General features: G+C 40.9%; 1 pseudogene; it reads right to left on the minus strand.

The window, feature by feature from the left end:
* Positions 1 to 18,682: 18,682 nt before the first annotated feature.
* LOC122095051 lies at positions 18,683 to 52,211 on the minus strand (annotated as a pseudogene).
* Between the last annotated feature and the right edge of the window lie 417 nt (positions 52,212 to 52,628).

Genomic DNA, 52,628 nt, shown 5'->3' on the forward strand with positions numbered 1-52,628 from the left:
CTGCTTCCTGACCAGATGGTGATAGCATCTCAGCAGAAACCAGACAGCCAGAGGGGAACGCGAGCCATCCATTGCCCCGTCGGTGTGTACGTATGCAGGTGGCATAACCGTCCATCCTCACCTCCCCCGCAGGCGATTACTCGACCACGACCTCCGCCTCCCTCCCCACCCCCCCCCCCCGCACCAAAATTCACAACCCTACCCTCGGAACAAAATAAAACAAATTTGCTTGAATCTCACACTGCCTTTTGTTTGTATTTGACGACGCAATAGGCGAAGGGGAGGGATCTCATTTCTGGTGCCTGACCGGGGCGGGGGGGCGGGGAATTGGAGAGGAGAGAAGAGGAAGAGGGGGCAGAGGGCATCTCCGTGTTTCTGTGTGCGTGCGTGCGTGCGCGCGCACCACGCGTGCACACATCCAAAGCGGGGGGGGGGGGGAGGGAGGAAACTCAAAGATCGGATGCGACAGAGCATGTAGGCCAGCCGGACCAATTCACCACGTCTCTGTTTCTTGTTTCTCTGTTTCTCTATTTCTCTCTCTGTCTGTCTCTCCTTGTCCCTGTCTGTCTGTCTGTCTGTCTCTCTCTCTCTCTCTCTCTCTGTTTGAATTCTCTCTCCCGCCCGCCCGCCCGCCCGCACTCCCTCCCTCCATTTCCTCTCGACTTGCCAGTCAATCCTGGGGCTTGAGCTACTGGTGCTCCAACACACAATGGTCCCACTCCGAGCCTGCCTGCCTGCCTGCCTGCCTGCCTATGCATGGGCCCCATACTCCAACGAGGCACATCATCATCCCCACCCCACCCCTTTTCTGAAAAGAAGGCAGTCTCTCTAGGGGCCAGCCAGCCTGGGCCTGAAAGAGAAGGACATAAGGCCAGTTTTCTCAGTCAGTCAGTGCGCGGTTTTTTTTTCATGCATTTCATGAGAGAAAACTGCAATTCACAAAACCACCACTAGATGGCGCGCGTTCGCCGTCGACAAGGTGGATGGGGCGGCGGGAGGGGCAAAACACGGGTCGGGTCAGTCACTCACTCAGTCAGTCAGTCCTCACCTACCCGGTAGTGGGTAGTGAGATTTCTGACATACACATACATATAGGTTGTTATAATTCATTATTATCGTCATTTGCTTTTCCTTTTTCCTTTTGGCCAGTCCTGGGGCTTGGGCTCCGGGCCTGAGCACTGTCCCTGAGTTTCTTTATGCTCAAGGTCACTGCTCTACCACTCGAGCCCCTTCTGGCTTGTTCTGTTTAGGTGGTACTGAGGAATTGAACCCAGGGCTTCAAGCACGCTAAGACACATTCCCAGCCCAGTCCACCTCTGGGATTTTTTTTTTTTCCTGTCACCATAATGAGTTTGCACCGGGTTCTGCCCGCCCGGAACCAGAGGTACAGTACTGTCCTCTGCGAGCTCGTGCTCTTGCATGACACGGTAGTACTAATTCAGCCCCGAGGAAATCTTCACTAGGGCATTTTCCCCCAAGTCCACCTCCACTTCTGGCGTTTTGGGTGACCCATCGAGATGAAGAGTCTCAAATGGACTTTCCTGCCCGGGCTGGCTATGAACCACTATCCTCAGGTCTCAGCCCCCTCTCTCAGCACCTCAGACGGATGATGGGCAGTGAGCCACTGCTGCCACCGGCACCACCCGGCCGGTGAGCCTTTGCCTGGGGTTTTTCTTTACCGACCGGCCGAAAGGTTTTGTGCCCTACCTGTCTTATGGATAAGTTTGCTCTGTTTTCGGTCTTATTTTTGTCCTCATGGATATCCTTCTTTCCCAAGGAAAAGGGGCCTCGGCTCGGGGAGAGAGTCAATTCCTGAGGCCAGACAATCCATAGGAGGAACTTTCTGCCACAGTGTGGTGTGGTGTGGTGTGGTGTGGTGTGGTGTGGTGTGGTGTGGTGTGGTGTGGTGTGGTGTGGTGTGGTGTGGCAGCTCAGATATCACAAGGACTGCCATCTTGTGTGCAGGATACCCGGGGAGGGGAACTGCGGGGTGGGGGTGAGCAGAGGCATTTTCTCCTTCCGGAAACCAGATGATGATTGAATAAAATTAGCCATCCATCCTTGAGGCATTCTCAAGGAGGTGGGCTGGGAATGTGTCTGGGTGGTAGACAGCTTCCCCTAAAAACTCGGACCTAAATGGCGGCGGCGGCGGCATCCATCTTGTTCACAGACCGAGTGTCCACGTTGAAAATGAGAGTCTCTTCTGGGACGCTGGTTCCTGCTCCCTCCTTCCTTCTTCCAAGGAAGAAGTTGCCGCTGGCAGGTGGGTTCCAGGCTGGCAAGCAGAGTAAGCAGAGCCCCGCTGGAGTCCACAAGGAAAAGCAAGACAGAGGGGAGGCGGGGAGGGGGGACACAGAGACAGACAGGAGACAGAGAGGCAGAGAGAAAGAGACAGAGACAGAGACAGAGAGAGACAGAGACCCAGCGACCGACGGAAAGACACACAGGGGAAGAGATGGAGGGGGAGCGAGAGATCCACAAGTCCAACTAGGTCCCCTGAACGAATCATTGACAAACAGACAGACACACTGACAGACAGACAGACAGACACACTGACAGACAGACAGAGAGACAGACAGACAGACAGACACACACACACACACACACACACAGAGGCAGACAGAGGGAGAAATGGGGAGGGGGGTGAGAGATCCACAAGTCCAACTAGGTCCCCTGAACTAATCATCGACAGACAGACAGACACACTGACAGACAGACAGACAGACGGACACACACACACACACACAGGCAGACAAGAGGGAGATGGAGAGATGGAGGGGGAGCGAGAGATCCACAAATCTAACTACACCACCTGAATAATCAGACAGACAGACAGACACACACACACACACACACACACCACACCTACACACAGGCAGACAGAGGGAGAGATGGGGAGTATAACTAGATCACCTGAATCAACAAACAGGAACAGGCACACATGCCCCCACCACACACACACACAGGCAAAGACAAGAGACCGACACACAGACAGGCAGAGAGGGGGAGACATGGAGGGGGAGCCCTAGAGACCCATCAGTGTGACTGACTAGATCACCTGAATAAATTTATTCCTTCCCTGCCCTGCCCTCATGTATTAAGGTAGACGATTGGTATGGAGTTTTTCTTGTCACCAAACACAGGTGAGGGCTACTGACTTTTTACCCTTCCATGTAGGGACTCTTCCCTTAGGACCCTTGATTTTGATCATTGAATAAGAATTTCTGGAGGAGTCACTCTGGTGGAGTTTTATGGAGTAAGCAATCAGGCAACCAGGCAACCAGACAACCATACAACCCGACCACAAAAAAAAAAAAACAAAAAGGCAGACACAGACAGACAGACAGAGAGACCCACACAGCTCCTGACTTCATGGGTGTTTTCAGGGTTAAAGTGGGGGGTCGGGGGGAATGTGGCAACTGAATTATGCACAGATAGTTGTTTTATCTTTGCTCCAATCTCAACTGTAGATGTTTGGGGTATTTCTTTACAGATAAGAAAAACAGATCATTAACGCTTGTTTTCTTTCTTTCTTTCTTTCTTTCTTTCTTTCTTTCTTTCTTTCTTTCTTTCTTTCTTTCTTTCTTTCTTTCTTTCTTTCTTTCTTTCTTTCTTTCTTTCTTTGTGTTTCCCCCGTCTCCTTTGTCTCTTTTTTATGGGGGGGCAATCCTGGGACTTGAAGTCAAGGCACTGTCACTCAGCCACTCAGCTTTTTTGGCTCAAGTCTAGCAGTCTATCACTTGAACCAGAGCTCCACTTTTGGCTTTATCTGTCTATGTACTATGTACGTGGCATGTGTGTGTGTGTGTGTGTGTGTGTAATATATATTATATATATTCATTTTATACATAGACGTATATATGTATAAACACACATCTATTCGTTTATTTATACACATGTGTATATATACATGCACACATATATTTATACACATATGTGTATATATACATGCACACATATATTTATACACATACATATATACTGTGATACACACGCACGCACGCACGCGCGCGCACACACACACACACACAAACACATTCCCTTATTATTTTCATGATTTTTTTTTGGTTTTGTTTTTGTTTTGGTTTTTGTTTTGGTTTTTCCCGGGACGTGGGGCTTGAACCCTGGCTGGGCCTGGACACTGTCCCCCAACTCTTCAGCTCAAGCCTAGGGCTCTACTACTTGAGCCACAGTACAACTTCCGGTTTTCTGAGTGGCTTATTGGAGATAAGAGTCTCACGGTCTTTCGTGCCCAGGCTGGCTTTGAACCGAGATCCTCAGATCTCAGCTTCCGAAGCAGCTAGGATTACAGGCGCGAGCCACCAGCGCCCAGCTATTTTCATGTTTTTTTGTGTGTGTGTCGGGTGTGAGGCTTGAACTCTGGGGCTGGGTGCTGTCTCTCTCTCTCTCTCTGTGCTCTTCACCTTCCCAGCCCTCCCCCACTTGTTTTGCCAGTCTAGGGGCTGGCAACAGAAGAAGAAAGAGAGATTGAGTAAAATTAACCACCCATCCTTCAGCCATCCTCCTTGAGACATTCTCAATGAAGTGGGCTGGGAATGTGTCTGGGTGGTAGAGAGCTTCCCTAAAAACTCGGGCCTAAATGGCAGCAGTGGCATCCATCTTGTTTACAGACCGAGTGTCCACGAGCTCATGTGGGCTTTCATGTTCTCTGTGGGTTGACAGGGCCGGCGGGCGGGCAAGCGGATGAGCGAGTGGGGTGTGCAATTCATTGGAGATAAGACACTGGTTCCTGCTCCCTCCTTCCTTCGGGGACACCAAGGAAGAAGTTGCCGCTGGCGGGTGGGTTCCAGGCTGGCAAGCAGAGTAAGCAGAGCCCTGCTGGGACGGAAATACATTTCTTCCTGGAGTCCACAACGAAAAGCAAGGGGGGGGGTGGAGGGGAGAGGACAGAGAGGAGAGAGACAGACAGAGACAAAGAGAGACAGACACACAGACAGAGACAGAGACCCAGAGACCGACAGAAAGACACACAGGGAAAGAGCTGGAGGGGGAACGAGAGATCCAAAAGTCCAACTAGATTCCCCTGAATCAACAAACAGACGGACGGACAGACGGACACACACACACACACACACACACACACACACACACGGAGACAGACACACGAGGAGACAGACCAACAGAGGGACACATGGAGGGGGAGCCCTAGAGACCCATTAGTGTGACTGACTAGATCATCTGAATAAATTATTCCTTCCCTGCCCTGCCCTCATGTATTAAGGTAGACTATTGGTATGGAGTTCTTCTTGTCACCAAACACAGGTGAGGGCTAGTGACTTTTTACCCTTCCATGTACGGACTCTTCTCTTAGGACTCTTGATCTTGATTTCGATCATTGAATAAGAATTTCTGGAGGAATCAGAAAGAATGACATTTCCCCATTTGTTAGGAAATGGAAAGACTTGGAAAAAATTATATTAAGTGAAGTAAGCCAGGCCCAAAGAAACATAGGTCCCATGGTTTCCCTTATTTGCAATATCTAGTTATGTATGAGTCAAGCGGAAAAGGTCAGATAATGTGATGTCAGGAAAACGAACCCTTGAATATGTATTTTAATGTTTTTTTTCTTTCATGCATGTGTTTCTAACGCATTTATAGGATTGTTTCTTTGTTGCTTTGTATGTCCCCCCCCAAAGTGTAACCCCTGCTTTCACTATATTTGATGTCAGTGTAACTTGTGGGGGAGATGGGGACAAACAAGTAGTTTAAGGATTCAGGTGGACCTGTTGCAACAATGAGAAGTACAAAATGTCGTGTCATAAACGAGCTTTACGGTGTCGGGGGGGGGTGAGGGGGGGAAGGATTGGGTTGGGGGAAGGGGGGAGGCTGGGAAGGGAGATGAAGGGTAAACAAAGGAGGAGGCTGCAATGCTTGGTAGGAAATGTGTGCATTATCCTGCCCATGTAGTTGTAACCCCTCTGTACAGTATGTTCTCAAATAAAATAAAATAAAATTTAAAAAAAAATAAAACAAAAAAACAAAACAAACACCACAAGCAGACCAGGGATTCTACCAAGCGACTGGTTATGGACACAGGGGAGATACAGGATCTTCCCATCCACCCATAAAGAAAAAAATCAAGGTGTAAGGTCTGAACAGGGACACCTCTCTCCTTCTTGGCTAAGTTTCTGCCCATTATCTGTTACCTAGGTAACAGTCAGTCCTGGAAGCAGTCACCTTCCCCTCCTGGTAGGTCCCACCCTGGGCCACCTCTGGTCACATGCCTCCCATCTGACCTTAGAAGGGTCCCAGACCATGAGATCACATCTGGATCCAGTGTGTCCACACCTATTCCTGACCCTGACCTAGATAAATTCTGGCCCAGAGGGGGTCGTGCTCCCTTTCCGTTTCAGCCATGCTTCTCCAGCATGCATTTCAGGGGCAGCAGTTCTGTAAATAAACATCTTTTCCTGCCCGAATAGCGCATGGTGTTCTCTTCATTGGTTACCTAAGGAAACCTACCTATTTAATATACCTTACATACAGTGCCGTCAGTCAGATGAGGTTTTTGAGTTGGAAATGTTAGAATTTCCTAACCACCCCTTTTCTGCTAAAGGTAGAGCTGTGGCTCAAATGAAAGACTGCCAACCTTCAGCAAAAAAAGAAAAGCAAAAGAACCTAGGCTCTGACTTTAAGTCCTAGTACTAGCACACAGATACTATATATATACTATATGCATACATATATACATATATGTGTTTTAATATGTAAATTATATATGTATGCATATATAGTTATATAATAAATTATTTGCAAGTGTCAATTATATACAAGCAAGCATTTAGTCTTGCTCTTAAAAACAGAATCATATACAATTATGAACTTCTGTGATTTATAAGAGCTGACATAGATAGAAATGTAAACGACCAGACTAGGAAATTAGTAGAATGATTTTTGTTATAGAATAGACTGTATGCACAAGATTAGGAAAATGGTACTATGTCATATCCCAAAACATTGAAAGCAAAAGCATAATAGTACAAGAAATCACATTTAGACATGGACTATGCCACTCAGACAGGTAGATCAGGAAAATATGATAGCTATATGCATATAAATATGCATATATGTGTATGTACATGCACAGTGGAATTTTATTTATCCATTAGAAAGAATGATAATGCATCATTTGCAAAGAAAGAAAAGAAATTGGGGGAAATCATGTTAAGTGAAATAAGGGAAGAAAGTCAAACCCAGGGAGATAGGTTTTCTGTTATATAGGAAGGTAGACATGATCTGGATCAATACAATATGAAGAACTTAGGGTGGAATCCAAGTATAAACCTAGGTATGAACTGAAATATGGTTGGTTTACAGAAGAATTCAAATAATGTAAGTCCTTAGACTAGCTAACTCACATTCTAACAAAATAAACACCAGAAATCAAGTACTCAGAGGTAGGACTGGGATCAAGGTAGGGAGAAATAGATATATGAAGCAATAAAGTGGGGAGAAATGCAGTGATCTAACTTAATGCATATCCTACCAAAATGAAGAAATTGAGGAAAAGGTGGTAGTGAAAGCACTGGGGAAAATTATGAAAGAGTTGACATTGATCAAGATCCAGTGTACTCATGTACACTGTTCTTACGTATTGAATGTCAACTCCTATGTACAAGTGAAAATCAAAATAAAATTTAAAAACCCAGTACTTGGTTTGCTCATGGGAATATTAAAGTAATGGTGGTTCTCTGCATAACTAACCAAGAATGGAGTTCAAGAAAATAAATAGCAGAAAGGGAAATTATGTTCAGCTGGGGAAGAGGTTTAAGAGGGGGTAGATTAATGAAAAGAGGAAGGGATGGCAAATACAATCATTCTATTAATGATACATAGGTAAAAATGGAACCAGGTAACTTGGAGGATGGGTAGGATTGGGAAAGATGGCATAGATCAATTTAATACTAATCAAGATGCATTACACTAATAAACTCGTTGAATTGAAACCTCTTTGCACAACAACTTCATGAAAAATACAAATGAATAAAAACAAAAACAAGGATTAAATTTGTACTTCATTTTTTGTAGTACAAGTAATATATAATAAGCTATAGTTTGTACAAAGTGCAAAATTAATAAGCTACATGACAAAATAGGAAACTGGAAATGTGGGTAACATTGCCTTTGGAAATAATTCTAATTTGGAAATAATTCTAATTCTGAGGCCCACGTGGAGGTCCTTCACCAGATCCTCTAAGCTATACTGGGAGTTAGCTCGGACTCCAGGCCATCCTCACATTTCTCCAGCTCTCTCATGAACCAAAAGGCCACAAAAGTTGACTTGAGAAACAAGGAGAAATGAAAGTAGCAGAAGAAACATTGGCTGGTGAAGCAATTAGAAACTTCGGATGAAAATGAGCTCAGAATATCTCCTAGGACCACTCATATCATTTGGGAGTCACATCATAAAATTAGGGAATAAATGTAATGAATTACTACCTAAATTAGTAACTTCATTGCTCTTACCTCAAGTGTTCTGTCAAAAGATAGGTGTACTACCTCTATATTGATGAGGAAAAGAGAGCACATTCTTTCGTCACAAATTTCTACTGAGTATCTTCATCCAAAGTAGAGATTGTTCTTACTCTCTACTTCTCTGTTACTTTCCTTTGCTGGTTCTAGCAATAACATTTGAAAGTGTTAACATCTTCAAACATAATTACATTTTATTTTAATCCATTTGTTATCAAATAAAACAAATTTTGGGGAAAATCTGTCTATGGTATATTTTCTTCCATGGCATATTTATTTGATGATATTAAGAATTATTTTTTATAGTTTCATTTTTAAAATTTGAGCAAAATGTTTTGTTAAATTAGTTGCACATTTTTCCTATTTTTCCATCTCTGTATATGGTAAGATATATCTTGACAACACCTCATATGTTTTCTTCATCTACTTTCCTCCTTTCCTAAACACAGATTCATTGTGCATCTTCACAGATTCACATAAGCTATTTTGGCGATATTCTCTCTCCTTCACATTTCTGATCCTCCAGTGAATTCTTGCTATTACATATACTCAAGACAGATCCTGTTCTATCTTCTCATAAATATTTTAATGGTATTTTATGTTTTGGAATGTGTTTCATCAGTGTACATCAAATATGCATATGCTTCAGTCGAGTTGATCATACAGATGAATCTGTTTTTCTAACCTCCATCCATCTTCTATCATTCAACAGCTTTTGATGAATCTCATTTTATATCTCTTTATTCAACTTTTCAAGATAATTTGTTATTAAGCTTCTAACATTGTCTTTCCCCCAATTGTTGCCTTCTTAAAAATTGCTTCAAATTAGAACTATATATGATTGTCCTGTATGTGTTCACTGATATATTTAAAATTCAGTCTACCATCCACATATTATAGGATATCTTTAACCTTTGTAACTGCTCTGAAAATCATTATGGAGGTTCCCCATGAAAGCAAAAACTCAAAGCCATAAAACCCAGTGAAATTAGGATTGTGTATATCCAAAAATATTTTGAAATGAAATAGTAGATGCATTCATTTCTCATATATCCCAGTGTATGTTTATAGCTATGAATATCACATTTTCTTTATTCCCTCTTTCTGGTGCACCTAGGTTGACTGTAGAGCTTGATTGCTATGAATACTCCTGCCATTAACATGGATATTCATGTTGAATTATATTCCTTCAATATGTATCCAAGTTGTTGTAAAGGTCATTAAAATGTCCTTTGGCATTTTCTAAACTTCCATTCTGAGCTCCATGTGGGTTGCACTAGTTTATAATGCCACACAACTAAATATAGTTCCTGATATATTTCAACCTCTCCAGCATTTGCTTTTGTTTGTTTGAGTTGTGATAAGTATTCTGATGTGTAAGATGGAATCTCAGTGACTTTTTGATATATATTTCCTTTGTGGATAAGAATTTCAAATATTTCATTTATTTATTAAACATTTACATTTGTACTTCATTCCTAATCAGTGTCTTTCTTTTTTTTTTTTTTTTTTGGTCGGTCGTGGGGCTTGAACTCTAGGCCTGGGCGCTGTCCCTCAGCTCTTCAGCTCAAGGTGAGCGCTCTACCACTTGAGCTACAGCGCCACTTCCGGTTTTCTGGTGGTTTATTGGAGATAGGAGTCTCACGGTCTCTCCTGTCCCGGCTGGCTTTGAACCGTGATCCTCAGATCTCAGCCTCCTGAGTAGCTAGGATTACAGGCGTGAGCCACCAGTGCCAGGCTCTTTTTTGTTATTTGATCAATTTTTACCTTTTAGAATTTGTGATTTTTTTCCCATTCCAACTATTCACCTGAGTAAAAAATAAATTTCACTACAGTGATGCACAATTTACTAAAATCAACCGATTGTACATTTATAACACTGTTTTTTTTTTTTTACAACCAGGCAATTATGTCAATAAAGATGTCGAACATCTTTCACTAGAAAGATAGATTGAAAGAATAGTATCTCATATTAGCCCTAAGCTAATCTCAGAATTAAGAGTCACAGCTGAGGCCCCAAGAGTTGGGGTAAGTAAAATGCACTAACACAGTAAAACAGCCTTTAAAGTGATCAAAGGGCTTCATAAGTTTTTAAAAAGGCACCACCTTCAACAAGAAAATGGTGAAGTTCACAAGCAGACCATAGGAATCTGAAACATCAAGAAGACCAAAGGATAAATGTATACAGAAGGACAACTTTAGAATGTTGACTCAGAATTGGGATGGGGGGACAACCATTAGATACCAATGCTGAAGGGAAGAAGTGTTTTACCTCAAACCTCAGCTGTGTCTGACTCTCTCACACCACACAGACACAGACACAGACAGACAGACAGACAGACAGACACACACACACACACACACATACACACACACACACACACACACACACACAGAACCCCAGGGGCAGTTATATCTGGGACAATGAAGCTTTTGTCCTCTTCCTTTTAGATAATCAAATGTGATGTTGTGGTTGGCTCAACAGCTGCCCCACACCTGAGCAGGAGGAGGGAAAGGATGCCTTAGACTGTAGGATGGCCTTGTGTACCCCTGGCTTCCTGTGTAAGAATGCAGTTTGTGGTCCCCTAGGCAGGGGTGGCCAAGCTGAAATGGGGGTACACTTTGCCTGGAGGATGGCACCCCAGAGCCCTGCATGCATGGTGAACCGGGCTTGGGAAGCCCTGTGAGCATCTCTGATGGCCTCTCAGCGGTGTGGAGAAGTTGACACCTGTAGTTGGACATGGCAGGAAGCAAGAGGACAGCAGGAATCCTGAAGGCAGGAGAGGCTCAGGAGTGAATGTGACTTTCTGTGGAGAAGCTTAGGCCACACTAAGGAAGTTCCCAGCCTGCACGAGGCGGCCACTGCGCAGGTCCCCAGATTCCACACCCGGTCTTGTCACCTGGTTCTGATCCAGAGCTGGAACCTCCCCAGCTTCCCTGAGCTCAGAGCAGCAGGAGCAGTGAACTCCAGGCATGCTTCCTACACCCGCCCATTGTAACTCAACGATTACAGTCACAATTCTTCTTTCCCTGGTATCCTAGTCTCTGCTACTGTGTTCTACATAATTCATAGTACTATGGTTCCAACCACCTGATCCCTGACACCCCTGACACTGATACTGCATTCCCTAAGAAAAGAAAGACAGAGAGGGCACAGCCAGTAGATTTGGGTCCTCCTGGCCTCTTGCAGGCACATTGGGACAAGTTATTCCTCAGGTATTTAACATGAGTGACTAACTAGATGTGGAAAGGAAAGAGGTTATACCGAGGTGACTAAAATGTAGAGTCATCAACATATTGGCTGCTAAGAAAAGAAGGCCCTAAGGTAAAAGTTAATGAGAAAAGAAAATTTTACAAAGAATATTGGAGATGATGCAATAGGTTTTGCTTAGTCTCTTATACTAACACAGATATGTGACTTTTGCATTTCAAAAATTATATGAAGATGCATATATGTGATATATTAATTTGTGAAATAATTGCATATAATTAATGCTGTTCAATATTTTATGCTCTGTGATTGTTAACTCATGAGTCTACCATTGTCAATAAGAATTGAGTTATTAACAAATGGAATTTCACTGTCAAATACTATAAGATTACTGATGCTAGTACCAAAATTAAAGCTAGAACAGTAAAACTTAATAAAGCTACAAGTTTGAAAGGAGGGGGCTAGTGTTAAGGGCTTCTTCACCGTGGAATCTGGGAAGAATACAATGTGTTTTGTTGAATTATTAGTTTTTTTAAACCTTGTTAGAAATCAGAACATTATTTTTTATTCTTGCTTTTTTGGAACTCTTTAGTGAATGGTTTACAAAAAAATTATCAACATGACTTTGAAAATTCACTAATGTGAATTATCAGATTAGCATTATATGCAAAGCTGCCCTGAGATGCAGGCAAGCTGGATTCCTTTTCTATTAAATTAATGAAATAAGCTTAGCTTTGAATGGATGGACAGTCCATGACATTTGTTCCAAAACAAGAAAAGATACAGGAGAAAATAAAAGAGGAAGGAGACCCAAGTCTCCTGAAATTAGCAGAAATATATAGAAATATAATTTAAAAATTCACAGTCCAAAGCAAACCCTGGCAGGAAAGTCTGTGAGACTGTTATCTCCACTTACCCGTCAGAAAAGAGGAAGTATTGCTGTGGCTCAAGTGGTAGAGGGCTCCCGTTGATCTGAGTTCAGGAACATGTTAACACTCAGGCCCAGAGTTCAAGCCCCACAACTGACAAAAAGAATTTTAAAAAATTAAAGCATCAAACAACCTGAAGATGTTCTTCAGAATAAAGAGTGTGGCATTATGCATTTACATGACTAAGTCACTTGGGATCTATTTTACCAGGGGAGGTGGGTGATTTGTTTGTGTGCCAAAACCTGAAAAACTATTTTGCACTTTACCAAGGAAGGAGGGATTTGAGGAATGGGAAAAGTGTTTGGTGGCCTTTCCTTTGGGTTCAGTGACTGTTTTCTGGAGTCAAATTCAGAGAAATTCCACTGGTAATCCTACTTGCATGAGGAGCTAAGGATCCATGCCTTGGAAGTGGTCTTTGGTCTGTCCTTGGTATGGTTCCAACTTCCACTGGCTAATCCAAGTCCCACTTCAGGACCTCAACATCTTCTTTTCATGAAGGGAAGGAATGGGGTGTTTGTTCCATCAATCCTATTTAGGGAAATCATCAGTGATCCTTCTGGCAATCCTCAAGCTGACAGAACCAATATCTTCTCTTTATAGGAGAAGGTGTGTGTGTGTGTGTGTGTGTGTGTGTGTGTGTGTGTGTGTGTGTGTGTGTATGTGTGTGTGTGTGTGTGAATTGTGGGGCTTGAATTCAGAGTCTGGGCGCTGTCCCTGAGCATTTTTGCCAAAGCTAGTGCTCTACCAATTTGAACCACATTACTACTTTCAGTTCTGGTGGTTACTTGAAGATAAGCGTCTCCTGGAGTTTTCCTGCTTGAGCTGGTTTGAACCTCAATCCTCAGACCTCAGCCTCCTGAGGAGCTAAGATTATAGCCCTGAGAAACCTGTGCCCAGCTAAGGGAAGTCCCTAACAGGATGGTCATCTGAATGCCAATTAACCATTCTTATCATTCTTTGTCTGATGCACAGTTAGACTCTAATTCTGGCCATGTACTTACTAATAAGTTGTTTAACCCCTGTGTTTCCATATGAGAAAATTAACAGTTAACTGCTCAGAGCAGTTCAGAATTCAGTGAATTAATGCACAGATGTTCTATAAAGAGCAGATGTTGGCACACAGTAATACTTGAGAAATGTTATTTTTTATAACAAAATACAAGTTGTGACAGTTATCCTCACATATTAGAACACATAGGACAAGGAACATTTCACATTCCTCTAAGGAAGCAACATCTAAAAGAAGAGCAACTGTGATTGTCAGTAAAAAGAAAACGTTATTGGGTATATAGTATTGAATTCATTCATCTAGAGTTTCTATAACTGAGAAGTACACATTATATATTATTGAAAGTAGCAATGTTAAATCACTATTTAAACAAGGCTGAGACAAGCCACTGTCACTGTCATTTGATATAGTTTTTCCAACTTTCAAAAGCTTGACAAGAGAGTACAGAAACAAGGATTTCTCAACATAGTTGGCCAACCTGGCTGCTCTATAGGGCAGCACCAGCAGTTCAACTAGATGCTTAGTAACAGCTACGGCCAGCGGATATTTTGACTAGCCCTCATGGAGATTGCCATCTCTCAGAGAGATCACAATCACTTTGTCTTTTATGAATGCTACAGTATCTCCATAAATATGAAGATTAGAATGATGCTATATTTCATTCTGTTACTCAGCCTTATATCACCCAACTATATGTAAATGTTCATTGGTTCAGAAAGAATATTATGTGTTCCCAGAGGTATCCAGTTAATGTACTTTCCCATCAGTCATATAAATTTACATGTCTTTATTTAGGCAAGTCCCTGCTTAAGTTATCATATTAACTATTAATCCTATTTTTCCAACATATTTTGCAGTTTTTGTTAAGAAAAATAGAAAAAGGAATAGGAACAGGTTGGACTCTCCATCTCGACAGGCTAGGTCTACTTACTGAGAATCAGCAAGGAGGAACAAACCCTTTTGCAGGAATGGAGGTTACAAGGAACTGGGTTTGGAGGTGCTCTTTTGTGGGGTCTGAGCCAGGGGGCACAGGTTATCAAAGAGGTTATCAAAAGGCTATTTGGGCTGAGAGAGGTGGGGACTTTCAATCAGCTCACAATGGAATGTTGAAGGCCAGGCTTGGGTTAGTCTGCCCTGCCTGCACATCGAGTCCACACATACCTGGGCTTTGCCTGGTGTCCATATGTGCCTGAGACAGTAGGGCGGTGGTCACTCCTTCATATTGCATCTTTAGATACATAACAAGATTGGGACAAGAGGGGAGAGGTAAGTCTTTCATATAGGGTCTTTGGATAGATAAAAGGATTGGGCTGGAAGAAGAGACCAGGAAAGAGTTGTTAGACTCTTATTTGGAGATTCTTTGTCTGGTCCTATTGGAGATTTATTATCCAAACTGTCCTGTTTGGAATTTATATTCCATTTGGGATTTTCTAGCAGAGGTATCATCCTAGTCCTGAACTTTCCTTTGCTTTTTATTTTTTGTCGGCTATGGGGCTTTAACTTTGGGTCTAGGTGCTGTCCCTCAGCCCTTCAGCTCAAGGCTACTGCTCTACCACTTGAGCCACAGTGCCACTTCCAGTTTTCTGGTGGTTAATTGGAGATAAGAGTCTCATGGACTTTCCTGCCTGAGATGGCTTTGAACTGTGATCCTCAGATTTCAGCCTCCTGAGTAACTGGGATGACAGGAGTGAGCCACCAGTGCCCTGCTTTTGTCCTGCACTTCAGATGAGGTCAGGGATGAACTATTCCTGAGAACCAGGAAGGACCCGAGGGTGGGAGGGGTGAGAGGTGAGAGGCCATGGAAGCAACCTGGGGTTAATAGAACGAAGCAGGTTCCCATCAGCTTTGAATAGCAAATTAATTCTTTTGATAATCACCAATCATTATGGCCTTTTTACTCTAAGGATAAGTCACATATATCTGTATCTCTCTCTCTCTCTCTCTCTCTCTCTCTATATATATATATATATATATTCACAGTGATATTTCTATAGTGATAACAAGATACTAAGCATTATGTGTACACTCTCTCCCTTACACATCCACACACTCCTTACAACAACCCTATAGCATAAGTACTATATTGTTACCATTTTACAGATGAAGAAAACAGAACCTATGAAGACAGATTAAATTACTTGTCCAGTCTGGTGAGTGGTGGAGCTAGAATTTGTACTCAGCACTCTGGGTCCGAGTGTATGCTCTTTAGACACGCTGCCTGGGGCAGGTGAAGAGTGAGTAAAAGTTCTAATGGTTTGAAGGTGAAGATGAATGGAAGAAGTATAGAGAACAGGAAATCAATACTTGCGAAAGCATGTCAGATGTGAGGATAGTAGTAGAAGATAGGTATGTCTGAGATTAAAAATAGGAGACATGAAGTGAACCCAGGGAAGGCACAGGTGGAGCCAGGGGTCCTGTGGAGGCCAGAACATGTAGGACTGTGCAGGTCAGGTCAGGAACTAAAAAAGAACAGGAAATCACTGCGGGGGGGGGGGTGGATATTCGGTGAGCAAGAGGGCGCAGGAGTCTGAATGCCACTTTGGCACACAAGGTGAAAATACAGAGAGCCACATGACAGCCAGATGACTGTGTTGTTGGAGGTAGGGTACAAATCACACAGGGCAGAGGGAAGGATTGAATTTGGGAGATGGAGTCTCAAAAAGAGTTTCATGGGTGATTCCTAGGCTTATAGTTTATGGAAACAACTAAGGAGGCTCAGAGGCTTATAATGAAAGTAATTTGCTGGAGATGTGGAATACAACGAATATATGGGATCAGGGAAGGTGTCCAGAAGTATACTGAAGGAAGGACTCAGAGATAAATTCTGGAGATACACCTGACAGTTTAAGTCACAGGATACATAAGATCCCACAAACAGGCTCTAGAAGAAGAGAATCTGAAGGAAATGGCATTTTAAAAGAACTACAAGATAAGGATTAGTCTGCAAAGGAGATATTGAGAGGCAGGAGGAAAACCAGTACAGTGATGTCAGAAGCCAGTGAGAGGACATGTTTAAGAAATCAATAAAGTCCAATGCTTCTGAGAATCAAGAAGACTCAGGTTGAAACATCCATTACATCAGGAGACATGGTGACAGCTTCCAGAAGGACGAGAGGGCAGGAGTGAAGTGAGGAATGAGGATGGGGTATGGAAATGAAGTAAGAATGCACACAACTCAGAAAGAGGGAAGCATGAGAGAATGGAGGGTCAAGAGAAGGGTCAGCAGATTTCTGAGTGCTAAGCACCAGTGACTCACCTGTAATCCTAGCTATTCAGGAGGTTGAGATCTGAGAACCACAGTTTGAAGCCAGCCTGGGTACACAAATCCTTCAGACTCATCTCCAATTAACCAGCAAAAAAACATAACTGGAGGCATGGCTTTAGCAAATGGTGCTAAAGTCATGAGCAAAAAAGCCAAGTGAGAACACGAGTCCCTGAGTTCAAGTCCCAGCACCAGCATGAGAATGACCGTGTTAAAAATGTTGATTCCAAGGCTAGAGCTGGGAGAAAGGAGATGAATACATAGGGGAAAAGCCATAACTATGAAGCTTCTATGAAGTAGAGAGAAAAAGACCAAAAGCTTGAAAAGCTATGAGAAGATAGTCTTTTACCAGGAAGGCAGGAAGCTAGGAGGTGAGTGGCTATAGACAGGTTTGTTTCTTTGACAGTGAGAAAACTGAAGTTCCCATCTGATGGCTCCCACCTTGTTTAAGACACAAAGTTTCACAGGGAGAATGAAAGAGGTGGTGTGGGGTGAGAGAGAAAGTGTAGTGTAAGAGTTCTGAGTAGACAAGAAGGACTAAGCTGTAAAGGTGGTAAAAGTGAAACCATGAAACAGATTACTAGGTGGAACTGAGGGTTCATTTCAGAATACTGGGAGTCAAGACATGCAGAGGCTTCATATGATTACAGTGCCTGGCAGTGGGTTCAGGCAGGGAGAACAACTGTGAGGAGCATCCAGCTGGGGTTTGGTTCAGAGAAATCCCACACGAACTTCAAAGGACAAGTGGACTTAAGGTATAAACCTGCTCGATACGGACCAGGCACTTACGCTACAAGAAGAAAAGAGAAAAGAGGGACTTGGAGAGAGTAACAAGGACAAAAGAAATGAGTTGAACAAGCTACTGATAGAAAGAGGTGGGTAAAGAACAGAATATTTGAATTTAACCCATTAATTTCATTAAAACCCGTTAGAAGGGGACCCAAGTGGGTCGTGCTGCATGTTAGCTCTTCAGAATACTGAGATCCAGAGGATTGCAGTTTGAAGCCAGCCCAGGCAAAAAGTCTCCTTGACTCCATTTCCAAAATAACCAGCAAAAACCAAGTGGTACACCACTAGCTGTCAGCAAGCTGAGCAAGAGCTCAAAGCTCCATTTCGAACCCCAGTACCAAAAAAAAAAATTAAATCACTCATTAGCAATAGTGTAGACTTTAAGTCAAAGCCCAGCAAAACAAGAACCAGAAAATGGGTGTTATCAAAAAGGGAAGTCTTGGGGAGCAAGCGGGGAGGGTAGATGAAGGAGGAAGGGTGGAGAATGCAGGCAAGAATCCATACTATAGAATTGAGACACATTAAAGGAAAGGGTGTGTAAAATGGGGTGTGTGAAGATGTTGATGTGGTGACACAAATCAAGATGCAGAGTACACATGAATTGCTTTGTTAAATTGCAAAACATTCAATACATAATCTAGAATTAAGATAAGTAAAGGAAGGGGAAGCTTGGAGGATTGGGGAAGAATGCTGAAAGGGTAACATTGATCAAGACACACTATATTCATAAACTGCTTTGTACAAATACCTAAAGATAACAAAAATATTTTTAAAAAGGAAGCAGAGAATGACTATGGTCATAAGGCAAGACACAATGCCATCTACTGTTAAGCCAGAAAAAAATGAGAATGTAAGTTTCAGAACCCAAATAAGATGACTAAGTTAAAAAAATTCCTCATTAGATAGTTTCAACTATATTGCTCCTTATTAATACATTAAGAAGATGTATGAAAAGATTACAATCCAATGAGAAAAATATGCGAAACACCCTACTTGGCTGGAGACTCCTCATTCAGGGCACCCAGGGTCTTCTCCTCCTCCAAGGCTTCTTCCTTTGGGGCCCTTAACTCCACACCACTGAAAAACAGCAAAAGCCTCTGCAGTCATATGAATGAATTTACACCAATGCTTTAACAAACATAAGCTCACAAAAACAAATTTTAATGACCCATTTTTTCTTTTTCCAAAAATAGCAGTATCAGGGTTTGAACTTAAGAGCATTGCATTGAAGCAAGATTTTCCTACTAATGCTTCCTGCATAGCTGAGATTATAGATGTATACCCTCATGCCTGGCTTGTTGATATTCAGTCTTTTTCCCCAGATAGCCTCAAACCATGATCCTCCCAAGTCTCTAGAGATTACAAGTGGGAGTCATTGAGCTCAAGTTTAGTGTCTTATTTCTTAAGGGTTTGCTTTTCAAGGAATTCTGTACACATACAGCTGCCACAACAAAATGAATTTCTTATCCATATACATTTCCAGAATGTGAAAAGTTCTTTTATAAATAGAAATTTTCATAAATAAGCTAAAATTAAGAATGGGCTATAGGCCAGGCACCAGTGGCTCATGCCTACAATCCTAGCTACTCAGGAGGCTGAGATCAAGAATCACAGTCCAAAGCAAGCCTAGGTAGGAAAGTATGTAGAGTCTTTTCTCCAGTTAATCACCAGAAAACCAGAAATGGAGCTATGGCTCGAAGTGTTAAAGCACTAGCTTTAGTGAATTAGCTCAAGTGGTAGAGCACTGGTCTTACGTGCCCAGGTCCTGAGTTCAAGCATCATGATCAGCATGAGAGACAGAAAGAGAGACAGAGAGATGGAAAGAGAGAGAATGCCATAAATATCCTCTTTTTTCGTTTTCCTTTTTGCCAGTCCTGGGGCTTGAACTCAGGGCCTGGGCACTGCTCCTGAGCTTCTTTTACTCAAGGCTAGCACTCTATCACTTGAGACACAGCACCACTTCTGGCCTTTTCTGTTTATGTGGTACTAAGGAATCCAACAGAGGGCTTCATGCTTGCTAGGCGAGCACTCTACCACTAAGCCACATTCCCAGCCTCAACTATAAATATTCTTAAACTACAAGTATTAAAAATACTCCCTAAAATAAGACTATGTTGGGCCTGGCACCACAGTGTGTGACTGGGGTAAAAGACCAACAAAATGCTGGTGCAATGTTTACACCTGCCACATGAGCTACACAGACATGGGAGCTCTTACTTGGTGGGCTGTGGTCAGGCTAGCCTGGGTAAAAAGCTACTTTATTCAAAAAATAATGAAAAAGGATTGGGGGAATGACTCAAGTGATGGAGCCTCTGCTTGGCTAGTGCAAGGGCCCTGAGTTCAAACCTAGTACTCCCAAAGGGAAGAAAAAGACTATCCGAACAAACTCAGAAAATGGCAATAAAGTAGAAACAAATTTTTCAAAAAGGATCACATATGATTATAAATAAGCTGGTAATAACGAATCCAGCAAAACAAGACTTTGAATTAATTTATATCCTATTTCATTTTAATATACCATCTACCTACTGGAAATGACAGCATAATGAAAATTTTAATTTTAATTCACATGACCTCATTCTTTTCCTTTCTGTATTGACATTAATATTATTTGAAAAATACATTTTATGAAGCCCCAGAAAAAGAAATATTACTTTTAGTAAACTGTTAAAATCCAATTGTAGAATTGGATGTGTGGCTCAAGTGACACAGGCTTGGTCTAACAAGCCAAGTTCAGTTCCCAATACTGCTGGGAAAATATTACAGTCACATACGGAATCCAGCATATTTTTCATCCTAGTGCAGAAAAAAAAGTTTCAATGATGGCTTTTGAAGGATTTAAAGTGAATATAAATTAAGCTGAATTAATAAAGTACATCTCAACTTAAATATTTTGTGTTCTAAGCATGTAGAAACTGCAATCAGTTTTAAAAGACCCTTACAATTAAAGGAGGTACTCTTAAGGAAGGGACCCAAAAGTGCAATGAATGCCTCTGTGCCGGTGAACCTATAAAATAATATTTATCAACATGAATGCCAGGAAATGGCAACAAGTTTTTAATATTTTTTCCAATTGTTGATGAAGATGCTGTTGTTTTTTGCTTTTTGATCTTTGTTTCTTGTTTTTTGTCTGTTTGTTCCTTTATCTGTCTTTGGGGGGTAAGAGGAGGCAAAGAAATGGAAAAATCAAGGGTAAACAAATGCAGCAGTGGTACTCAGTAGACACTATCAGGAAAATGAACTATACAACTATACAATTTGTAGGTAGAGATGGGAGAGGGAAATGAAGAGAGCAAAGGAAGGGGTGAAATTGCCACTAAAGAAATATATTCATTACCTGCTTATGAAATGGTGACCCCTCTGTACATCTCTTTAATAATTAATAACAGGGACTGGGAAGGTGGCTCAGTGGTAGAGTGCTTGCCTTGCATGCATGAGGCTCTGGGTTCGATTCCTCAGCACCACATAAGTAGAAAAAGTTGGAAGTAGTGTTGTGGCTCAAGTGGTAGAGCACTAGCATTGAGCTGAAGAGCTGAGGGACAGCACCTAGGCCAAGGGTTCAGGCCCCATGATCAACAAAGAAAAATTAATAACTATTTTTTTATCTCACAGTTTATTTTTGCCATAAACTTTGATTAACTTCCACTTTGGTTTTGCTTTTTCTTTTGTTGTACAGGTTTCTGAGTCTTGAGCTTGGGCTCTCTCTCTCTCTCTCTCTCTGTCTCTCTTGCCTCTGTCAGCTTTTTCTCTCAAGGCTGGCACTCTACCACTAGGTATACCTTCACTTCCAGCTTTTTTTTTAACTGTTTAACTAGAGATTAGAATATCTATCTCAGGTTCATCTGCGTGAGTTGGTTTCAAACTTTAGTTCTCAGATCTCAACCTCCTAAATAGCTAGGACTATAGATGTGAGCAACAAGTCCCTGACATTTAAAAAATTATCATAAGATAGTTGTACAAGGGGAGATTTTGTTGTGACATTTCCACACAATGTGATCCTTCTCCCTCTTTTTAAAACAATTTCAACAGGTTTCAGTTTTATTTTGACAAAAATCTAGTTTAACCATATTCATTCTCTTTCCCCTTAATTAGTCAACCCTCTTACTAATATTCCACCCTAGCCTCTCTCTCCCCCAACTTGCTATTGATCAACAGCTTTCATGTTATTTTCATATATAGTTATAATGTATCTCAAAATTATTCACTCTCTTTTCCCCTTCCACTTCTCCTCTTAAATAGTCTTGTAGACTCAAATTGTATGTCTGACCATAAACATAAAAGTAGAATCATGACTACGAATACATATATTTTTTTTAGGCCTAGCTTCTATATAGGAGAAAAAACACATATCTTGTGTGGTTTTTTTTTGTTTTTTTAGCTTAGCTCATTATGATGCCCTTTAATTATATCTATTTTTCTGAAAGCGACATGATTTCATTTTCCTTCATGGCTGTGTAACATTCCATGATACATCAATACTACTTCTTCTTTATCCATTCCAGAAGATTCCAATCCCGGGCGCTAGTGGCTCACGCCTGTAATTCTAGCTACTGAGGATGAGGAAGCTGAAATCTGAGGATCACGGTTCAAAGCCAGCCCAGGCAGCAAAGTCCGTGAGACTCTGATCTCCAATAAACCACTAGAAAACCAGAAGTGGCGCTGTGGCTCAAGCAGTAGAGCGCTCACCTTGAGCTGAAGAACTGAGGGATAGTGCTCAAGCCCAGAGTTCAAGGCCCATGACCGACCAAAAAAATAAAAAAAAAGAAGATTCTAGGTGCTGATTCCATCATTTGGCTATTGTGCACAGTGCTGTAATAAACATAAATTATTCTGGTGTCTTTCTGGTATATTGATTTTATTGATTTATTCTATTGACATACGCCTCATACTGGTATAGTGGAGTCTTTGGAAGGGTTTATTTTTAGACTGATATCCATAATGATTGCACTAGTTTACATTCCCACCAAAAGACTATGAAGATTCCTTTTCTAATTCATCTTGCCAGCATTTTCTTGGTGGCTGTCATTCTAACTGAAGTAGATGGAATCTTATTGCAGTTTTAATTTGCATGTTCTTTATTATAGCTAAGGCTGTTGAACATTTCCTGATGACTTTATTAGCCATTTCTTTCTTCTTCTAAAAACTATGTAATTGCATTATTTGTGGTTTTTTTGATGTCTAATTTCGGTCTTCTGTATAGTATGGATATCAATCCTTTATTTGTTGAATAGCTGGCAAATATTTTTTGGGTTGTCTCTTGATTCTGGTCACTTCTTTTGCTGTGAAAAAAAAACTCTTAATTGGATACTATCCCATTTGCCCATGTTTGTTCCCATTCTCTGGAGTCGTATTCAAAAAATAATTGCTTGTATCTTTAAGTTTCAGAAGTTTTCTTATATTTTTCTGTAGTAGATTTAAAACTTCAGTTCTCATTTTGAGCTCTCTGTTCCTCTTGGAGTTTTTTGATTTTGTTCTTAGAAGGTGACAAAAGGCCCATTTTCAGTATCCTAAGAGGATGACCCATTTTCCTAACACCATTTGTTGGAGAGTTTTTTCTCCAGTGTGTGTCTTTTGGCTCCTTTGTCAAATATAATTTGGCTACAGATCTGTGCTCTTAAAAACTTTTACTTAATGAACAAGATGTTTTTCTTTTCTTTTTTGTTTGTGGGTCCTGGGCCTGAACTCAGGGCCTAGCTACTTCCCCTGAGGTATTTTGCTCAAGGCTAGGATTCTACCACTTTAGATACAGCTCCACTTCCAGCGTTTTGGTGGTTAGAGATAAGGATCTCACAAACTTTCTTAACAGGGCTGGCTTTCAACCATGATCCTCAGCTCTCAGCCTCTTGAGTAGCTAGGGTTACAGGCATGTGCCATTGGTGCCTGGCTTTAAACAAGATCCTAAATCAAATGTATTCAATGTATAGAAGGACACACACCTAGTTGAGGCCCCTTTATAAATGCTCACATCTACCCATCATCCAAACCCCAGTGGGTCACTTCATTTTTAAGCACCCAGTAGTCCCAAATCTAGCAGAATGGCAATGCTAAGTTATTTCAATATTTTTTTTGTTCTCTTGCCATGAAACAAACCAAGATTAAAACACAAAATGAGTCGTCAATGGCTTGTGACTACAACCCTAACTACTAAGGAGGCTGAGATTGTGTGCTGTGGTTCAAAGCCAGCCTAAAAAGGAAAGTCCATGAGCCTCATCTCAAACTACCAAAAAAAGCTGCAAGTGGAGCTGTGGCTTGCTTCAAACAGAATAGCACGAACCTTAAGTACAAAAGCTCAGGGCACAGAGCCCATGCCCAGAGCCCAAGCTCCAGGACCGGCACACACACACAATAAAACCCTATAGGCTTACAGTTTGTACTGTTTGGCAATTAATGACTAAAAAGATGTGGGGAAAAAGAAAAAGGGAAATATAAACACCTGAGACTATAAAAATCATCATTTGTTAAACTTGGGCAGTGAACTGATTTTACAGAGGGGAAAAATCACAGATCTACCCTTTGTGTTGACCCAAATTATTTTATGAATAAATTCAAAATTCATGTTGTAGTCCCAGCTTATTGAACCATGTGATCAAATCTACAAAGCTTATTTCAAGATGAGCAACAACTTGTTTTGACAAATAATGTTCTGCTGAAAGCAAACTGACAATGCTAAGTTCATTACAAGAAACAGCCCTAGAGACTCTGTCTATACTTTGACTTGTTATCCTAGAGAAAAGCATGCCTATTTGTGTGTGTGACTATGCTCCAAAAATGCTGTTGAACATTTCAAAGCTTTTAGGACCCACCTCAAATGTAGTCAGCCTTCACACTGAGCACAAATCTCTAACAGTGGATGGAGTTTCATCAACTGTTACCTGATAACATACAATTACCTGCTCTCAACAGTATAAACTCTAAGGCAGTATTATTGAAAACTCATGTGTGATTGTCTATTATGCTTTTATCAAAATACTATTTTTAAATGATATTGATGACACTCCATACCAAGGAAACTCAAAACTGTCAGAACTACTCAGTCACGTGAGTCTGTCCTTCATTATAGTCACTGCTGCCAGTGTGTTCGGCATGAGCAAGGGATGCACTGCACATCACTTCTACTTCACTTCCTCACAGATCCAAAGTTCACATGACAGCACTTACTGCACATCAGCTGATTAATAAAAAACAGGAGGGGCTGGGAACTTAGCTCAATGAAAGTAAACTTGCCTGGCAAGTGCAAGAATTTGAGTTCAGACCTCAGCTCTGAAAACTACAGAAACAAACAACAACCACAACTACAACCACAACCACAAAAAGTGAGTCTTACCTGATGTTGATGGCTTATACCTGTAATCTTAGCTACTTAGGAGGCTGAGATCTGAGGATTGTGGTTCAAAGCCAGGCTGGGCAGGAAAATCAGTGAGACTCTTATCTCCAAAAAGCCAGAAGTGAGACATACATGGCTCAAGTAGAGTGCTAGCCTTAGGCACAAAAACTCAGGGTCAGTACCCAGGCCCTAAGTTCAAGCCCCAGATCCTGCACACACTAAAGTATCTTACTCTAAGACTTATTTATAAACTATCATCACCTAAATTCCTGTCACAAACAAACCCAAAATGAATGCCACAAGACATGTCTTTCTAACACCACTCTTGGAATCCTCACAAGTGGCACAGCCACCTCTACATACACACGTATAGATATTATGTGTATATATATATATATATATGTATATATATATATATATATATATATATATATATATATATACACATACATACATACAGGCATATAATTGAAGTAAAACAAAAGATCATTGAAACTATGGAATTCCAGATTGAGCAACCACTCAAAAAGTTTCTGTTCAGGTCCCATAGAAGAGAATGGTAGTAAACCTAATTTTACTTTTGGCATTATTGTTTTATACATTTGTCTTTTAGAACAAATACTCAAGGAAAAAAGTTCTGTCTGGCATAGTGGAACATAGTGGAACACTAGCATTCGGGAGGTGGCTGTAGCAGGCTCACAAGTTAGAGGCCAGCCTAGGACACAGAGAACTCCAGGTCACCCTGGAACTTTCTCCAGAATAATACTAACAACAAATAAAAACAAGATTGCATAAAAAGCTTAGATTCTATAAAAGAAGAAAAATGGAAGTAGAGATTCATCAAGTTTTCTAATTTATTGAAAGGTGGTCTTACACATTTTCTTGCTCTACACCATGCCTTGCCCTACAGTATATCCTTTCACTTGCTCAGCAGACACCATGAAGGCCAACATTACTGTAAAACCAAACACATACCTACTCTAGCAGAATCTAGATCTAGGCAAAGATCTAAAGTATCATGAAGTCATAGAGAAATGTCTAACAGGAGCAAAATACAGAGAAACTTCTCTTGCAGCTGCAACCCACATCTTCAAATGACTATAAAGTAAGATGCAATACCAAGAAGCTAAAAAAACTCTGAAAAGTCTCAGAAAAGTATATAATATGTGGGTATTTAGAAAGCTTCTTCAGACATACATAAATATGCTATGCCATATACTTGTTAGGGCATCAGCAAGTATGTAGACATCTGTCACAAATCATTTAGCTAATATAAAATTAAAAAGATCTTTAAAAGCAGTTTCAAATCTAAATGCAACAGAACAAACTTGTTTTAAAAAGTTATTACCTAGAAGCTGGGCACTCGTGGCTCAGGCCTGTAATCCTAGCTTCTCAGGAGGCTGAGATCTGAGGATTGTCGTTCAAAGAGAGCCCGGGCAGGAATGTCCATGAGACTCTTATCTCCAGTAAACCACTAAAAACTAGAAGTGGTGCTGTGGCTCAAGTGGTAGAGAGCTAGCCTTCAACTGAAGAGCTGAGGGATAGCACCCAGGCCCGAAGTTCAAAGTCCCATGACCACCACCAGCACCACCACCACCAACAACAACAACAAAAAGTTTTCACCTAGGTACTTATACCAAAAAAAATTATCTCAGTAAATCAAAGCTCCAAATCAGCCTCTGCTTAGGGATATATAATCATAAAGCATAATTCAACTATCACAATTCTCAATATAAGCAAATAAAAGTACATAGATTTCCACTTCCTCATAGGCTTTCAGAGGACACAAATTCACTCCTTACCTAGAGCCTTTACCTAATCCCCAGGTAACAGATCCATATCCACACATGCTGTCTTCAATTCTAATAGCTCTAGAGAAATGAAGAGTATTCCTTTAACCTACAATTGATGCTCTAGTCAATTTCTACATCAGAAAAAGTGGACCATAAAAGTTGTCCCAGGATCATCCTTTCACAGTGTAATACCATACTGATATGAAGTTGGTTAAATACTAATACATAATGAACAGATTCATATATTACTGAAACTTATGTGGAAAATAGCATTTATAAAGTGACTTACATTTTATCATTCCCACTGTATATTTCAAAATCTCGTTTCCCTCTCTGGTCAAATGCATCAAAAACTCTGTTCCCAGGACCACCTCTGCCTCTGCTTCACATGACCCCTCTTGGGCCTCCACGTCCTCTCAGTGGCCTGTCTCGATCAAACCTGTCCACTGGTCTAGGAAAAGGTGACAATGCAATAAGATAAGAGAACCCAAGCCTCTTCCTGTGTTTGGCCACATCCAGTCTCCTGGATGGTGTGGTACACCCTCAATCACCTGCCCACTTTCCCTTCTGCCCATAGTCCTGCTTTCTGAGAACCTACTTTTTTCTACTAGAGTATAATTTCCTAAGATGTAGTTCTAAAGGACTACATCTTTTTAATCATTTTAACCCTTGTTTATTGACTTTTTTTATTTGTAAAAGCTTTTCAAAACATTTGCCATAAAATCAAATTATTTATTTAAAAGAGATCCTGCCCAGGCACCAGTGGCTCACACCTGTAATCCTAGCTACACAGGAGGCTGAGATCTGAGGAGCACAGTTCAAAGCCAGCCCAGAGAGGAAAGTCTATGAGACACTATCTCCAATGAACCACCAGAAAACTGGGAGTAGGCTGTGGCTCAAAATGGTAGAGCACTAGCCTTGAACAAAGAAGCTCACAGAGAGGACCCAAACCCTGAGTTCAAGCCCCATGACTGACCAAAACAAAAAGGGATCATGAAATCAAGAAATTCAGAGCATTAATAGCTTCAATACTTGCACCAGTAACATTATACTACCATTTTCTCATGGCTAAGAAAAGCCATGCTTTCCACAATAGAAAAAAAAAAAAAGATCCCATTTACAAGTTTTCTTTTCTTGAAAAGAAATGCCAAAGTACTGATGATTAATTTTGTTTTTCATATAAAACACTATTCTAAATAAATTCTCTACATTGGCTTTTCTACCCTCTAACAAATCCAAACCAATTTTAAAACAGAAATATTTTTTTCTGATTTTAAATTCTATTCTTTTCCAGTTTTCTTTATTAGCATTTAATATAATTTTGAGAAAAAAGAAATTATTTTTAACATATCAAAATCCCTTATGGAAATTGGACTAGATATAGAAATACAGAAAAAAAATCATATCACATTATGAATTGCTAGAATATAGTCCAAAGGGTAATAATTTTTTTAAATAGTTTTAATTGAGATTAAGTGATTAAATAAAATTCACAAATTTCACACTATTGTGGAATAATAATATTTAGTTAAAATCATATACACATTTTAACCTTCACAATGCAAAATTGTCATTATCATGGTCTAAAAAGTTTGTGAATTCTATAAGCTTTGACAATACAACCATTTCTTCCAAATCGGGTGATATGTACCTTTCTTTCCTTTTGTTTAGTGTAAGCTAGTCCCTCTTTCCCTCTCATTCCCTCCTTCCCATTGCTGCCCTTGAGTTGCTTAGTTCATTTTCATCAATGTCAGGTGTAGCTGATGGGCCCGCTATTGTGTATATTCCCATTACCCTCTGATTCTGTGTCGTCCTCGTAGCTTCCCTCAGATGTGCACATATATATGGCATATATATATAATATATATATGATCAAGAACATGGAGTCATTCAGAAATGATATGACAAATTAAGTAGAGGTCCTTTGTTTCTTGAGTCCTGTTTATTTTGTTATATCCTTGCATTTTGGATTTAACATCCATATATCAGGGAGCCATTTGCAATTTGTCTCTTTGATCTTGGCTTACCCTGTTCGAAATTATTTGTTCTAATTCTATCCATTTCCCTGTGAATGCCATTATTTTGTCCTTTCTAATGGCTGCATATTTCATTTTATATAGGTACTACAATTTTTTTGATCCATTCACCTGTAGTGGGGCATCTGAGTTGTTTCCATATCTTGGCTATTGTGAACAGTGCTGCAATAAACATGGAGGAGCAAGTGTCCTTGTATCCTGGTTCTTGTTGCTCAGGGTAGATGCTTAGGAGTGGTATGGCTGGGTCATATGGGAGGTCTATATTTAGCTTTCTAAGGACCCTCCAGACTGCTTTCCAAAGTGGTTGTATTAGTGTACATTCCCACCAGTAATGCAGTAGGGTTCTTCTTTCTCCATATCCCCGCCAGCATTTGTTGTTGGCTGAATTTAGGATGTAGGCCATTCTAATTGGGGTAAGGTGGTGAACATTTCCTCATTTGTTTCTTTGCCATTTTTATCTCTTCTGAGAAGTCTCTCTTTAGCTGCTTTCCCATTTAATCATTGGTTAGATTTGGGAGGGGATAGTTTCTTAAGTTCCCTGTATATAATGAATACTTTCTCTGATATATTGCTGGTAAATAATTTTTTCCCAATTAGTTGGCTGTCTTTCTAGTTTGGTTGCTATTTCTTTATCTATGCAGAAACTTTTTATTTTAAGGTAGTCCCATTTGTCAAGTATCTCTCCAATTTGTTGTGATCCTGAGAATCTGTTCAGGAAGTTCCTGCCTGTGCCTGCAAGTACAATTGCCTCTCTTACTCTGTCCTACAGTCCATTTTGAGTTGATGTTAGTGCAGGGAGACAGGTTAGGGTCTACTTTTAGTTTTCTGTATGTGTCCACCCAGTTTTCCTAGCACCAATAGTTTTCCACAGTATATCTTTGGCTCCTTTGTCAGATATCAGCTGACTGTAGGTATGTGATTTTAATTTTCTAATCTGTTCCATTGGTCTTCGGGTCTGTTACTTTGCCAGTACTAAGCTGTCTTTGTTATTATGGCTCTGTAGTAGAGCATGAAATCTGGTATCGTGATCTGTCCTGTGTTGTTTCTTTTACCTGTAATTGCTTTGGCTATTCTAGGTCTTTTGTAAAACAGAAATCTTAAAAAAAAATTCTACCCAAAACTTGAACAGCAAATACATATATGGAAAGTTACATCAGGAAAAATCAATCCTATATTTATAGAAATCTAGATCAGATAACAACAAAACACCAAAGTCTTCTCAAATACATTAATGATAGAAACCAAGCCTAAAAACACCCTGTGTTCTGTAATGCTTGAAAACAGTATCTATGCCATATACCTTTTCCCCTTTCCTTTTTTTAAAAATTTTTGTTGTTCTTTTGGGTTTACTTTTTTTGAAACGTGGTCTTCCTAATCTAACCCAGGATATGAACTTGAAATTATCTTGCTTCAGCCTCATAATTACTAGGACAACAGGTGTAAACCACCATACCAGGTCTTCTGTATTTTAAAACCTGATAAAAATTAGATAATCTTGAACTCACGAAGTTTAATATTTGACAAACTCAAACACAAAAGGCAGAAAAATAACAAATAGATCAAGGATCCTGAGCTGGGTGCCAGTGGCTTACACCTGTAATCCTAGCTACTCAGGAGGCTGAGATCTGAGACTTGCAGTTCAAAATCAGCCTGCTCAGGAAAGTCCATGAGACACTTATTTCCAATTAACCACCAGAAAACCAGAGGTGGTGCTGTTGCTCAATGTAGTACAGCACTAGCCTTGGGCAGAAAAGCTCAGGAACAGCTGTGCCCAGAACAATTTCAAGGCCCAAGACAAGAAAAAAAAAGTGATATTTCCCTACATATTTGTCACATGACTCATTGACAGGACACCACTTCTGGTGCTCCTACCAAATGTAAATGGCAGTGTTCCTCCAGGAAAAAAAAATCAGACAAACACAAACCATGGTGTGTGCTACAAAAAGAACTAGTCTACACTCTATTCCTGATTAAAGAAGGTAGAGCACTTCATGAAATTTGAATGCAAATTGTATAATTTAAAAAATTAGGTAACAGTGCTATATTAATGTTAACAATTGTGTCCTGGTTTTTGACGAATAAATAAAGTATTTAGAGATGAAGGAACACATACACATCGTACTTTCAAATGACAAAGAGAAAAGTATGTATGTAGAAAAAGAGAGAATGATAAAGCAAATATATTAACAAGTTGATATTTAGGGAATCCAGATGAAGAGTATAAAAGAATATTTTATATAATTCTTGCAATATTTTTTTATTGTAAAGATACTATACAGGGGGTTACAGTTACATGAGTGAGGTAATGAGTACACTTTCTCTTGAACATTGTTACCCTCTCCATTGTTTTCCCCCTACCATCCCCTCCTTTCCTCCCTTCCCCGAGGTTCTTTTTTTTTTTTGATTGTGATTAAGTGATTACATAATTTCAAAGTCACAAGTTCATTCTAACTTTCCTGGAGCAAATTGTCTATCACAGTCTGTAATATATAACAGTGTTCACATGTTATATAACATATTTGTGATCAGCAGCATGGGGATATTTAGTAGTGGTTCAACCAGATGAGTGGGAGTTCTTTGTTTCTTAAGTCCTGTTAGTTTTGTCGTATCACATAACATTTTGGATTTAGCATCCACTTATCAGGGAGACCATGTACCGTTTGTCTCTTCGTTCTTGGCTTACCTCGCTCAACATGATTCCTTCTAGCTCCATCCATTTCCCTGCAAATGCCATTATTTTGTCATTTCTAATGGCTGCATAATATTCCATTGTGTATAGATACCACAATTTCGGATCCATTCATCTGTGGTGGGGCATCTAGGTTGTTTCCATATCCTAGCTATTGCGAACAGTGCTGCAATAAACATGGAGGTGCACATGGCCTTGTATATTGGTTCCTGTTGTTCAGGGTAGATGCCTAGAAGTGGTATGACTGGGTCATAAAGGAGGTCAATCTTTAGCTTTCTAAGGACCCTCCAGACTGCTTTCTAAAGTGGTTGTATAAGTGTACATTCCCACCAGCAGTGTAATAGGGTTCCTCTTTCTCCACATCCCCTCCAGCATTTGTCGTTGGCTGATTTGTGGATGTGGGACATTCTTACTGGGGTAAGGTGGTATCTCAGGGTTGTCTTTATTTGCATTTCCTTCACCACCAGGGATGATGAACATTTCCTCATGTGTTTCTTTGCCATTTTTATTTCTTCATTTGAGAAGTCCCTCTTTAGTTCCCTTGCCCATTTAGTAATTGGTTTGTTAGGTTTGGGAGGGATTAGTTTCTTGAGTTCCCTGTATATACAGGAAGTTAACCCCTTGTCTGACATATTGCTGGTTAATATTTTTTCCCAATTCATTGGTTGTCTTTCTAGCTTAGTTGCGATAGATTTAGCTGTGCAGAAGCTTCTTATTTTAAGGTAGTCCCATTTGTCGAGTCTCTCTCCAACTTGTTGTGATCCTGGGACTCTGTTCAGGAAGTTCCTTCCTGTGCCTATTAGTTCAAGTGTCTCTCCTACTCTGTCCTGCAGTAGTTTCAGAGATTCAGGTTTAATGTTAAGGTCTTTAATCCATTTAGAGTTGATGTTGGTGCATGGTGATAGGCTCGGGTCCACTTTTAGTTTTCTGCATGTGGCTGCCCAGTTTTCCCAGCACCAGCGTTTGAAGAGGCTGTGTTTCTTCCATTGTATGTCTTTGGCTCCTTTGTCGAATATCAGCTGGCTGTAGGCCTGTGGATTTATTTCTGGATCTTCTATTCTGTTCCATTGGTCTTCGGGTCTGTTTTTGTGCCAGTACCATGCTGTCTTTGTTATTATAGCTCTGTAGTAGAGTTTGAAGTTCGGCATGGATAGCCCTCCCATATTGTCTTTATCCCCTAGAATTGTTTTGGCTATTCTAGGTCTTTTGTTGTTCCATATAAATTTTTGGACTGTTTTCTGTATTTCAGTGATGTACGTCATTGGGATTTTAATAGGAATTGCATTGAATTTGTATATTAGTTTTGGAAGTATTACCATCTTCACTATATTAAGTCAGCCTATCCAGGGGCATGGGAAGTCTTTCCATTTCCTAGTGTCTTCTGCAATTTCTTTCTTTAACTTTTTATTGTTCTCATTAAATAGTTCTTTTACATCTTTGGTTAGGTTAATTCCTAAATATTTTATTTTTTGGGAGGTTATTGTGAATGGGGTTGCTCCCTTTATTTCCCTCTCTTCCTGTACGTTGTCAGTGTAGGAAGGCAACTGATTTTTGTGGATTTATTTTGTATCCTGCTATTTTGCCGAAGTGACTTATGATTTCTAAAAGTTTGGGGATGGAGTTTTGGGATCGTGGAGGTATAGTATCATGTCGTCTGCAAAAAGGGATAGTTTAACTTCTTCTTTCCCTATGCGGATCCCTTTAATGTCTTTTTCTTGCCTTACTACCCTGGCTAAGAGTTCTAGGACTATGTTGAAGAGGAGTGGAGACAATGGGCATCCTTGCCTTGTTCCTGATTTTAGGAGGATTGGTTGTAGCTTTTCCCCATTAAGTGTAATATTGGCTATTGGTCTGTCATAAATGGCTTTTATTGTTTTTAGAAATGTTTCTTCTATTCCTATTTTCTCCAGAGCTTTTAGCATGAATGAATGTTGAATTTTATCAAAGGCCTTTTCTCCATCTGTGGTGATAATCATGTGATTCTTGACCTTGGCTCTGTTAATATGTTGGATTACATTTATTGACTAACATATGTTAAACCATCCCTGTGTCTCTGGGATGAAGCCTACCTGATCATAGTGTATTATTTTTTTATGTGTTTCTGGATTCTGTTAGCTAGAATCTTGTTAAGGATCTTTGCATCTGTGTTCATCAAGGAAATTGGCCTGTAATTCTCCTTTTTGGTTGGGTCTTTGCCTGGTTTGGGGATGAGTGTGATATTGGCTTCATAGAATGAGTTTGGGATAGCTCCCTCCTTCTCTGTTTCTCTGAAGAGCTTGAGGAGTATGGGTATTAGTTCTTGTTTGAAGGTCTTATAGAGTTCTGCTGTGAATCCATCTGGTCCTGGGCTTTTTTTTGTTGGAAGACTTTTGATAGCTTCCTGCATCTCATTATAGGATATTGGCTTATTTAATTGGTTAACTTCTTCTTTGCTCAGTTTGGGCAACTTGTATTTCTCTAAAAATGCATCCATTTCTGCCAGATTTTCTTCCTTTAGAGAGTATAGCTTTTGAAAATAGTCTGTTAGAATTGTTTGGATATCTTGGGTATGTGTTGTGATGTTTCCGGTGGCATCCCTAATCCTATTAATATGGGTTTCCCCTCTTCTTTTTTTAATTAATCTTGCCAACGGGCCATCAATTTTGTTTATTTTTTCAAAGAACCAGCTTTTTGTTTGGTTTATTTTGGTTATGGTTTTCTGATTTTCTAATTGGTTAATCTCTGCTCTTAATTTGGTTATCTGGCTTCGTCTAGTAGCTTTAGGTCCAATTTTTTCTTGTTTTTCTAGCTGTTTTAGTTGCAACATGAGATTATTTACTTGGTCTGTCTCCATTCTCTTGATGTGGGCACTGAGAGCAATAAATTTGCCCCTCAGGACTGCTTTTGCTGTGTCCCACAAGTTTCTTTGTGAGGTGTTTTCATTTTCATTGAGTTGTAGGAAATGTTTTATTTCTTCTCTGATCTCTTCTGCTACCCAGGCATTGTTAAGGAGTGTGCTGTTCAATTTCCATGTATTAGAGAAATTTCTGCGGTATGCTTTGTTATTGAGAGCTAGCTTGATTCCACTGTGGTCAGATAGGGTACAGGGGATTATGTCAATCCCTTTGTATTTGCTTAAGTTCCTTGAATGAACTATGATATGGTCTATTTTGAAGAAAGTTCCATGAGCTGCTGAGAAGAATGTGTACTGTGTTGTTTTAGGGTGAAATACTCGGTAGATGTCAGTTAATTCTGCTTGAAGTATAGCCTCACTTAATTCGGTAGCTTCTTTGCCAATCCTCTGGTTGGTAGACCTGTCCTTTGGTGAGAGTGGCGTGTTAAAGTCTCGTAGTATTATCATATTTGGATCTATTTTATTCTGTAAGTTTGAGAGCATTTGTTTGACATATCTGGGTGCACCAATATTTGGGGCATATAAGTTGATGATCGTTATATCCTCCTCTTGGATTGTTCCCTTTATTAATATGTAGTGCGCGTCCTTGTCTTTCTGTACTGATTTTAATGAAAAGTTTATTTTGTCAGATATCAGGATAGCTACACCTGCTTTCTTACTGGGGCATTTGATTGGTAGATCCTTTTCCACCCCTTCACTCTGAGTTTGTTTGTATGTTTGGCTGAGAGGTGGGTCTCCTGAAGGCAATAGATGGATGGGTCTTGTTTTCTGATCCAGTCCTCAGTTCGTTTTCTTTTAATTGGCGAATTCAGCCCATTTATATTAAGAGAAAGTATAGAGAGATGCATTGTTGTCCCTGCCATTCCGTTTTCCCAAGTTTTTCTTCTTTCCTTTCCTCCTGTGCTTGCTCAATTAGACTTTGAGTAATGCCTGTTTGGGGCAGGTCCTAGTTCCTGGTTGCTTTCTTCAGGTTGTGTCCCCCCTTTTAGAATTCTTTGTAATGCTGACTTAATGTTTATGTATTCATTTAGTTTTTCTTTGCTATTAAAAGTTTTTAGTTCTCCATCGAATGTGAATGCTAGCTTTGCCAGGTATATCACTCTGGGTTGGCAGTTATTGGCTCTCAGGGCTCATATGGTGCTTTCCCAGGCTTTTCTTGCATTCATTGTTTGTGTAGAGAGATCTGCAGTGATTCTAATATTTTCCCGTTGAAGTATAGCTCCTTCTTCATTTTTGCTGCATGCAGGATTGTTTCCTTATTATTCAGATCCATTATTTTTACTATAATGTGTCTAGAAGTGTTTCTCCTGGGATCTTGCTTGTTGGGTGTTCGATAAGCTTTTGTGATGTAGTTAAGATGGTCGTTTTTGAGGTGGGGAAAATTTTCATTGATTGTCTTGTTAAATAGGTGTTGCATTCCCTTGCTCTGGAATTCCTCACCTTCGTCCACTCTGATTATGCGTAGGTTAAATTTTTTAGCATTATCTGCTTGCTCTTGAATTTCCCTTTGGTTTAATTTGAGTGATTTTTCCATATCTGTCACTTTTTGGTCCAGTTGGTGTATTCTGTCTTCTGTATCTGACACTCTATCTTCCATTTCATTCAGTCTGTTGACCGTGGCTTCTATTGTGGTTTGCATGGAGGAAATGGATCCCTTTATGGATTCAATGTTGGTTCACAGAGTACTGATCTCACCTCTCAATGAGGTGCATTACCTCTAATTTGGCGTTTATCTCACTTCTTACTGAGGTTTGTGCAGCTTCTATTTTTGCATCCAACTCTTGTTTGATATCCTGTATCTCTTTTGATAGTTCATCCTTGTGCTCTTCCAATTTCTGATCAATTTCTCGCTTTATTTCTTGAGTCATTGCCTCCAGCACCCCTTGGATATAGCTTTTGTCTTCCATTCCTGCTTTGCTCCCACTGGGGCTCTCCCCTGCGTGGCGGCTGGCTTTTGAGGTGAGCTTGCTGTCCTGGGTGGTGGTAAACCTTGTGATTTTTCTCTGTGATTTTTGCATGGGGGTTCAGGAGACTGCTCTGCAATTTTGTTTTGGTGTGTCTGTCTTTGCTTGGTTGCTGATTCTGTATTGGTAGAGAGAGTCTGTGCCTGATCTGGGTTCTGTTGGGAGCCTATTTCCAGCTGCTATTCTGACTTACTTAGGATTCTCAGCTCTCTGCTGTAGATTGCTGGCAATTCCCGCCTTTGGAAGGGTTGAGCAGCCTAGACTGCTTGTGTTTGCTCCTACGGGTGCTCTTGGGAAGATCAGATGCTCTGGATGCACTCTCCCAAATACTGGAGTCTGCTATGGGCTCCTGATGTGTTTTTGTTTGCTTGTTTTGGACTGGTTGTGGGCTTGAACTCTAGGTTTGTGTGCTGTCCCTCGGCTCTTCAGCTCAAAGCTGGCACCCTACCATTTGAGCCACAGCACCACTTCTGACCCTTTTTGCTTTTGTGATGCTGAGGAATCAGATCCAGGGCCTCATACATCCAAGACTATCACTCTTGCTAAGCCGCGTTATCAGCCTGAGCTCCTGCTTAGTATCAGGTGCTGGCAGCCTGTGTTGCCCAATTCCCAGCCTAGGGTATATGGGTGGAGTTTTGGTGGGGTTTGGGCTTCTCTTGTCCTGTGCCTCCAGGTCTTTTGTTGTCACAGGCGTGCTTCCTGGGTAGTGTTGTTTCCTGGTTTTCTCCCCTCTGTTGAGGCGTATGCTCAGCTTTTTACTTCAGTTGGGAGGAGTTGGTTGTGTTGTTCAGGTGCCGGATCCCCGGGCCTGGTTCTGGCCCCAGCCTGGAGCGCGCTTGTTAGGCCTGTGCTGATGTGTATACCACCTAGGTTATGCAGCCTGGAGGACACAGTTCAAATTTCTTCTACTGTTGGTAGTCTTGACCCAGGGGTGCTGTTCCTGGCTTGGGCATTTAAGCTCCCTTCCAGGGGCACTCTTGCTCTGACCTGGCCAGCAGAGTGTGCTCCACGGGCTGGTGGAGCTCTCGAACAGTTCCCAGTTTTAGTGGGTCCTGTGGTCCGGGTGTTGGGGTAGGGAGTCTAGGTCAGGGTCTGGGGATTCCCTCCAGCTCTGGTCTCCCTTGAGGGATACACTGTCCCCTGTGGGGTACTCACCCTGGAGCTGGTTGTTTCTGTGTGGTGTAGGTCGTCAGTTGTTGTTGCAATCCGAGTTCAGTTTGGGTGGTAGTGGGCTGGGTTGGGCGGCCCCCGCCGTGTCGTTGCGATTGCTATTGGGCGGGTGGTCTGCCGATAGGTTCCTTTGTTGCGCTGCCGGTGCCGGGCGGCTTTGGTGGGATGGAGCCTCTCCGCTCCGATGGTGAGTGAGGGGTGGGGGTAGGATCCTCTTGGAGACTCCCGGCTGGTAGGTTTCTCTGTTCCTGGTGATCCGCTGTTCTGCAATCCGGTACCTGGTGATCTGCAAGCAGCCCCCTGTGTCTCTGGGGCTCCGGCAGCCCCCGCCGGGCCGGCTTGGCACACTGCTGCGCGGCCAGTAAAGGTTGGGGGAGGGTTCTTCTCTCTTCTCTTTTCTGAAATTCTTCTTTTCCTCTCTTTCTTTTTTTGTTATTTTCCACTTCTGGTTTTCCTCTGAGTGTTCGTCTTTTTGTTGTTGTCGGTCTCTTGGGGAGATTAAGCGTTGGAACTCGAACTCTCTTTTTGGTTGGAGAGAGCTGTGGCGTTTCCCTACTGCTCCGTCGCCATCTTGATCCCCCCCTTGCAATATTTTTATAAATCAAATTATTTTAAAAGAAAAAAAGTAAAGGTCACTCCATACTCTCATATCCCTAGGCCCTTAACATTACATATGTTATTTCACTTCACAGATTTTCATGTCACAAAAATATATCCTTTTCAAGGCTACCATACTTATTATTAAAACAAAAAAGAAAAGGTAGCGGGGAGGGGTTGGAAGATACGGAAATGATGAAAGGTGTGACAGTGATCAAGATGCATTGTATTCAAAAGCTGACATGTTCAATTATACTTTTTTTCCCACCCAGGGCTGAGGATGGAACCCAGGGCCTTGCGCCCACCGGGCAGGCGCCCTTCCGCTGGGCTAAACCCCCAGCCCCAATTATACTTTTTAAAGTTCTGTACTTTGTAAAAATTCATGGCAATATGGGTTTCTGCCTTTGAACAAAAATTTCGTTTTTTTTTCCATAGAATAAAAGTCTGAATAGAGAAAAAATACATAAACCTTTCAAAAATGTAGTTCTGATCCATGAGGCTTTTCATATATAAGTGGCCATTATGGAGAAAATTTGAAATAATCATCAAAAAATAAAAAATAAAGTTAGCTTTCCAGAACTTTCTCCAACCTTGTGACAGATCCACCAGGTGGTGGATTGCTGTTTTATGTGTCCCTTCTAGTTGGTGACCACATGCACACCCCTTCAGATGAGCTGATCTCTGCTACATGTGCTTTATTTGCTTAATTGTAATCAACTCTAGCAAGGGTGAGGCACATTTGACTCATGGGCCATATAAGACCTGAAAAAATCATTTGGTACATGACAGGTTATAAATATCCAAATGGCCCTTGGCAGAAACAGGTTTCTCACTCCAGTCTTACAAAGCCATGTTCTTTGGCTAAGACATTGTTTAGGACAAGGTCCTAAATGAATTTGGTAGTCAGGAAGTCAAAACACTTTGAGAACCTTGACTCCCTAGACAAAGAACTATCTTGCTAACAGGAGGCATGAGATAAATAGTAGCTACCTTTGTAGAAGTCTCTGCTCTGATTCAGGAGACATGGTAGAATGAACCATCCCTATGCCATACTTCACACCAGACAACTTTCCAGAGATTGGTACTATGCATCATATTAGACTTTTCTTCACATGTCTCATGATTAAGAATCTGTTTTAATCTGCTTAAGAGTCTGAATTCATAATGCTAAAGCAAAACCTAATTATATCCCTATTCTAAAATTAGCTCCTTAGTCTAAAACTCAAGTAAATTTTTAAAGAATCCAATACACTCATCTGTTTTGGTTTTGTTTTGTTTTGCTGTACTGGCGCTTAATTTAAGGGCTGTATCCTTGCTACAAAGAACTCTACTTGAACCATGCCTCCAGTCCCTTTCGATTATTTACTTTATTTTTTTCTGGTGTCAGTATTGGTGCTTACACTCAAGAGCTTGAGCTTTTACTTACCCTTTTTTGTTTACAGCTGCTTCTCTATTAGGCCACACCTCTAGTCTGGCTAATTGGAGAAAAAATATTATGGATTTTACTGCCTGGGCTGACTTCAAAATGGGATCCTCAGATCTTAGCCTTCTGGGTAGCTAGTATTACAGATATGAGCCATTAACGTCCAGCTATTTTGTTACTTTTGTATACTTGCTTTTGTTTAGGCCAGCTTGGACCCGATATTTATGCCTCCCACATAGCTGACAGGCATCTACCACCACACACAGCTTTTAAAAATTTTTTATTGTGTAAATACCGTGCAGAGGGGTTACAAATACATGGGCAAGGTAATGAGTACATTTCTTGTCAAGCATTGTTGCCTCCTATTTTATTTCCCTTTCCCATCCCTTCCCATCTCCCAAACCTCCCACCCCTCCGGCCAAAGTTGTAAAGTTCATTTTTCAACATAACGTCTTGTACATCTCATTGTTGCAATGGGTCCACCTGTATCCCTATTTAAACGTTGTGTTTTTTTTCCTTTCCCTCCATAAATTATACCAACATCAAATACAATGAAAGCAGGGGTTATACCGTGGGCGAGGGACATAGAAAGCAACAAGAAATCATCTTATAAATATGTTAGAAACAATCACAAGAAAGAAAAAATGTCTGAATCCTTATCTTGCGATTCATTTCACCTAACATCGACTTAACTGACCTTTTCTGCTTGTCTCAGACATATACTAGTTATTGCAAATAAGGGAAACCATAGGACATATGTTTCTTTGGGCCTGGCTTACTTCACTTAATATAATTTTTTTCCAAGTGGTGTCTTGCAAAACTGCTATGTTAACTGGTGTGAAACACTGAGTGCTTCTCATAGTTACAAGAAAATTATTTTTTTCCTTTACAGTGGTACTAGAAACTGATCCTAGGGCCTTGAACACTCTAAAGTGCTCTACCAATGCTCTACCACTAAAGTACCTTCCAAGTCCACAGTTAATTTATTATTTATTTATTTTTGTTGGTCATGGGGCTTGAACTCTGGGCCTGGGTGCTGTCCCTCAGCTCTTCAGCACAAGGCTAGCACTCTACCATTTGAACCATAGCATCACTAAATGTTTTCTGGTGGTTAATTGGAGATAAGAGTCTCAAGGACTTTCCTGCCCACGCTGTCTTTGAACCGTGATCCTCAGATCTCAGCCTCCAGAGTAGCTAAGCTTATAGGCATGAGCCAACAGCACCAAGCTCCACAATTTAGTTTTAATTATACAACTGGTCCTGAATCTTAATATAAGGTAATCTCTGAAATACACGTAGATCTTTCAGGTGTCATCTAAGATAATTATGACTTGTCGCGTACACTAGCAAAATATTCCTAAGACCCATAATATGGAAAGGTCACAAAGGCTTATGGGTGTTATGAAAAGTCATCTGGTTCCCCAACCCTCCAAATTGAGGGCTGTGATACATACTTTACCTCTGAAAACTTCTTTTTTTAATTTAATTTAATTTTTTATTGTGAAAATACTGTACAGAGGGGTTCCAATTACATGGGCAAGATAATGAGTACACTTCTTATCAAGCATTGTAGAATCCTTTTTGTTTCCCCTTTCCATCCCTCCTCATCCTGCCCCACACCCCGCGCCAAAGTTGTAAAGTTCGTTTTCGACATAATGACTTGTATATCTCATTGTTGCAATGGGTCAACCTGTATCCCTATTTAAACGATGTGTTTTTCTCCTTCCCCTCCACAAATTATACCCACATCAAAAACAGTGAAAGCAGGGGTTATACTGTGGGGGAGGGACATACAAAGCAACAAAGAAATAATCTTATAAATGTGTTAGAAACAATCTCATGAAAGAAAAATATTTGAATAAATATCTTAGGGTTCATTTCCCTAACATCACCTTATCTGATCTTTTCTGCTTGACTTAGACATATACTAGATATTGCAAATAAGGGAAACCATGGGACCTATGTTTCTTTGGGCCTGGCTTACTTCACTTAATATAATTTTTTCCAAGTCTTTCCATTTCCTAACAAATGGGCAATGTCATTATTTTTGATGGAGGCATAGAATTCCATTGTGTATATGTACCACATTTTCTTGATTCATTCATCTACTGAGGGGCAACTGGGTTTGTTCCATATCTTAGCTATAGTAAATAATGCTGCAATAAACATAGTCGTGCTGGTAGCTTTAGTGTAGTCTTGTTTGTAAACATTTGGGTAAATGCCCAAAAGTGGGATTGCTGGGTCAAAGGGGCGCTCTATGTGGAATCTTTTGAGGAACCTCCATACTACTTTCCATAGTGGTTGAGCAAGTTTACACTCCCACCAACAATGAAGTAAGGTTTCCTTCTGTCTACATCCCCTCCAGCATCTGTTGTTATTAGAGTTCTTGATTTTTGCCATTCTAACTGGTGTGAGGTGGTATCTCAATGTTGTTTTGATTTGCATTTCTTTTATGGCTAGGGATGTTGAACATTTTTTCATGTGTCTATTGGCCATCCTTCTTTCTTCAGAGAAGTTTCTCTTTAAGTCTTTAGCCCACTTATTTATTGGGCAGTTGTTTCTTTGAGGATTTCTTGTTGGGGGATTTAATTTTTTGAGTTCCAAGTATATTTTAGATATGAGACCCTTGTCTGTTGTATGGCTAGTGAAGATCTTCTCCCAATCATTAGGGTTTCTATAGATCTTGCTAGCTATGTCCTTTGCCATGCAGAAGCTCTGCAACTTCATGCATCCCAATATCCCAATTGTCCAACCTTTCTTTGATTTGTTGTGTTTCTGGGTCTGTATTCAGAAAATTTCGGCCTGAGCCAAGGAGACCTAGGGTTAATCCTATTCCATCCTGTAATGTTGTCAGAGTGTCTGCTTTGACTCCGAGGTCTTTGATCCATTTGGAGTTGATTCTGGTGCAGGGTGATATATAAGGATCTAGCTTTAGTTTTCTACAAGTAGTTAACCAATTTTGCCAGCACCATTTACTGAAGAGGCTGTCTTTCTTCCATTCTATTGTTTTAGCTCCCTTATCGAAGATTAGATGGCTATGGTCTGTAGGTTCATTTCTGGGTTTTCAATTCTATTCCATTGGTCCTGAGGTCTGCTCTTGTGCCAGTACCAAGCTGTTTTGATTACTCTGGCTTTGTAGTAGAGTTTGAAATTTGGTATTGATATTCCTCCAGCAGTGTTCTTTCTGTTGAGGATCGTTTTTGCTATTTGGGGTCTTTTATTGTTGCATATGGATTTTTGGATTGCCTCTTCTATTTCCTTGAAGAATGAGGTTGGAATTTTGGAATTTTGATAGGTATCGCATTGAATTTGTAGATAGCCTTGGGAAGTATTGCCATTTCCACGATGTTAGTCTTTCCAATCCTGGAGCATGGGAGTTTTTGCCATTTTCTAAGTTCTGTTTTGATTTCTTTTTTCAAGTTTTTAAAGTTTTCATCATCTTTCACTTCTTTGGATAAGTTAATTCCTAGATATTTTAATTTCTGTGTGGCTATTGTGAATGGAGTTGCTTTCTGAATTTCATCCACACTTTTATCATTGTTGACATACAGAAAAGCCATTGATTTTTGAGGGTTAATTTTATACCCTGCTACTTTGCCAAAGATTTGAATCAGCTTGAGTAATTTGGGAGTGGAGTCTGTGGGATTCTTTAAATACAAGATCATGTCATCTGCAAAGAGGGAGAGTTTTATTTCTTCTTTCCATATTTGTATCCCCTTTATGTCTGCATCTTGTCTTATTGCTGTAGCTAGGCATTCTAAAACTAGATTGAAGAGAAGTGGAGAGAGTGGACATCCTTGTCTTGTTCCAGAGATAAGAGGAAATGGCTTTAGTTTTTCACTATTAAGTATGATGCTGGCTGTAGGTTTGTCATATACAGCTTTTATTGTATTCAGGAATGTTCCATGGATTCCTAATTTTTCCAGAACCTTCATCATAAAGGGATGTTGGATCTTGTCAAATGCTTTTTCTGCATCTATTGAGATAACCATGTGGTTTTTATCCTTGCTCCTGTTGATGTGATGAATTGTATTATTTGATTTGCGTATATTGAACCAACTTTGCATCCCTGAATTGAATCCTGTTTGCTCGTGGTGTATGATTTTTTGGATGAATTGTTGAAGTCGATTGGCCAATTTTTTTTTAGAAGTTTTGTATCAATGTTCATCAAAGAAATGGGTCTATAGCTCTCTTTCTTTGAGAATCCCTGCCTAGTTTTGGGATGAGGGTTATGATGACTTCATAGAATGTGTTCAGTAATGAACTTTCTCTTTCAATTTCATTGAAGAGTTGGAGGAATACTGGTGTGAGCTCAGCTTTGAAGTCCTTGTAGCATTCCGTGTAAAACCATCTGGTCCTGGACTTTTCTTAGCTGGGAGGTCTCTTATTGCTGTTTCTATTTCAATGCTTGATATAGGCCTGTTAAGATGGTTTAACTCATCTTTGTTTACTTTTGGCATGTCAATTTTTGCTAGGTAAAGGCCCATTTCTGCCAAGTTCTCAAACTTATTAGCATAAAGTTTTGAGAAGTATTCCCTTATAAAGCCCTGAATCTTGGTTGTTTCTGTGGTGATGTTTCCATTCTCATCTCTGAGTTTATTTATTTTGGTGTGTTCTCTTCTTTTTCTGATAAGATTTTCCAAGGGTCTGTCAATTTTGTTAAGTTTTTCGAAGAACCAACTCTTTGTTTTGTTGATTCTTTTTTTTTTAATTTTTGTTTATTTTTTATTGTGAAAATACTGTACAGAGGGGTTACAATTACAAGGGCAAAATAATGAGTACATTTGTTATCAAGCATTGTAGCCTCCTCCTTTTTTTCCCCTTCCCAGCCCTTCCCAGCCTCCCCCCGCCCCCCTACCCAATCATCCAATTTTGTTGATTCTTTCTATAGTTTTTTTTGATTCTAATTCTGATTCAATTTTAATTATCTCTTTCTGTCTATTCGATTGGGGTTTATCTTGCTGCTCTTTTTTTCAAGGAGATTCAGATGTCTCATTAAATTGTTGGTTTCAGATCTCTCCAATGTGTTGATATAGGAACTCAGAGCTATAAACTTGCCCCTGAGTACTGCCTTTGCTGAGTCCCAGAGGAGCTGGTAATGTGTGTTCATTTTTGTTGAATATCATGAACATTTGAATTTCCTTTGTAATGTCTTCCATGACTCGCTCATGATTCAGCAGTATGTTGTTCAGCCTCCATGTGTTACAGGACTCTGAAAACTTCTTGGCTGTATAGTCTGCCTGCCTCTGGTCTCAGACAGTCAATATTCCCTGTAGGATCTCCATGCTCTCTATCAAGTATTACATCTGTTCCCAGACTGTCATTCCATCCTTGTTGCTCCCCTCTTCTAGGAGTCCACTTCTAGCCTGCCAGCAGAAAACCAAAGCAGAGGGATAAAACACAATATCCATGACAGCACTGGTAAAATTCTGTAGGTTCCTTAAGATTTCATTTTTCTAAAAACAAGTTGGAAAACCATTGGAAAAACTTGGGTATTTCAGGGGGGAAAACTTACTGATGCTATTTCCTGGAATTTATTTATTTTTAATAAAACCTTATTAGTATTGTGACTTCACTTAAGTTTTAGAGAGTATAAGATAAACCATATGGGCTGGGAAGGTGGCTCAGTGGTAGAGTGCTTGCCTTGCATGCTTGAGGCCCTGGGTTTGATTCCTCAGCACCACATAAGCAGAAAAAAACCAGAAGTGGCGCTGTGGTTTCAAGTGGTAGAGCACTAGCCTTGAGCTGAAGAGCTGAGGGTCAGTGCCCAGGCCTAGAGTTCATACCCAACCATTAGTCCCCCCCAAAAAAGATAAACCATATAATTATAGGTATCTTTTTCTTTCTTTCTTTCTGTTGTTGCTGTGTTTTGAAATAAGGTCATTACATGTGCTTGACACTAGCCTGGAACTCACAACCTTTCTATATCAAGAATCCTGAGTGTTAAGATCACAGGCATGCACCAGACCTGGTTAATTATAGGTGACCTCTATTAACACATTTTAATAAATTAACTACATTTCACATTTCAAAAGCAGCTTTATGAAACCATAGTTCTAAATCTCATCCAGAAAAGTAGATACATACCATTTCATTAGATTTTACTTTAAAATACATATTACATTGTACTTAAAATTGTATTTTAAAACAGATTTTCCTGCTCTTTGATGGGATTTATATATTTGCCATATGCCTCTAGTATGGACCTCAATTCAGTTTCCAACTCACTCAAGAAGGCATCTTTTTTCGTCCATTTAAGAATCCACCATCCAGGTAAAACAAGGACAATGTGCTAGCCCTCTCTAGTCTTTTCTCTTCTGATGCATTAGAATGTTCAATCAAATCCTATATTTTTAGCCATCTAATAATTTAGTAAATAAGTTATGAACTTTGTCATTTCTTAACCATCTTCCAAAATTGTCTTTTTCCCCCTTACATTTGAAAGGTCTCCTCAAATATTACTTATAACTTTTACTATAGTTCTTTGATTTTCCTTAGGAGTAATTACTCCACATTAACAGTGCAGATAGAAAACCTTAAAATTTATTCAAATAATGGGTGTACATCTCATTGAATTCCTCTCATGTATCCACATTAAAAATACCGGCATAGAGCTAGGAATGTGGTTTCGTGCTTGCCTAGCACGCATGATACCCTGTACTATACAAACAGAAAAAGCCAGAAGTGGTCCTGTGGCTCAAGTGGTAGAACCCTTGCCTTGAGCAAAAGCAGCTCAGAGACAGTGCCCAGATTCTGAGTTCAAGCCCTAGGACAGGCAAAAAAAATATAAAAAATACATTCATTTTTCATTTGTCTCATTAATATTTCCTAACTAAACTTTATAGCCTAACACAAATAAGTACTATCAGGTCTTAAAATAAAAATCCTGTTTGTACATCACAAACATAAAATTACATAATTACCTTTAATATAAAATGCTTTTGAGTGTCAACTATTGTGCAAAAGATTTAAGTTCATTTTGATATGGCTTTAATATTCTATAATATCTATAAATATTTAAATCTAATTAATATCACTTAATGGTATTTTCACAGAGGATTATACTTCTACTGCAGAAACAAATCAGGTCAACAAAATTAGAAGGGGTGTTTGAAATCAGAGGAGAATGTCACTAAGTATGTTAACAAGTTGAGCCAGGCACTGGTGGCTCACACCTCTAACCCGAGCTACTCAGAAGGTTGAGATCTGAGGGTCATGGTTCAAAGCTAGCCTAGATGGGAAATCCATGAGGCTCTTATCTCCAACTGACCATCAGAAAAACTGAAATTAACACTGAGGTTCACAGTGGTAGAGTGCTAGGCTTGAGCAAAAGATCTCAGGGACAAAATCCAGGCCCTGAGTTCAAGCCCCACAACCAAAGGAAAAAAAATAACAAGGTAAAGCTGGGCACTGGTGGCTCATTCCTGTAGTCCTAGCTACTTATAAGGCTGGGATCTGAGGATCACAGTTCGAAGCCTATCTTGCTATAAAAGTTATGTTATCTCCAAGAAAACCAGAAGTGGAGCTGTGGCTTCAAGTAGTAGAGCAGTAGCTGTGAGCAAAAAGAAAAAGCTAAGAGACAGAGGCCTTGGGTTCAAGCTCTAGAACTACCATATAAATAAATATAGTTAACAAACTGAAAAATTAAAGAATTTGCTTTAGATTTTCTATTTGTAACCCATAAGCGTTTGTGTTTTACCATTATAGTATATCCATTCAACTACAGAATTACTTCAGTGCTTATTCTACCTTCTTTTTGCTACCCTATTTTAATTATATCAATTAAAAATGCTTTATAGTAAAGTCACTTCCATCATTTCTGTATGTAAACTGAAAAGTGTTAAATAGAATTGGTTACTTATTAGGACAATTACAAACATTACATTCTCCCTCTAAATCTCCAAAGACCAAAGCTAATAGTAACAGACATTTTGCCCCAGAAATTAGTAGTAAGAGGTCAAGACTACAATTGAATCCACCTTGTTTTTCCATGCTGGAACAGCAGCTTGAAGTAGGTAATGCAAACCTTGCATTTCACCAGCCCTTTCCAATTAAAGACTGACATAAGCATTTTGATCACTGATCTAAACACAAGCCTAGAGAAGAAAAAGAATACAGTAAAATTTCCAGCACGAGTTCCCATAAAATAGTTGCATTTTGGCTCAAAGAGTTTCCTAGGCTCTGAAAGCTGAGGAAAGTAAGCTGAAACAGCCTCTCATGGTTCGAGAATATACTGAGCAAAGGGCCTCTTGAAGGTTTCTATACATATTTGGACAGTCTAGTTACATTAAAACCTCCATTTCCACCGGGCAAGCTTCTGATTTCCACACTCTGGAGGATTAATGTTTCTGGTGTATGTCAAAAAGCATATTCCAAAGTGCTAGACATTTCTCTATGTTAAGCATTCACTCAATCTCCAGACTAAATTTAAAATATTTGAGTATAGAAAAGCACAGACGTTCATAACAGGGCTAACAGGAGTTTTTGAAGATCTCTAAAACCCATTACAGATAATTTTAGTACAGTAACTACATAAATGGAAATTAATGAGGTGCTTGCTGCTATTATGCACTTGAAAAAGAACTGCAATGATATTCTAACTATAATATTAACTCAAGATTTTTAACTATAGATCTCAAAAGCCAGATTGCCTAGACGCTAAATGGGCAGATAAATTGGTAAGTGCGCTAGATTACAATGTCAAGCAGGAAGTAGACTGCATCCCAGTTTTATAGCACTTAAGTTTTGAAAAAAGAAACAGCATTGTGCATTTATGTAATTAAATTTGGGCATATAAATTCACATTTCTGACAGCAGGAAAAATAAAGGGTCTTCATTCAATGTCATGAATGTTTAAAATTTCCAAAACAGGGTAGGACTGCTGTTCATTGGTAAAGTCCTCTGGCCTGGCTTGCTTGAGGCCCCATGTTTGATCCTCAATACTATAAGAAAAAAATGACAAAAACATAATTTTAAATCGAAAACAGTGAAAAGTCAGCTTATTAGCAGTACTAGCTGCAGTGTCACACTCTTCTAAAGGACACAACATTTTCATTTGTTTAAAAAAAAAGAAGCTAGATATGAAGTCATGATGCCACACACTTCTAATGTCAGCTATGTAGGAAGCATAGGGAGACATCTATGTCTGAAAAATAATGAGGCCATCAGTTCAAGCTATTACAGCCAAAAATACATAAATAAGTAAATAAATGGAAAAGCCTTGCCTCGTTTAACTTTGTATTTGTCTAATTTGAGAAAAAGTAAGGTCAAAAGTTCATTATCTCATTTGTTCAAATAAGGTCATAAACTTACTGACATATGGAATAGCATTTGGTTTTCAGCATCTTTATTTTACTGACTTCTGATTCTTATGTAGCAAATCGACTTTACACAGATAAAGGTAGAGTAGTGATTTGCACAAGTCAAGGTGCCAGTTCTTAAAATTTTCTGAACTGGGCTGGAACTCACACTTTGTGTGTGTGTCTGCACACATGCACATGTTTGTGTTCATGCATGTCATGCTCAGGCCTGAGCTCTGTCTCTCAAGACTTCTGGCTCAGGGTTGGCACTCCACTATTGAACCGCAGCCCCACCATGGTTAATTGGAGGTAGGAGTCTCCTGGACTTTACTGCCAGGCTGGATTCGAACCTAGATTCCATCTCAGCTTCCAGAAGACCTAGAAGAAGAGGCATGAGACTCTGTTTCCCAGAAGCAGTGCACAAGTATTGACCAAGCCAGGAACAGGCCAAATAAGCTCTGCTAATTATGACAACTACACATCTAACATCACTACTCATAACAGTGACACTACAAACCTAACCTCAATACTCAGAACAGTAACAACTATACACCTAACCTCAATAATCAGAACAGAAAGAAGAGTGACAACTACACACCTAACCTCAACACTCAGAACAGGGACAAGTGCACACCTAACCTCACTACTATGAACAATGACAACTACACACCTAACCTCAGTACTCAGAACATTCACAACCACATACCTAACCTCAACACTCAGAACAGTGAGAACAGTGACAACTGCACACCTCACGTCAATACTCAGAACAATGACAAATACTTAACCTCAACACTCACAAGAGTGACAACCACACACCTAACCTCAACACTCACAAGAGTGACAACCACACACCTAACCTCAATACTCAGAACAAGGACAACTGCACACCTAACATCAATATCAGAAGAATCAGAATAGTGGCAAACTCACACCTACCCTCACTACTAAGAACTGTGACAACTGCACACCTAACCTCAATACTCAGAACAGTGACAACTACACACCTAATCTCAACACTCAGAACAGTGACAACTGCACACCTAATCTCAATACTCACAACAGTGACAGCTACACACCTAACCTCAATACTAAGAACAATGGCCGGGCACTGGTGGCTCACGCCTGTAATCCTAGCTACTCAGGAGGCTGAGATATGAGGATCGTGGTTCAAAGCCAGCCCGGGCAGGAGAGACCGTGAGACTCCTATGTCCAATAAACCACCAGAAAACCGGAAGTGGCGCTGTAGCTCAAGTGGTAGAGCACTCGCCTTGAGCTGAAGAGCTGAGGGACAGCGCCCAGGCCCAGAGTTCAAGCCCCACGACTGACAAAAAAAAAAATACTAAGAACAATGACAACTACACACGGAACCACAACATTCAGAACAGTGACAAATGCACACCTAAAATCAATATTCAAATCAGTGACAACCACATACCTAACCTTAGTACTCAGAATAGTGACAACTTCCATATAACCTCAGTACTCAGAACAGTGACAACTGCACACCTAACCACAATACTCAGAACAGTGATAACTACACACCTAACCTCAACACTCAGAGCAGTGACAACAGCTCACCTAACATTAATACTCCTAACACTGACAACCACACACCTAACTTCAACACTCAGAACAGTGACAACTTCACATCTAACCTCAGTATTCAGAACAGTGACAATGACACACCTAACCTCGATGCTCAGAACAGTGACAACTACACATCTAACCTCAGTACTCAGAACAGTGACAACCACATACTTATCCTCAACACTCAGAACAGTCTTAAGAGTGACTACTGCACACCTCACCTCAATATTCAGAACAATGACAACTATACAACTAGCCTCAAGACTCATAACAGTGACAATCACACACCCAACCCAAATACTCAGAAAAGTGACTATTGCACATCTAACTTCAGTACTGAGAACAGTGACAACCACACACCTAACGTCAACACTGAGAACAGTCTGAACAGTGACAACTGCACACCTAATCTCAGTACTCAGGACAGTGACAACTACACACTTAAACTCAATATTAACAACAACAATGACTACACATCAAACTTCATTACTCACAACAGTGACAACTGGACACCTTACCTCAACACTCAGAACCCTGACAACCGCACACCTAACCTTAACACTCCTAACATTGACAATCACACACCTAACTTCAACACTCAGAGCAGTGACAACTATACATCTAACCTCAGTAATCAGAACAGTGATAACCACAGACCTAACCTCAACACTCAGAACAGTCTGAACAATGAGTACTGCATACCTCACCTCAATACTCAAAACAGTGACAACTAACCTCAACACTCACAAAAGTGACAAGTGCACATGTAACCTCATGACAACAGCACACCTCACTCAGCAATCAGGGAAGAAGGGGGAGACAGGTGCAGGCACCTTAGGCCAGGGCAGTTCAGGTGGAAGTGCTTTCTGAGGTGCTCTTCCCCTTCCTGCACCAGGTGGTGGTCTGATGAGGCAGGAGGCATCTAGAAGCTTGGAGGTGACAGAGTTAGGAATGCCATCTTAGCACAATCAGGGGTGATTCAGGACTGCAAGTGCTGCCAGGCCAACGCCAGCTGGAGAACTGGAGAACTGCAGCCCTGCCCCTGTCCTCCGCCTCCAGCCCCCTGCATTCTCCATGTCCCCGTCCCCCCCACACTTTTCCCCCCTTTCCAGGTCACTCCCTTCCCTTTATGCCGATCCCCTTCCGCACCATGCACTGGCTGGGACAGTGGTGGCGGCAGCACCAGCCCTCTCTGGACTTCTTTCTGCGCAGGCAGGCCCCGCGACCCCCCAACTTTGCCTGACTCCGGAGCCACCTGGGGCGCCACCTTCACAGCCATGAATGCTCTCGACCCTTGTAATGCCTCTAGGGTGCCCACCCTTGCTGTGCACAGCGCCACTGGCTCACGTGGAGGGTACAGGATGCCAGCCAGAAGGCCTTGTGCCCCACACCCTTCCTCTCCTACCTGCTCCCAGCCAGGGCTGTCTGGGCATGGCACACCGGGCGCTGGGATGATTTTGAGCTCCTTCTGGGACTCCCCGCAGCTGCCGCCCATGCCCAGCCTGGGGACCGAGGTTCTGGCCTGGTTGCAGCTGCCTTGCTTGGCCACACTTGGCCACCCAGGCCGCCAGGAGCCGCCATCGCCACCTGGTCGTGCAGGCAATGCTGTAGCTGCTGCTGGTGCCAGAGCTTAGCATAGTGAAGTTTGAACGGGTCCCACTTTTCCTCCAGCAGCTGGTGGAAGCGGTTGGCAACGACCCAGCCGAAGCTCTCCTGCATTGTGATGCAGGTGGCGACCATAGGGCACTCCAGGGTGCCCTTATCCCACCGAGGCCACTGCAGGCCCCGTGGTCAGTCCAAGCAAGCAAGGCTCAGGGGAGCCTGTGGTGAGGACCCATGCTGCCTGCCTCCACCCTCCCTGCCAGGCCCATTCTAGTCCCTCCCTGTGCTGCCACTACCACTGCCCGCCCAACTGCCACGAGACAGCCAATCAGCACACAGAGACACGCCCCTTCCCCAGTCTGCGTGCTAGAGAGCCCAAGCGCAGGCTGGGTGGCTGTTACATCACAGGACCTCCCTGCCCCACCCCCGGCCTGTTCGGGAGAGGCAGGCCAGGGGCAGAGCCACTGCAAATGAGAGCAGGTGACCTGGGCTGCAGACCCATTGGACACAGCCATCCTGTAACTCCTTGGAGCTTGGGGCACGTTCTGTGTCCGC

This window comes from Dipodomys spectabilis, unplaced genomic scaffold, assembly GCF_019054845.1.
Source record: "Dipodomys spectabilis isolate Male_0828 unplaced genomic scaffold, ASM1905484v1 ptg000333l, whole genome shotgun sequence".
Lineage (NCBI taxonomy): Eukaryota > Metazoa > Chordata > Mammalia > Rodentia > Heteromyidae > Dipodomys > Dipodomys spectabilis.